This window comes from Lygodium microphyllum, chromosome 5 (genome assembly GCF_053477565.2).
Source record: "Lygodium microphyllum isolate KBCC chromosome 5, Lygodium_microphyllum_v1.1.10, whole genome shotgun sequence".
Classification (NCBI taxonomy): Eukaryota; Viridiplantae; Streptophyta; class Polypodiopsida; order Schizaeales; family Lygodiaceae; genus Lygodium; species Lygodium microphyllum.
In genome coordinates, this window is record NC_141139.1 from 4,087,848 (window position 1) to 4,151,036 (window position 63,189).

Below are 63,189 nucleotides of genomic sequence, written 5' to 3' on the forward strand. Positions count from 1 at the left end.
AAGCATTCAATGCTTCCTTGGGCATACTAGCTATTATCACCACTTTGTTTTAAACTATGCTACTATTGCTAGGCATTGTATAAGCTTTTGGTGTGGGATTGGATTGTTGAATCAAAGGAAGCCTATGAGGCCCTGAAGAAGGCTCTTGCTTTTGCATCTGTTTTACAAGCCCTAGATTGGACAATTATCTTCAATGTTTATAGTGATGTTTTTGAAATTTTCATTAAAGCTCTATTGTGCCAACCTGGTGAACAAAGGATTTTCCTATGAGCTTTCCAAGAAAGAAACTCACTAATATTGAGATGAATTAGTCCACCATTGAGTGGGAAGGTCTATTAATGGTTTATGCAACTAAGAAGTTTCAACATTATTTGCTTGCCACTCCCTTCACCTTTTTTGCTGAATTAAGCTCTACTTTATAAGCCATGTGCTATGGGAAGATTTGGCAGAGATGATTATTTCTTTTGCTTGAGTTTTATTTTTATGTGGCCATGCACAAAGGAAAGAAGCATTACATGGATGATCGCATGTATTGATTGACAAATGGAGAAAAGGCAACTAGTATAGATGATACGATACCTAATGCCGACTTGTTTAGATTTCAGTAGGAGGCCCAATCATTCAAGGTTGATCTCACACCTTGTTGTGAAAATGTTTCAATTTTGGAGGATGAAATTCATGAACATCCCATTGAGAAGGCTCGCCTCACTAGGCTTGATGAGGCATGTCGGCCCTACTATATGATTGTTGGTCAACTTTATTAGCTAGAGTAGGGTAGGTCTCCTTCAACAATGTGTGTATAATCATGAGATTGAGTGTGTGCTTCAAGATCCATGGTGGCATCATTGGTAGACATTTTGATGACTAGGCTAGTCCTAAGTTTTTATAGTCCTAGTTGTGGTATCCCACCTTGTTCAAGGATATGGCACACTTTGTTAAGCATTGTGACAAGTGCCAATGCGTCAAACTTCCGATTCACAAGGACAAGATGGAGCTATCACTCGTTATTTCTAGACAACCCATTGAAAAGTTGGGAATTGACTTTGTAGGGCCTATCACTTTAGCTACCTAGTACTCACAAGTACATTATATGATTGTGGCCACTAACTACATGATTCAATGGGTTGAGAAAAGGGCCACATGTAAGAATGATGCCCATATCACATCTAAGTTACTGTGGAAGTGATTTCTTGCTTTGCCTACCTAATTAAGATAGTTAATGATCAAGGGACTCACTTTTTGAATGAGACATTGCTCTCTACCTTCCTAATTATCCACCAAAGTCATCTCCTTACTATCCTCAAGCCAATGGCCAAGCTAAATCTACTAACAAGATTTTGATTAATGTTTTGACTAAGAATGTCCCTATTTTGCATTCAAATTAGGATAAAAAGATTATGGAAGCCCTATGGGTATATTGTATAGCTTTTGAGATTGCAATTGGCCAAACTCCATTATGACTTACCTATAGTAGTACTGATGTTATTATGCCAATAGAGTTTCTCATCCATAGTTTTTACATTACAATCCAATAGTTTTGGGAAGGCACAAGTGCTTGGGCTAAATGCCTTGTTGAGTTGGAACACCTCACTAAGACCCACCTTTTAGCAACCCATGCCCTCCTTATGGAAAAGGATTAACACAAGGCTTGGTTTGATAGGTATGTGCAATAGCAATCCTTTGATAAAAGGTGACATGGTGCTCTATATTATTCTAAAGTCCATAAGCAAAAATTGAAAAATTGAGGCCTAGAATCATATCATCTTTGTTAGATTAGCACAACATGCAGTGTTCACCTTGAGACCTTGGAGAATGAAGATATTGGACACTTCAATGGTAGCCATATTAGGAAGTATTACTCCCTAGGCCATCACTTACATGACTGCTCTATGCATCCTCCTAATGTTCCTATTAGCATTGTCATTGTAGCTAAATAAACATGATATATGCAACTTGAGTAAAAGGCTGATGCCTTATAGATGGCTCCACCTAGTCCTGTGTAGAATTCCTATTCATTCTTTATTGCTCTATAGTGGCCAACCCTATGCACTGCTGATGGGTAAATCTAATCTTTTGCTTACTGTTGAGATTGAAAGCACCCCCCTTCTTTTTTATGTTCTTCTGAACAAAGAAGATGTGGGGAAGGAAGTTCTCTTGGGTTGACCCTTTAAGTATCAAGTTCCATGCAATATCAAATATGTTGATCAATGTCTTAACCTATAATTCCTTGATGCCCAGGTCATTTCCACTTTGACTAAGGGGGATCACTTTGTGGGGAAATGCCGACTATCCATCCCAACCCTTCTCAATCCAATGGCTCATTACTTCACAATTGATCCAAAACTAGCACCATTAGACTACTCCTAAGCCTTAAAATCCAAGTCTAAGAAGACTAATCATTTATAGGGGCATCCTTGCACCCTATTGTCCCACCACCACCCACTAAACCTTCAAAATCAATGCATGCAAGACATTGACCCAGTGTCATAAAACTTCTCCAAAGCTAAAATTTTCTTTTTGTTAGGTGGCACATCCTCTCTTAGAGATCCAAGGCTAGTATAAGGGTAATGTATACATTTGGATCCCAAAACAATCTAGCCCCCTATTGTCCCCTTCACCCTGGGCTCGATCTAAAGTGGCTCCAAGTAGATCCCACCATCAAACTTCCTATCGATGGGGCAATGTACTTTTGACTAAACTCTCTCAACCTGTCTTTGTACCCTCTTTAGTCAAGCTTGCACAATTGCTTCCTAGTGAGTCTACTATGTCATTCACATCAAACCCACTTTCTACATCTTTTACTGATTCTCAATCCCAAGACCCTCTCCTACTTTTTCTCTTGAATCCTCCCTTGAGAACTCAAAATCTTATGTGGCATCTTCCACTCCCTCTCAACCCATCCACTAGTTGGATCAAGTAGTAGCATAAGTAAAATTCAACACGCACATGGGGAACATGTGCAAAATCATCTCCAAATTTACTTCCATTGCTCTTGATCCATCTTCTAGTCTCAAAATTTTGCTCATTTGATGCTCTCTCAATAGCATGGTAGTAAACTTAGCTCAAAAGGATAATTTCTTAGAACCTAGTTTATTATCCAATTTGAATCTATGTTTAGCACTTTTTCCAAATTGTTTTCTATGATTGATCTCAGCCATGTAGATGATGAGGCACTTGAAATTGCTACACGATGGAATCCTATGATTGATCTCAGTCTTACTGACAATTAAGCACTTGAAATTATTTGCTATTATTAATTTTAGCCTTGTTGACGATGAGGCACTTGAAAGTGCTACACGATGGAATCCACTTGGGAGAAGCATGGACATCTCTTTTGCAAGAGTCTCCAAGTGCAAGATGAGTATGTTAACACTCTTCCTCAGGTGCATCTCTAGTCTTCTTGATTCATCTCTTCTTTTGCTCTAGTGACCAAATGTGTTAATTACATCGAGATTGTAGAACTTAAGGTTAAACAAACCACCTACTACTTTCTTAAACGAATGGTATGGATGTTGGCTCGAGATCACTCATGCTAGTAGTCATCTCATGACCATTGCTGAGAGCAATGGTGTGCCATTAGCACCCTTCATGCCAACCCTACATATCACTCCAATGTCTCACTCCACGCCATTATGTTGACTCATGACCTAGAAGTGCCATCCAATCCATAGCACCATCCATTGTTTAACAAGATTCTTACTACTGTAGAGGAACTATATGTGGCTAGTCTCTTTGCTAGTCCCTATCTACTCATAGGTATTACCATTTATTTCTGTGGCTTAGCTATGCAACCATTTGACCTCAATGCATTTGCTAAAATGGAGTATAATCCCAACTTTTACATGATGGATGTCCATCCTCACCTCTTTTTCCCCTCGGTTGAGTAGTCTTAGGATTTTATTTGTATATAATTTTTCCTTTTTTAATTTTTATCTTTTTACTCTTCCTCTCTGCCTCTCCCACTCCTTTCCTCTCCTTCTTTCCCTATCTTCATGTCTACTTTCTTTCTACTCCTCATCTCTACTATTCCCCCTCCCTTTTTCAATATTCTTTTATTTTTTCCTAAATCTCTCCCTCTTTTCTATTATTTGTATATCCCTCCAAAACATGGAGCCTCGAGAAGAACAGCAAGAAAAACAAAGAATCTATTGTAAGAAAATCTATCTTGTCACACCAACAAGCATGTTCTTCACATTTTGGTTATCCACAAGAAAAAAAACAACACCATTCTTCACAAATCTTCACGTAGCATCATATAGCAATTCTCCCATGGATTTATCACAAAAATTTTCAATACATTCTTCATATTATTCATAGAAACCATCAAAGAATCACAATGACACAAAAGAAAGATCAACTTTGAATGGAATTCATCACATACTATTCATCTTTCATCATCTTCATAGTCTTCATAGTCTCTCTCTTATGTAGATACAATGTTTCTCATTAAAATTTGCCATCTCTCTTACATATACTCTATCTCTCTATAGTACATTGGATTTACCAGTGAATATTCCTCAATAATCTTCTCTTGGTCGTGATGGATACCCCTCATAAGAGGTATGCCTGATATGAAGAGTCACCAAAGCCACTATAGTGTCCCCTGAGAGCTTACTATTGTCACTGTTACTATAGTCTTCACTTCAAGTCTTCTTCATCTACTTCTTCGAGCCATTTTAAGCTTGTATTCTCCCTTTTCCAAGATTTCAAAACATTCTCCAAGCTAAATATCCATCCATCAGAACAAGTATAGAAGCAAATAGAGGCTTAGAGAACAAAGACATAGGCTCTACAACACACAAAGGGTCAACAGAAAGCATAAAAACCATACAACTCAAATCAAAACCACTTCAAACCATCTAAAACCATCCAATACACTCTCAATAATTCCTCAAAAGACTTATTCAAAATCCCAACCTTTCAAATAGAAAGAGATCAAATCAAAACAAACCCTATCAGAACCAAACATATCTCAATCAATAATCATCATGAGCTTCTTAAACATACTCAACCCATTACAACACATTCCAAAACACTCACATGATAACAAAAATCAATTAATAAACCTTCAAAATCAACCATTCAACTCACAAAAATAACAAAAATCAACCCAAAACACAAGTCAATTAAGCTCTCAATATATCCTTGCACTTAATCAGGGAGCATCCTCATGACCTTGAAAGAAGGAAGAATACTAAGCCCAAAAACTAGCTCAACACTACTTTCTTGAACATCAATCAATTAGCATATCTACCAACAAACCTCGAGCCCATCAATCTCCAAAATAACTTGGATCCATCAAACAAATTGACGAAAGGAAAACACCTCAAAACATAAAGTAATTCTTAGTTCTCAAAATAGAACCAAACAAATAAATAAAGGATATAAGAGGTTCTTCCATTCCTTCACAAGTCTTCAAAACTTTAGCCAAATCCATAAAGCAACAACTTCAAATCTTGGTTGCTTTCTTGAACCATATCTCTAGATAAACACAAATCAAACACATCCATTCACTAACACATAACACATAAAAATTGAATGACATCCTAGTGAGGGAGAATGGAAAAGAGAGATTTCATTAAAACTCAATCCACCAAGTACATCCATAAAGAAATCATCAATGAAGATGTTCCCTTTTAAAGGCCAAATGATTTCAGAACCTATACATAGAAAGGGATTCGCCTACAAATATCAAATTCACAACATGAGGAAAAAATACAAAAAATACTACATTTGTTTTTTTAATGTTTTTAAAGAAATTTTTTGGATTCTTAGAGATATATTTTCTAATTTTAATTTATTTTTAATATATTTCAAATTTTATAGTTGTGAAAATAGGCTATAAAAGATTAAAAATGGGGCATGAAAGTAGTTGGAATTATTTTTACATTTTATGGATTTTAAGTTATTTTTTAAAATTTTAATGTTTTTAAATAGAATTTTAAGGTTTTTAAAATTTTAAATTTCTTTATTTGCAATTTTCAGCTAAAATTTATAAACAAAAATTTCAATGGATTTGTGAAACATTTTTTATTTAAAATTTTTAATTGTATTTGACTTTTTTGGTGTTTTTGAAAGTTTTTTTTGTGTTTATGATATTTTTAATAATTGAAAATTACACAAATGCATGTTTAGTGATTCGTGATAGTGCATGTGAACAACAATAATACCTCGCACAATTGAGACCCCACATGCATCGCTGCACATAAATGGTATTAGCTGAAGGAACACCCCCGCATCCATGACAAACTCTTGCGTGGACAACGAGGAACAAAATGAGACCAAAATATGGAGGCACAAAGACTCGAAAGCAAACACAAGGCACGTGCTTAGTGGTAGTTTGGGGATGGAATAGGGGGTTAATGGTGGTGGGAGTACGAGAAATGTTTTTGGTTTGTTGGACGGTGAGGCGAGAAAAGTGGTTTTACAGGGGCAAGGATGAAAATTGTTTTTCGTGGGGGGAGGGGGGTGGGGAGCAGGAGAAGGGGGCTAGGGAGGCATGTTGGGGGAGGAGCGGGGGGGGGGGGGGAGAAGAAGAGACAAGGGTGGGGGAAATGGAAGGGGAAGGAGGGAGGGAAGGGAGGCCGAGAGAGACAGAGAGAGAGAGGAGAGAGAAGAAAGAGAGAGAAAAAACAAGAAAGGGAGAGAGAGAGAGAAAAAGAAGAAAGGAGGGGGGGAAGGGTGGGAACGATTGGAAAGGGGGGGGGGGATAATTGACGATTTTGAATTTTTTTTTGTGTGTAGTGTGTTGTGAAAAAAAAAAAGAATTAAGGGGTGGTTGTGTTAAAGTAAAATAATAAAATAAAACAAAAAACACAGTGACTACTTTTCCCTTACCCACACATAAGTGCGGGGTGGGGTAAAAAAATTTGCTGTGACGAGAATGATCAACAAGGGAAAATGACGGGTGTTTGGACCACTAGAAGGCAGTCCTAAGGACATACAATTCAAGGAAAAAACCAAGCATTTGCATGGACATGCAAACGTGACAACATGGTGAATGGGGGTGTTCACATGGAAAAAATGACAAAAACGCACACGAAAAGTGAAACAAAAATTAATTCAAGACAACTCAAAAACTGAAACAAGGGGCAACAAAAAGAAAAAGTGTTAGGGAGTGGTGTTTGATAGGGCAGTTAGGTCAAAATGTGATGCGGGTGAAAAAAAGGCACGTTCGCATAAAGCAAATGTAAAAAATGTATAGGAAAATATAATTAATAAATTAATAACACAAAATCCATGGGTCGTAATGAGTGGAGGAAAAAAAATTATTTTTGTTGACCAACGACTCAAGGCATTCCAAGCAAGACACCATTTTGACGAGAAAAGAGTGTATTCACATGGAAAAATAGTAAAAATCGCATAAGAAAATACCCATAAACATGCAAAAATGAATAATTGTTAATCCATGCATCGAAATGATAGGTTGTAAAAAGGGATCTCAATAAGGCATAGATAAAACCTAATATTGTTTAAAGATCATATAGTAGTGTGTATATGGTGCATCAGTGCATCTCAACCCATTTGGCACAGGTGTGAGAAGGCATGCCAGGGAGCCTTGTAGTTCAGTGGCATAGAAGAAAGTGATGTATTTGGTGTGATGGTAGAGGCCCATCTCGTGTGTGTATAGGAAAATGGAAACGTACCTGGCGCCAGTGTTATAATGTCTCTCAATCCTCACCTCTTAGAGTTGATTGAAGGAAAAATTAGTCATGCTCAGCCCACTCTCTGTCTCATGCTCTGTTGATGAATACAAGAGGGTAGCCCATACTCACATCTCCATGCGGTTAGGATCACTCCAAGGGTTTGTCAGTAAAGAGCAGCTTCGTTTTGTCAATGATGTAAAATAACATCTGGTGATGAAGAGGCGTACCCAGGGAGGTAGCCAATAGATCAGGAACTTGATTTGCATGTAAAAGAAATTGTCTACTATAGGGTTTTGACGCCACTATCCAAGCACATGATACAATGCACCAAGGGAGGTGGCTTCTGAATTGCATCCTAGGGATATCCACTGAGGAGTCAACTATTCTAGATTGCAAGGTGTTGCCACCTTTTCCACAGCCAAGTTCTTGTCCAAGGGTGTTTTCCACCTTTTCTTGGAACAACGCTTATCATGATAGGGAATTTATTCTTTTTCTCTCATAAAAATATTTATTATTCATTTATTTTTTTATTTTTTTTCATTTACCCTACTCCCGAGGGTGTCCCCACGTTTTCTCGAAGAGTAGGTTGGTGTATGACAGGGACCGAAGTCCTTTTCTCTCATGATCTATTTTTCTTTTTTTGTTTATTTCCCCCCTTCTTTTCTCTTGTTTTTTAAAAAGTAAATGGTAGAACACCATAGATTAGAACTAGCCACACCATATCAATTGGATTGAATAGGAGGGTAACTAAATAGAGGTAAGAGGTAGAGATGAGGGGCTAGTAGAATGGTGCCACCCAATGAGGCCGAGAATGATGGATATCAATATTAGCATAATAAATAGGAAGAAGCGACACCTCAGAGGGAGAGAGACTATCGATTGTAATTGTTGGGATCCCTCGGGAAGGTTAATACTTCTTTAGGTGAACCATTAATCAAGAAGGGATCATCAGAGGCATCAATGCTTGCACTTGGATAGAGCTGTTAGGGTTGACAGCAAGTACCTTGTAGGAGCCCATCCAACATTGTTGGCGCTTTCTTGGAAACTTGCCAAAGTATAAATCATAGGCGAGGAATGGGTCACCTTCCTTGAAGTCTTTGTACTTGATGAAGCTGTCATGGTAAACCTTTCCTCGAGCCTGTGTGAGTTCCATGCACTATAAAGACATTTGTCATATTTCACCCAAACATTCCAAGTGAAGAAGGTAGTGCTACAAGGACTTAGTATCTCCCAAGTGCTCGATGATGGCCATTCACAAAGAGGGTAGCTCTAACTCGAGAGGAAAGACAACTTTTGTGCTGTACACCAACTCGAAAGGTGTTTGTCCTATAGTAGCTCTATGGGAGATTTTGTACGCCCAAAGGGCCTTTGTAAGTTGATCATCACAATCACGATGATGTGCAACAATTGTCCTTGTCAGGATGATCGAGCAAAGGAAATGATTGGTAACTTCGACTTGGCCATTGGCTCTGGGGTAATATGGTGTGGACTTGTGATGGCAGATCTAGTAAAGCTCTATCGGCTCTTCCATAATCTTGTTTAGAAAGTGAGTGTCTCTATCATTGACCAGCTCTAGGGGACTACCAAAGTGAGTGATGATATTCTCGTACAAAAATAGGGCTACACGGTTATCGTCATCTTGTTTGAGAGCTTTGGCCTCACAACACTTCGTCACATAGTTCCTACATACTAAGATGTACTGGTTCTACTTCCTTCTGGTTGGAGGATTGATGGGGCCCATGAAATTGATATCCCACTTTTTGAACGGCTTTAGGGGAAGGATGGGATATAGTGGCATAGCACTAGATTTGGTAGGCTTTCCAATCTGCCGCCATGTTGCTGACAAGCGTCAGAATCGTTTGCAATAGTCACAGGTATCTTTATGTAATGTAAGCCACCAATAACCTGTAAGTAGGGCCTTTCTAGCTATCGCTTCTACTGCAAAGTGTTCACCATAGGGCTCATCATGGCATGCTTTTAGTACTATCCTAATCTCATCTCCCACAATACATCTTTGCAACACTTCATCTTTGTCTCTCTTATACAAAGCATCACCGCGAGCAGAGTGTAGGGAGATGATTCCAACAAAAGCTTCTTCTTCTCTCTGCTCTAGAGATGCTACGGGGATACTATTGTGTGGCTAGGAGGTTAGCAATGTCTACATACCATGGGCTTACTGTTTTGACCAAAAACAAGGAAGCATCAGGGAGGTTTGGATCATCATGCTCCTCTTCTTCAGTCTGAGGGATTTGCAATAAACAATCGGCCAAAACATGGAAGCGATCAGGCTTAGTAACCACTTCAAAATCAAACTCCTAGAATAGAAGGAGCCATCTCATCATTTGGTCTTTCACATTTTCCTTATTCATCAGGAAGGATAGTGCTTCATGATCCACATAAAATTTTGAATGCACCGACAATAGGTAGTGTCGAAACTTCTCCAAGGCAAACATCGTAACGAGGCATTCTAACTCCATCACTATGTAGTTTCTCTCTTGATCAATGATCTTATGGCTTGCATAGTAGATGGGTTGACCCAGCTTCAAGGAGCCTTTTTGGCATAAGACCACACCTAACCCTTCTATAGATGCATTAGTATACACACGGAATTCCTTTGTCCAATCAAGAGGTTGCAAGATGGGTGCTTCAATTAGACATTGTTTTAGAGTGTTGAAAGCTTCTTCACAATCATATGTCTAATTAAACTCTACATCTTTCCTTATGAGCTTATGCAAGGGTCTTGCCTTTGTTGCAAAATGTACGATGAACCGCCTCTGCAATAGCCCACATGGCTAAGAAATCCCCTCAATTGTTTGAGGTTAGTTGGTGCTATTAGAGCTACAATCTTCTCAATCTTGGTGGTGGGGTCTGTTGCTATCCCTTATGTAGAGATAGTGTGGCACAAAAGAACTCTTGAAGTGACTTCGAAGATGCATTTGTTGGGGTTGAGGGAGACCCCATACTCCTAATATCAATCAAAGCATTGCTCCAAGTGTCCCAAATGCTCATGACAAGTCAGACTATAAATACAAAAGTCATCCAGGTATACCTTAATGAAATCTTATAGGTGATTTTGGAATGCGTCCATCATCAACCTTTGAAAGGTATCATGGGCATTATAGAGCCCAAATGGCATCACTCTATAAGTGTTGGTTCCCCATTCTATTGTGAAGGTTGTTTTGGATTGGTCTTCTTGTGCTATCTGGACTTGGTTGTACCCATTGAATTCATCCAATAGGGAATAGAGCTCATGTCCAACCACTCTATCTAACATTTGGTCTCTAAAAGGAATAGGGGAATGATCCTTCTTTATCTTGGAATTTAGCTTGCGAATGTCCCACGTATTCGCAGCTTCCATTCTTCTTGGGTACTACCACGATGGGTGAAACCCATTCACTATTGGCCACTAGATAGATAAACTCAGCTTCAAGGAGCTTAAATAACTCTGCTTTTACCACCATGGCTAAGTAATTTGGATTCGTGCACCTGTATCTTTGACTTACTAGCTTGGCATCGGACTCTAGGTCAATGTGATGCAAACACACTGTGGGATCAATCCTCTTTAGATCTTTATATGATCATGCAAATATGCCAAGCTTCTCATTTAGTAGGTTGCGCAGGATTGACGGCTCCTCTTCTATAATACTAGTACCCACCTCTAGATGATGTTCAGTGCCATTTGTTTCCACAAAAGTTAATTTCTTTTCACCTTCCAGTTCATGGATGAAGGTCTTGTGCACTACTTCTGGTGGGTATAGATCTGACTCCTTCAAGGGGAGTGGCCTCTTCATTTGATGCCCCACTAGAAGTGACTTCTTATTTCCATGGGGACTTGATTGGCTCCTTGGGATGCTGAAATGGTATCATGGTTGTTTTAGATTTTATGGGAGAGTTAATTACCTCTTGACTTGAGGACTCATCTTCTGAGGATGCCTCTAGGAATGTCACATAACAGGGACCATCTGAGTTTTGCTTGGGTTGCTGGATTGGTGTTTATTGGCAAGGTGCATCATCATCGTCCTTTTTTGAGAAGGGTAAATTAGGGTGACAAGAGCCACTGCTAAAGGAAGGGTTATTCTACTTAATCCATTTCTTATGGAGGTTGTGCATATGTGATGTGATTCATTTATCAGTCCAAAGGGTATCAGAGTCATTCGTTCCCATAGCATGGGAGCTTTCTAAAACCTTAGAGACTTCATCCTTGTTTCTATCCTCTTTCGATTGTATAGCTTCTTCCATTTCTCTTTCATTATCTACATCTTGACTTTCAACATTGTCCTCTTCAAACTCTAGCTTTGCCCTTGTAGGGGCTCTGTAAGGAGAAAAATATACTCTTTGTTGTGTCTTCTATGTCTATCTTTGCATTTGGCTCTGCTTCTGTGTCTGTCTTTGTTGTGGCTATGTATTAGGGAGAATAGTACATCAATGCCTCTAGCTCACTGTCAGAGGTAATTTTAGAAGGCATTCCTTGTTCATGTAGCAGGTATTCAGCCATCGACAAGGACTTTGCTTCTTTTGGGAGTTGGCCTACATTGCCTACTATTAGGGACTATGCCTCTATTTTCTTGGGAAAGATATGTTTGACAACTTCTTCATCTACTAATTTCCTATCTGTAACTTTGTTGGAGGACTGTGTTAATACTTCGATGGAGGTGAATCCATTATCTTTTTGCAAGCCATACAACTTTACTACTACCTTGTTGGGGCCTCTACCTAGGGTTAGGGTTCCCTTGAACTAATTTATTCATGCTCTTGCTTCAAAAAGCCATGGTCTTTTCAAGGAGAAGAGGGTATAAGGTCCTACAAGAATTTGCTTTTACCACCAGATAGCTCAATCAATAGTCTCTTCCTGTAAGAGTTATATTTACATATGGGAGAATGCCCAAAGGCTTAATTGTGCTTTGGTCTACTAGTCGAATAAGCTATTGTGTAGGTTGTATGCCTTGCAAGCCTAAATCATTGTCACATCTGTCATTATGTTCAGTGATGAGCCACCATCAATCAATGCATCTGCAATAAAATATCCTTTAATCCCAATGCCAATCTCTAGAGTACTAGGATCCAAGAAGGCATTAGCCACATCTACTTTTTTCACAGGCTCTAGGGCTTTATTGGACCTAGTGGCAACTGTGGGGCAATCCTTAAGCCACATCTTCTTGTTAGTATGCTTTTAAATTTCTTTTGACAGTTGGGGGACAACACTAGCACAATTGTCAAAATTCTAGGTTTGAAGGTGTCTAGGTCTTTGACCAAGTTATATTCTTTGATGGGATCCATGGGCTTCTCTCTTGGGGAGGTCAATCATAAATATATGTATATATCACGTGGATTCAACATAATAAATTTTTAAAATAAAAATTTTACACATTTTTAAACATATAGAAGGGTCCCACATAAAGGGGTTACTTAGAGGTTGAATAGAAAAGGGTTATGTTTATTAAGGGAAAATTCAAAGATAAGGGTATTTACAAATAGGCCTTGAATCAATTACTTACCATGATTCCAACCCCCTCAAGTGGGAGGTCCCCACACTTATCTCAAGTGATCTTTGCAACCAACCACAAGGTCACACAACCTATCTCAAGTTTGCTATTTATTTCTCACCTTGTGTGAAATAGCCTTGAGTTTTGCAGTCCCCTTCACTACCCCATGTGGAAACTTGGCCCCATCCACATGGCGTGTGCAACATTATGAGTGCTGAGCAACCACATCTAGACCTAAGCCACAATGGCCACTACTTACCAACTACCTCAAGCTTCATGCTCGCATTAGCTAAAGTTTCCTCTCACCACTACTGAAAGTTGTGGATTGTAGCCACACCTAGTTTGACACAATGATGGCTCGCTATGCATAATCACCATTGTATTGAGGGCCAACCCACCTCGAGGACTCACACCAAGATCACAATCGAAAAAAAGTAACCTACCTTGAGTGCCATACATGCCACATTTTGCCAACTCAAGTTACCCTACCTTGAGTACTATGCATGTTCAAGCCTCTACTTTGAGTGAATAAATGTATGCCAACCTTATAGTAGTCGAGTCCAGAGTCAATGCAAAACCTCCCATCAGTTGCATTGAGTCCTTAGTCTTGCTACACTTAGCCCTTGTCATGAGACCCACCCTGAGGATCGTGACTACTCTTCCTTTGCCTACACACTGAGTTGCACCTCCCAGAGTTGATCACTCACCTTGATCTTCAACGATACATGTGGACAAGTTAATCATTGACATGACGGATCCTGAGTCAATGCACAACCTCCCATCAATTGCATTGTCCTTAGCCTTGCTACACTTAGCCCTTGTCATGAGACCCACCCTAAGGATCATGACTACTCTTCCTTTGCCAACACACTGAGTTGCACCTCCCAGAGTTGATCATTCACCTTGATCTTCAACAATACATGTGGACAAGTTAATCATTGACATGACAGATCCTAAGTACAAAACATTTCAAGTCAGTACTAACTAGGGCACCCCTATACACTCCAAGTGGAGGTTCATCTTCTAGTAGGAAAAATAGCAAGTGCAAAGACAATAGAAAGTTGTCAAGGCCTCCACAATCATGTGTTTTGCTAGTATCCACTCTCACCCCCTCCACTTCTACTCTTGCATACCCAACTTGCATACCCAAGTGCCATTTGTAGTCAAAGTCTATTTGAAAGAATCCCAAAGCACATCAACAGCATCACCTCCACCATGACGGTTATTGTAAGTCGGCAAGATGATGATTTCCATTTGAAGTCTGGGATGACATGATCAAGGAGGCAAGCCAAGGGAGCATGAAAGGCAAGGACACAGGGACCATCTAAGGTCATGATCCAACTAGGTAGGAGATGATGGTGGTGTGATGGTGGGTGAAGAAGAGGTCAATGGCATAGGTGCAAGTGAGATGACTATCTAAGAGAGGGTGTGTATGAGGTCAGGTTTGCCTCTTCGATCCTCATTGCCCCCTCCCAAAGGTCCTCAATAACAATTAGAGAGAGAGAGAGAGAGAGAGAGAGAGAGAGAGAGAGAGAGAGAGAGAGAGAGAGAGAGAGAGAGAGAGAGAGAGAGAGAGAGGCAATAGATTGATCTACACATGTGGGCAACCTTTTTGTGGCCACAGTGGCAGCACAATTGAGTAGAGATATGATTGTGCCTTTAGAGTTGAAGAAGACTTTGGAAGAGGATGGTCTAGGAGGGGGCCCCTAGGCAACTGGAATGCTAGCAACCCCACTTCGTACCATTGGCATGGTGTGGCTTGTAGCCAATTGTTGGGCTTCCCCATGCCCTGCATCGTTAGTATCACCTGTGCCTACAAGAAACTCTCAAGCTCCCTCCTTGCCTCCACCCTCCGCTATCTTAGCATCCACCACAATTGAGTCTCCAACCACCTTCCATCCTCCCTCTCCCTTGTCTTCATAGCCTCTTCCTCCAAAACAACCTTCTCTCTAGCAAGATCCCTCCTCCTTTGCCTCCCTCCCCTCCTTCCAAAACCTCAACCTCTCCTCCAACTAGCTCTTTTGCACCATCCCCCCACCCTCACCAACTACCGCCAGATGCAACACCTCAATCTCACATGCAACGACATCTCCAGTTTCATCTTGGATGGCTTTGCCACCAATCCATTGGAGCTACAAGAGCTGGATGTCTTAGTGAATGCATTGTCAGAGACGATATGAAGGGACTTAGGCAATCTAACTGTGCTCTAGAGAGAGACATATTTTCTCCTAGGTTCCTCATCACCTTATAATGATATAGAGTCTAGACTCCTTATAGAGAGAGAGAGAGACATGTACTTTAAGCGCACACCTATTTTTAGAGGTAGTGCGTTTAGAGAGAACCCCTAAGAACAAGTGTGTTGAGTCTTTGTATTTTGATTTTGTTTTCTTAAGACCTTTGGATCATCTACTATAAGAGAAAGAGCATCTAAGAATAGAAGTGTTAGAGTGCTTGTAATTTGATTTTGTAATGGTCATCAAATATAGAGGAAAAAAAGTATTTTAGGTTTGGGGTATTCACATAGATGCCACATAGGATCAACGCTGGTTTGTGAGATTTGTCAATTCTAAGATGGTATAGATTTCATGGTAGACTATCATCACCAATTTTCCTTGCTCGCAATGGGTAGGAATAGCCTTTTAACCTTGCCAACAAATCAACATACATACTCAATAGGCTACCGCAAAGTAGTATTGCTCCGTCTTCTTTATGGTTGTTTACACATCGAGTCCAAATGCATTTTGGGCACATGGGCATGATCCAAATGTGTCACCATTTGAGAGAGATTCAAAAATATGTCTGTGAGAAAGAATCCCATCCGATACGTTTATATCACCCAAGGAAAAACTACATTAAAAATTATGGAAAATGTAAACTTGAACCAACACCAAATGTGGATAGAACACTGATGTAAACAATCCATAAATGAGAGAAATGACAAATGGATTCTAAAACTTTACCCATTACTTTTTGTTTGGATAGTGTGAGAAGGCAAGTAATCCCTTTTTTAGGCAATTTCCACACACCTTGGTGTGTAATCAGGTTGTTTATCTTGCCTTTTGCATCCTTGATCTCTGTTTCACCCTCTCTCTCTCTCTCTCTCTCTCTCTCTCTCTCTCTCTCTCTCTCTCTCTCTCTCTCCCCTTGCCTCACTCCCTCCCTCTCTCACCCCTTTTTTCTAAAATACCTTTGTTGTCAACAAGCACTTGAGTATGTGGAGAGAGTGTGCAGTAATAAATCTAACCAATTTGAAGTATCTCCTCTAGTCTTTTTAAGTTCGGGATTAGCTTCTAAGTTCTAAAATGCTTGTGGTGCTTGGATGAAAACCATAGCAATGGCCACATTAATATTTTATTATTTTCTCTGTTTTCTTTCCTCCATCTCTTTGGGTCCTTTTACTCTCTCTAATTTTTCTTCTACTCTAATTGTTTCTTCTCTAATTGTCTCTCTCTCTCTCTACCCTCCAATTTCATTCTCTTTTTTTACCTCCTGTGTGTGTGTGTGTGTGTGTGTGTGTGTGTGTGTGTGTGTGTGTGTGTGTGTGTGTGTGTGTGTGTGTGTGTGAAGAAGCTTATATTAAATGAGAATAGTTACATCAGGTCTTCTAGCCAACCAAAGAATGATACAACCTCATAAGGGAAGCTAAAAGGATACCAAAACACATCACAAAAATTTCATATGGGGGGCACAACAAGAGTGGAGCAAACAATATACAACCATGAAGCAACCATTTTAGCAAGGACCACATAAGTCAAAACCATGGAAGAAATTTACCATAACACCATCCCTCAAGCACATCCCACATGACCATGGATACCCAAGACAAAATCAAAAGTAAAGGCATTATGAGTGCCTTTATGTGCTAAAACCAAAAAAGGCAAAGATTATTAGGTTACCAGTGGTCAAAGAATGCAGCTTGCCCATAACTCAAGAACATATGGATGTTCGCTATTGTGTTATCAAGGTCCACACATAAGAAATAAAGCTCCAAATTTGTCTTGCAATAGGGTAAAATGAATCATGGCCTCATTACGAGTAGTGGTAAGGATACAATAGCCATAGGGGATCTTGTGATAAGCATGGAACACATCCCTAGTGGGAAGATTACCAATAGACAATCTCCATATGAAACCTTTCCCCTAATTAAGGAATCTTCGACCTCCATACCTAAGGAAGTATTTTTAGCCACTTCCCTCTGCTATCCCAAACATGCCATGCTTTGTTGGCTTTCTCAATGACCCATCTCTTATCCTCAACCATCTTATAGTAAATTTGATTAGCCAACCTATTTAGGAAACGACCTAGTTTTATAAAAACACAATCATCCTGCCAAGGTGAAGAAGTCTAAAAATCAAGCAATGACATATGCAATTGAAGCTACTCCTCCATAACCAAATTTGGTTGTGGCCTCTAGGCACCCGAAAGTACTAGGGTGGATGCAATGAAAGGAGCTAAGATGGGGATATTGAGGAATGAAAACATCACATACAATTTGCTCTCTCTCAATCTCTCTCTCTCTCTCTCTCTCTCTCTCTCTCTCTCTCTCTCTCTCTCTCTCTCTCTCTCTCTCTCTCTCTCTCTCTCTCTCTCTCTCTAGTGAAGAAATTTTAATTAATGAGTCAAAACATGTACAATGGGCCCCTCTAGCCAACCAAGTAGAATCAAAGGCAAGCAACAAATACTAATGAATTTACAAAATACAAAGCTATCGGAACAAGAGAAGGGGATCATGAAGTAGGCCCGATAGGGGTGTTGCAAAAAATATATAGACCTGAAGTAGTTGCCTCTTCAAGTATCAACCAACTGAACGATGGAACTATTCTATTATAATAGCATGCACACGATCTACATGACAATGGGTACTCAAGGCCAAGTCAAAAATGAAAGCATTACAAGTTTTCTAGATGTACCAACAAAGACCAATCCATCACACAAAATGAAAGAGACATGGAAGATGTGGTTATAACGAGGATGTGCATGACATCTTTCCCAAAACCCAAAAATGACGAGTCATAGAGCTCCATACACAGGAAGTGAAGTCCAAGATCTATCTTGCAACTAGGTAAGATATCCTTAAATACATAAATGGAATTAGCCATCATGTGTTGCGCGCGCATGTGCGCACGTGCATGTGCACCCACACGCACGCACGCACGCACGCACGCACGCACGCACGCACACACACACACACACACACACACACACACACACACACACATTGTGTTAGATTAGGATATTCCACTTAGTCAAATTAAGAATGAAATAAAAACTCTAAGAATACTGAGCACATTGGATTGTGCTTGACTAGGCTTGGCAAGAGGCATTGATTCTTTATGTGTTATGAAAGCATTAAAAAATTAGTAAAGTTGTTAGCTTTTTACTATTATCTTGCTAAAAAATACTAAAATTTAAACCCCCAATCATGGGATGCTATGGGAAAAGTAGTAGTCCATGATTAGCTAGTTGACCGGTTGACTAGATAGTTAAAGGTTATAGCCATTTGCATGATGGAGATCATTTGTGAATTTATTTTGATCGAAACATTTATGTAATTTTTTGGTTTTTCCTAAAATATATTTGATTTTTTTAATTTAGTGGTGTTTGGAGGGATTACCATCAACTATGGATAGGTACTACATCAAACTAGCAAGTCACGTGCATAAGTGGCTACATATTTGCCTTGGGGTTGATGGTTCTTATCTTGAGTGAATCTTCATGTTGAATTGATTTAGTCACCAAATTAGTTCTAGAACCTAATATGTTCAAAGTTTGGGAGAGGTTGTGTATGAAAATTACACGTTATTTCAATATGTAGCTACTGTAGTAATTGAGCTTTTGATTAGCACATATCTTGCCAATGCTAGTTAGATTGTTTGGGATTGAGAGAACCATACTAGTCGAAGAGTTGTGTGAACAAGATGCATCAACCATATGTCTAAACCTTTTTTGGTCTCCATGACTGATTTGAGTTGGTTTTGAGCCGTAGTAATCAGGAACCCTCTTGAGAGAATTTAGGGGCATATATATATATATATATATATATATATCCGATGAAGATATTTGAATTAATGAGGCAAAATATTTACAACGGGCCCCTTTGGCCAACCAACCAAAATCAGAAGCAAGAACAAATACTAATGAAGTGACAAAATACAATGCTATAAGAACAAAAGAAGGGGACCATGAAGCGGGTGCAATAGGGATTGCAAAAAATCTCTAGACTTTGAGCAACTACCTTTATGGATATCAAACTACTAAAATCATGGAAGTAATCTACCATAGCGACATGCACACAACCTACATGATCGTGGATACTCAAGGCTGAGACAAAAATGAAAGCACTATGAGATTTCTAAATGTGCCAAAGACAATTTCATTGCACAAAATAAAAGAGACATGGAAGATGTGGCTATAACGAGAATGTGGATGGCATATTACCCAAAACCCAAAAACGACGAGTCATAGAGGTGAAGTCCTAGATCTATCTCATTAATAGGAAAGAGATAGAACAATGAGTAGGGGTGTCATCATAATAGAGAAGACACATCTACCATGAGAGATCTTGGGACCGCTCAACACACCCCCTAGGGAAAACCACCAATGAAGAAGCCTTTGTATGAAGAAATTTTCTTACTGAGGAACCTTGGATTTCCACCAAGTAATTGACCATGCCACTTGGCTCTATTGTCACAAATAGACCAATGTATGTTTGCTTTCTCAGTGACCCATCTCTTATCCTCAACCATTTTATGATAAATCCAACTAGCTGATTGTTTTAGAAAATTCTCTAGTTTCATGAAAGTACAATCCAACCACGGGGATGAAAAGTACGCAAAGGGGAAAGTTGCCTAAGCTAGTCATCCAAAGTCAACCATATCAACTTGTGACCTTGAGGCATCCTGAAGTATTGACAAATACTATGGAAAGAATAAACCCAAGACTAACTTGGAATGACAACATCATGTAGGTCCTTAGACACAATCTTTCCATGTGTTTGAGTTCATCCCTCTCCATGTGCTTTTCAAGCCAATCAACCAACTTGGATGTGGCCAAAACATCAACTTGCAAGAATCAAGGGTTGCCAAACAATGAAGTAGAGAATCTCTTGCCATAAGGTAATCTCAAGAGGGAAAAATGAAAAGACTACACAGTTTTGAGTGGCTATCTCAAACTGAAAACATTCCATCATGAGGCATGGATAGTAATGTGGCCATGCAAGATGCCAATCTCCTCAATAAAAGACTTGGCAATGTGTGTTCCATGATGATATTGTACACATAAAGATTGCAGAAGGACCAACTAGAAGACTATCATATGAATCTTGACATTCAACAAGGTAGCACCACCCAAACCTTTCAGCATAGTAACACGTTCCTAGGAAACCCACAATTGACACATGATTTCCCTGCTTCTTCCATAGCATAAAGCAGCTGCCATTTTTATGTCCAAGGAAGCAAAGGAAAGAAATAAGATATCATACTTATCATGATAGTTAGTGTGGCTTTCAAGCACACATATAGAGGCTAGTAGGCTTGGGATTTCCAAGTGTATACTTACCATGAATACATGAAGATATCCAATCAAGCAATGCACGAGCAACAACATCCACCTTGATGGGTAACCCAAACATTTAGTTACATATCCTTGAGAAACAACACCTCCTTGCCAACCCAAAGCATGCAAATCACTCTTTGTACAATTGATCAAAGTGGATTTTTGAGCATTGATATACATGCCCAAAGCCAGACCAAATTACCCCAAAAGTTAAGCTCCACTTGGAAGAGTTAATCCCATGATATTGCCATCAAAAGCCAACTTATCCAATAGGAAGAGCATCAAATGAGTCACTAGTGAAAATAATAGGGGATTCAAAGGGCAACCATGATGAAGGAATGGGATAAAGCAATCTCTTTAGTCACCCCTCGTTTAACCATATGTATGCCATGGATCACACAACGAATGATGACATCAATGAGATATGCCATGTGAACATCAAAACCCATGGCAGATATCAACTGTCAAAGAAAGGACAAGCAAACCTCATCCAAAGCCTTTGCAATATCCAATTGAATCACAACAACTTACTGGCCTTAGGCTTTGGCACAATCTATTCCCAATTGAATATTCAAAATGTTATGCATAATAATTCATCCCTTAAATGAAACCATATTGACAAGGGTGAATTCATCCCTTCATCCCTTATGCATGATCATTCATCTCTAAATGAAACCATATTGACATCGGTGAATCAGCTATAGGAAGACTTTCTAGAGTGTGTTAGAAATTATCTTAGAGAAGATTTTATACAAGGATCCCATATAAAAAATGGGCCTTCACCGTTCCAAAGTCCAGAGGAGAAGGCACCTTCAATAATAAATGAAGGACTACAATGGTCCTATTTGAAGGCATGCAACCTGATCTCCAAACATGCCAACAAAGACGAGCCAATGGGTTGCTTCGTTTGGCAAATAGGTTCTATTTGGGGGTCTAGAGGCATGGTCTAATTTTTGGGAAAATGTGTATATTTGGTCTCACAAATATGGGATTCAACATGCATTTGCCTTTAGAGCATAACTTTCCTATTTACAATCTTCGATGGAGCAATTAGTGATCTTGCAAAAAGATGGGACACATCTGATGAATTTGCCACTTAGTCAAAGAGGTTGAAATGTAGAGTCCAAGCTCTTTAAGATGGGTAATATACAAAAATGTAAACCATTGGCTAGCCAAGATGCTCCCCATGATAATAATTATTAGGCTTATCATTTGTTTGCTTGCCTTTGCCAAAAAAATGCACATGTCAATCTTGTGTGCTTGTTGGGTGCATATGGCACTATGGTCATTGAGCTTGCATCTTTCATTCAATTGTGTTTAGAGTATTATAAATCTTTGTTGGGTCCATAAGAAAGTCTCATTAACACACTTCTTGCTACCCATTATTACCTCTTCAACATGGTGCATGACAAGGTGAAGCCTCAATGGGCAAATTTTATGGAGGCAAATATTATTGAGGTTGAGGTCAAGAAAGTGTTGTCCCATTTGTCACGGAAGAAGTGCTCCATATACAATGAGAACCAATCATGTAGCAAAAAAGAGTCATTTAACCATAGGGGAAAATGAGCGAGCAGGGCCTTGAAGGCATCCATTGACTATTGATGAATCATTTCTAAGACGAAAGGGTAATGATCCCAAAAAGACATGTAGTCTCTCCACCCACATATTAAGCACTACCAGAAGGAAGAAACCAATGTGGCATACATACATCTTGTCCAATTGAGCCCAAGTATTACGCCAACCTTGCAGTCGACTCCACCCAATTCACGCCCTCGCACCAAGTCCCTCTGCATCACCCCGGGTTAACTCGACTTCATGGTTTTACACCTCCACCTCGAGGCATCCACTCCTGAGTCAATGCAAACCCTCCCATCGGTTGCATCGAGTCCCTCCCCAGCCCTGCTACACCGATCCCTTGTCACAGGGACCCATCCCGAGGACCGCGACTATCCTTGCTTTGCCTACACACCGAGCTGCTGCACCTCCCCGAGTCGATCACTCACCCTGAGCTTCCACGCCTTATCACCTCAAGCCCAGCACCAATCAATTGTTTGATTAAGTCCACAACCTTCCTAGGCTTGGGTTGGGCGACAACGTAACCGCATAGTATCAACAGAGGACACAAACACAAACCTCGTAGTGGGACACATTGTATTCTTAAAAGAAGAAGGGGAAAGTAGTGAGGATCTGACTTCAAATCTTAGAAAACCAGAAGGTTGTAGGACTTGCAGACACCCAAGCATTCTATTCAATCACATGAGAGATACGAAAAAAAAGAAGGAAGTGATTGACCTAGTTACACATTTGAACCTTGAGCACAAATTCCAACATGATCTGAATTGACACCCCACACCTCATTACCTTTTGGTTTGATTCCGCAAACTTGCACCACTCCTTGGGTACACATTTCATCCTTGGGCCCCTACTTTCACCCTCTAGGGACTCAACCTTACGAAAATCTGCATTGACCCTGGGATAGCTGCTTAACACCCCTCTTAGTTTTAAGTCTCTTGCATAATGAGCATGAGCACTTCAACTTAGGTTACTCACTTTAATACCATCACATATTCAACCTTGGGTGGGGGTTAGCTGACATACGAGATGATTTCAGATTGCACTAGCTAGTCTGCACAATACACCTAGACTTAGGCCATTAGGATATCATATCACAATAGGCACTAAACCACAGTCAAGGGGGGGAACAAACAAGCAAGTTGCTAAGAATAGTATGCTGAATTCAAATCATTGCAAGGACACATCCATGGGTGTATTAAGATCAAGAGAATAAACTAAAACCCAACACCCAAGCCAACAATTCTGATAGGACTAGAGAATAAATGTGGACTTGAGCTACAAATTAGCTTGACAAAGACCATCAGGTTTACCTGCCCAAAACCCAATGTACTTGGGTGTTGCAGAGACTTCTTCCTTGAACTTCAGTCTTTTCTCTTCTTCTGGAAGAGAGAGGCTTCAACTTCGACTAACATAGGAGAGGACATGTTGATAAGAATAGTGACCACGTGGTCATACTCCTCAAGTAGGAATTTGAGCGAGTCACCAATAGCAATGGCTTCTTCCACGAGTTCAATTTCTACAAGTTGGGTTAGCAAGCCTTTCATATGATTTAAATGAGATGCAACAGATGACAGGGGTTTTATTTCTAATCTGAAAAATTCAACAAGTAACCCAAACTTGAAGCTTCTGGATTGAGTTGCAAAAAGTTTGTTGAGCTGGTCCCAAGTATCTGCAAGGTGGCTTTGAGAGGATGACAAGGAGGAGAGAGGCCTTCTTGCAGACCTGGCAGTCTGACACCTTTCACCTTGATCCTTACACAGTCTGGCATTATAGCCATTAGATTGGTTGTTCACACAACCATTGTATCGCATATGTGATGTATTCAGTTGCTCCTTCATGGGATTCTTTGTACTTCAAATTTTACCTCAAGGGGAGTTTCTCCGAGGTGTTATTAACAAAACTTATTCTACAATATCAAGGAAAACCAAAAATTTCCAGCTTATATTTTTTCAGTGTGTCCGCTTTCTTTGTGATAGAAGCCTTACAACAGCTAGCCCAGGATGGAAAGAAAATCCTTGCTTCCATCCACCAACCCAGCAGTCAGGTGTATGAGCTACTACCACGACGTTGGAACTGATTTCAACCCTTATCATGATTTGTGTCACTTCGGCTCCCAAACTGAACTATCACCTGGTTTAAGGGACAAGCAGAAGGCTTATTGACTCCCATATTTGGAACTGTAGAATGCACAGTGATATGTCAGAGGTTTTGCTCCCTTGGGCCAGGGTTTTGTGTGTGTCATATGTTTCAGGCTTCTTGACTTCCATGCCATAGGAGGATCCATTTCCTTTGTCAAGGACATGAGATGATTGAGAGTCTCTTTAACCCTTAATTTTAGCAAACCTGGAGCAAAATAGGTGTGATGGTTCAATTAATATTGAACCGAAGGTTTTAAAGCTCTTGCAGGTCTTTACTCATGAGCACATGAATGGCCATTATGCAGTTGTGGCATTTGTCATGGGAAATTCCCTATTGTGTTTGCCATACTTGTCCCTCATGTCCCTATTTTCAGCCAGAATCTGCTATTGCATGTTGGATTTGCACCAAGGCATCAGCCACTATCTTGACTTTGCCTGTTTGCAGGCATGGTACTTGCAGAGAGCTTCATGATGGCGATTACAAAACTATATTATGAGGAATCATAACTGGTGCAGGCATACAGGTATTATGGTACATTGATAGGTCTTAATGATGGTTCATGCATTTCACAAAATTGGGTGTCTTAAATATCTTGAGCAGTAAGTCAGACTTACACAGTGGCTTTCCAGGTTATCTTCCTCCTAGGTGCTAGTTTCTTCTCTCCCAAATGATTACCAGCACTTGGATGGAAGAACCCATTCTTCTATTTGAGCTTCTGCTCATAGTCTCTTGAGGTACTTTTGCCGGATATCCTCCTCCTAGGTGCTAGTTTCTTCTCTCTGCCAAACGATTGCCAACACTTGTGTGGAAGTTCCTATTCTTCTATTTGAGAGGTCCTGCATACAATGAAGGGTGCCCGAGGGCCCAGATGGACCAGTACAGGCACTGTTTATCTATGTTTTAGGGTACAACAACAAATTAATTGTTCTTGACACACGTGGCCAGAGAATATATAAGAACAATAATCTAGGATTGAGCTTCCAAAGAAGACTGGAGGTTGGTTCCCCCAAAGTCTCTGGACAGACAGTCTTGAAAGAAGCATTTGAGATCAACATGGGAACTTGGTCCAAGTATCTAGGCATTTTGCTAGGGATGGCTGTGGGTTAAGGTTGTTAGCAGATATGTCAGTTCAATGCTGAGTCTGCACATGTCAGTGGGCTAGGGCACCAAGATATTATCTTGATTATTTAGGCATTTTTCTTGGCATTTTATGATGGTCATTTAGCATTTATTACTGGCCGACCTGACATGATTTATGGCATCGTTTTTCCCTACTTATTCAGGCTGCTCCTCCACATTCATTGATCATTCATCACCTGACTAGTTCTGGTGGAGGGAGAGGAGCAGGTGCCAGTGCCTTCACAGCTGGTGACTCACATTGGTTCTGTACTGTCTCATATCTTGGTATATGAATTCCATTTCCCGAGTATCTCTTTGCTTCTGAGTTTCTTATGCAGTGTTCTTTTCTTTTGCATTGTTTCTCTCTCTTTTCTTTGTCTCTTGTGTACAACAATCTATTTACAGCAGTTTCCCACATGCTTCCATCGCTGCATCCACTTCTGACATGGTATCAGATTTCAGGATTACTGTTCCTGCTGCTGTTTACACTGTTTCAGGTCTGAGTTTTGACTTTTTGTTTGCTGATTGGACCTGTTCTGACTGCTGCGACTGATTTACAGCCTTTTGATCATTTTTGGCCTATCTCCTCAGTGTTTTGTAGACTCCCATTTTCGTTTTCAGCTTTTTGGGCCTGTTTCAAGGCTGGAGACCTGTTATTGACCCTTCCAAATCTGGGTTTTCGTGTCTGCTGCCTACATTTTACTAATCAGCACTCGCTTTTTGGCTGTTTCTATGCAAGGCTGGGCGACAATATTTTCAGGCTGGTTCTAGTTATTTTTGTTCTGTCTTCTCACTTTGTGGTACACTCCTTAGCTTTAGAGAGGGTTCATGTGTATCTAGTTGCTGTGTTCTCATCACTACACTCTTGTTATTGTTGATCTTTTCTCTATGAGCTTTCTTTCCTGCTTGGAACTAGTGCAATCCTCGTGAGTTCATAATTTTGGCATACTATTCCCTCTAAAGATCCCTTACCTTTCTTCATCTTCTCTGTATCTCCCTCATGATGGCTCCTCCCACATCTCCTCCTGATGGTTAGCATACAAATATTCTTCACTCATCTACAAGTGTTATGTTGGAGACTTGTGTTCAGCTTTAGGTTTCTGTGAGGATACTATCTCTTGATACTTCAGATGTTCCAATTTCAGAGAGGGATGCCATACAATAGAAGAAGTCTCAATGTTATTATTGTGGCAAGAAGGGACACCTCCAGAAGGACTACAAGCCATTAATAGCTTTACAACAGGAGCAAGTGCGAACGATGATGATGGGTGATGCCTCTCTCGGTGAGTCTTCCTCTTCTCCAAGTCCAAGTCTTAGCTCTATCTATATGGGCCCACTGATGACTGCAGAGACCTCCCTTCCAGGCTGCTAGTACAGGTGATGGGGTTATCCCTTATAACTCTCAAGTGTTAGAGAGGGAATGTGAGAGGTTGGTGAGATGGAATAGGTGAACCTCATCTACACAGTTGTACAGGTGCAGAGGTTCCAGAGAGGGGTTTCCTTGACGCACCAATTGAAGTCTCGCTGGCTCAAATCCTGGAGCTGGGATTGACATCCAAGTTCGTGATGAGCTCTCTGTTTGATTGATAGAGGAATTGGCTCCTAGTCTAAGCTCACAAACACTTTGACAGTCTAGCCAAAGGCGGAAAATCCATGGTCACATATATTCAGAGGCATTTTTGACAAGATGGTCTTGTATGTTACTACGAGACATTGTTGACAGATATTAAGAGCTGCTACGATTCTTCTCTGTTTTTTGGAGCTAGTACGATCGACATTGACATCAAGTTCTCTCCATGGCACCTTGGTGGTGGTTGTGCACCCACTACTAGGGTATCTATGGTTATACTCTGGTGGTCCTTGTTGCATATACTATGATGGGAGATTAAAATTGTATATTGTATTGTATCAGGTCACCCATGATCTAAGAGAGGGTGTTAGCAGATATGTTAGGTCATGGCTGAGTCTATGCATGTCAATGGGCTAGGGCACAAGGATATTATCTTGATTATTTAGGCATTTCTCTAGGCATTTTATGATGGTCATTTTAGCATTTATTGCTGGACAACTAGCATTGAATGCTGGCCGACCTGACATGTTTTATGGCATCATTTTTTCCTATTTATTCAAGCTTCTCCTCCACATTCATTGATCATTCATCACCCGACTAGTTCTGGTGGAGGGAGAGAAGCAAGTGCCAGTGCCCTCACAGTGACTCACATTGGTTTTGTACTATCTCATATCTTGGTATATGGATTTCATTTCCCGAGTATCTCTTTGCTTCTGAGTTCCTTGTGCAGTGTTCTTTTCTTTAGCACTGTTTCTCTTTCTCTTTTCTGTCTCTTGTGTACAGCAGTCTATTACAGCACTTTTCCACACGCTTCCATCACTACATCCATTTTTGACAAAGAAATGCTCTTCCTTTCCATGATTAAGACTCAAAAAGCTGCACCTTTTTATGCAACATCAAGTAGTCTTCAAGCTCGACAACCAGGGGCAAGTTGCATTCAGGCATTGTCCACCAAGTAAATCATCGCCAATAAACTGCCATCTTATCCATCACCAATGATTGCATCAAAGAAAAGGACCCACCACCAAGCCCGAGTATCATTGCCAAAAGTACCTAGAACATAGAGCTTGACAGATACTGAAAAATGTGGGTGTGCTAATAGTATGATGCGTTGTTGACAAAAGGATGCTGCACTAATCAAGCTTGGTGGTTCAAAATTCCTGTCCAAACAAGATGAACACTTCTCAAAAGCATCGCATGTACTGATGATTTATGGATGATTGTAAGGGTTCCTATTTCACACAGCTCAATATCAATTGTCTTTAAAAGCATCACATGTACTAATGATTTATGGATGATTGTAAGGGTTCCTATTTCATACAGCTGAATATTAATTCTCTCTAAAAGGGGATGGTGATAATTCCATCCCTTTGTATAACTTCAATTGGGCCTTGTCTAGTGCAGATTTTAGACTAGAGTCCTTTTGTAGGTTCTCATGCATCCCAAATTAAAAGTCCTAGCCTTTGAAAATACTAGGAAAAATAATTGAAGTATTCAAGTTTACTTTACTGATAAAGTTCCAGATTCATTGGAAAAGGTAATGGTTGTGCAAGCATGGTGAACCTGGTTTATGCTGAAATTTGCATGCCCACATATCATCCATTGTGCATGTATGCATTTCCTGGAAAGGTATGTTGTTTCATACACTTCTTCGATTGAGATATTCTGACAAATTTTAACACGAATACTACAAAGTAAACTTTCTGTTGCAGTCAGACCATTGCATAAAAATAATTTTGTTTTCTGCTACTGAAGGTGATGGGGTGGCCAGTATCATTGCCACTGATTGTATATCATGCACCAGAGTCATTTTATTTACATACATAAACAAACATTCCTGAACCCAAATTTCAAGGTGGTCAACACGATTTTTTGCACTGTTGCTTCAAATTACATGCTCAGATATTCATATAGGCAAACGTTGAAGAAGTGACCATAGGTTTCACTAGATCACAACTTTGAAACCAACGATGTTTCATTATTGATTGTAACAGATCCACGTGAGTTAGGATGCCAACCACAAAGCATATCAGCGACTATATTAAGCCTATCTTGGCCCCATATGAGTGACACCCTTTTCCCATCTGGATCAAGAATCAGAAAAGTAGGTGCTCCGCAAGCTCCAAGTGACAATACCTTCGAGCAAGCAACACTATTAGCTTCTTTCAACAGATAGTTACATAAAGGAAAGCAAGACTGGACTTGTTCACATTAAAGATCGCAACAAGAGTCATCTAACAAGGCAATCCCACAGCAAATGAGAAACCGAAATCCACCATTCAGCTAACAGCTCACTTAATATCTGTAATTACTAATGATGAGAAGTATCTGCATAAACATCCATGTAGAAGCAGAGGAAAAACACAATCTGCTGCTGCTTGATTATCTAAATATGTGAAGGGGGAAGAACATGCAGAATTATGTGTCTTTCAGCATATTATCCATACCCATACAAGTGGCCTCTTAAGTGATGCATCCATGAAACTCTTCAAAGTCATGAGGATGTTTGAGGTTGGCACATGCCCCAACAGGCCTATGTTTCCAACCAATAACATGATAGCTCACAGGTCCTCTCCCTTCTCAAACTGGGGTGCTCACGGTTTGTAGCTTTGAGGGAAGCTCAAAGTTGCTCACCTACTCTCCTCCATATAGAGGCCTCCTTTTGATGTCCCCCTCTGACCCTTGTGCTCAATAGCAACCAATAATATCCTCCTGCTTGGAATAATGGGAGGCAGCCTAACTACATATTGTAGAAAATAAAACAAGCATGTTGGGAAATAGACAACAAACCCAGTATAGTGTAAGAATACTTGCCACTTGCCATATATCTTCATATGTTGGATCCAGAAAATAATGTAAGACGCACCACATGTCGTGATCATGTTAATTTTCAAATTGCATTGTCAAAATTAAAATAGTTAAGGATCATTATCTTGAGTCAAAAGCGAGAAATCTGAAGGTACTTCTGTTTACGTAATTGTGTGATGTTTCAAGTTCAATCTATTAGTGGTGTACATCACATGCATGTTAGGCTCTATTAGGCTTTGTATTGGGCACCTTTATGGGCAATTGGACAGCCCATTTAGGGCTAGCCCATTAGTCTCGGGTCTCGCTCTAGAGTCGACATATACTCCAGTCCTCCATTCTTGCTACATCGGATCACATCCACTTGGAGAGGGAGTCTGGAGGTATTGCTGGTCACCACAGATGCCATTCACCTGTGTCATTTGTATGGTACATCTCTTGTATTGTGTTATGGATTCCATTGCCAGTTCGTTCATTGTTTGCAGTTTAGTGTTCTCCCTGAGATAAATATACAAGAGTCACAGCTTTGTAGCAGAAGAGACTGCCATATGCTAAGGTATTAAATCCTCCCGTGGGAGGAGACCACTGTGCTGAATAAGATCTAGTGGCCAATGAAGAAAACCCTTCAGCCTGGCAACATGCCTTTGAATCCTTGAGGCAGAATGAAAGATAAAAGCATTCTGGGTGACCCAGTTGTGCCAACAGTGCCAAAACCCAAGAAAATGAACTAACATTTTCGTATGTAATTGGGCTGGAGTAGGATATTTTGACTTGCCGAAGACCCCATCTGATGGATGGAGGGAAGGACCCACCACAGCCCTGCAGATGTCAGAGAGCATGGACCAGATCTTTCAGGCCAATCGGCAGGAAATGAATCTTTGGTGGGAAGATTTCATGCTGGTAGCACAAAAGAAACAGTTGCCATTTGAAATATGGCATCTGGAGAGGGCAAAAGCAAGGGGCAGGCCACCTATCAGTACTCTCCAAAGAAAAAATTTACATTTGAACGGGTTCTTATTGAGCCACCCACAGTTAATTTCCACCATGCTCCACTTTTATGCAATCCCCAAACAGCATTGGCCTTGGCCACCAATCAAGTACAATCTCTGATCAAATCCCTTGAGAACACTCAGAAGAATGAACAGTCAGAGTTCTCTCTTTCACTGTTCATTCTTCTGAGTGTTCAACAGTTGTGATTCTTGCACTTCTGTTGCTCATTCTCGCAGAATCTAGAACTCTAGAACACAAATGTTGGCCAAAATATGGTTCTGCTTGTCCAACTAGATTGTAACCTTACATCAATTTCCTTTTCACTGGCCATTCAAAACCTGGGAATGTTCAACCCACATAAATGCAAAAAGCAAGCTAACATTTCCACTTGCCATTAGAGACCTATTTATGATCCCTTCATGATTCCTACTTTTGGTTCTAGAACGGTTTGGCATTGTCATGCCATTTTTACAAGCCCTAAACCCCCTCATTTATAACTTTAAAATTTTCACATCATTGACAGCAGGACATGTTTGGTGATTGTCTATTGTGCACATCATGGACCTTGTACGTAGCACGTTGCAGCTTGCTCACTTTTTGCTTTTCAGGAACTAACAAACTGGGATGTGACAAGCCCTAAACCACCTTAATACTTTTTGCACATATATTGAGAGCTAGAATGTTTGATGATTGCCTCTGATATGCAGATCATGAACCTTGTATACAGCATGTTGCTTGCTTTTTGCTTTTCACGTACCAACAAGCGAGAATGTAATGATATTTGGGACACAACAAGGATTGTGGTGTACAAACTTGCTAGATTAAGTCATGGTGTAAAACATGCCTAGAGATTAACACTAGAGCTTATAACTGTGTAGTTGTGGGTTCTAGAGTTGCTAGGTGCATCACTCGATTGGACACCTACATACACATTGTGTTGGTGTAAGTCCAAGCTCTTGCTGACTCAAACACTCGGTTCATCCTTCTCCTTGGTAGTCACTGAGGAAGGGGGTCCTAGTAGAATCAAGCTCTGCTATTTCAATCTCTTTGGAAGCTATCCTATTTGTGTATAGGAAAAATACTAGTGTGGCTCTTGATCACTTGGCTAATATTTGGTGAGAGCAACGAAGCCCATGTGCGCGCCCGTGAACGAAAAAAAAGAAAAAGAAAAAGAAAAAAAATTCGGGTTGGAATAAAATGGCTTATTGACTAGAAAATTTAGTTCATGTTAAGTCACTTGTGCATGGATGTACCTTTCAATGCAACAAGTTTTATTGGTCTGTTGAAACACATTTGCTGGAAGCGGCTATCAAAATCCTTAATTAAGCAGACGGATTCTAATGTTGAAAGTAAATTTAACTTTTATTGAGGTTTTTTACCTCACTTGTAAGGTTTCTAAGTTGTTGCTTTGTTTCAGTACTCTTAGCTGCTTGCAACAATCCATCCGCATCAAACCCACCTTCTTTCAGCACCTGCACAGGAAAACCCCTACATACTTAGGTTTTTGATTGCAATGGAATCAAGTTCATGCCTTGAATAGTGAAAAAAGAACTTCAATTGCTCAACACTCTTATAAAACAAAAGAATGCACTTTGTCGGTGCACGCAAGCACTCAAATGGGCCACAGATAGTTAATAAATATTTTCACATATGATACCAAGCAAAGAAGTGACGATAGTATGATGCTCCTTTAAACTTAATACCAAAATCCTCTCATAAAGAGGTATTGTGTCACTGTGACACTATCTATGGATCTTGCTTGTCATAACAGAGGCTTACAATGCCATTTTGTTGGCTGAAACATTATGCATATTAAGAGTGCCTAGTCATGGAATGAGAGTTTGGAACTGGTCACAATAACCTGGACGACGATAAAACCCATAGTTCAATTTTTTAAACACAAAATTTGCAAAATAAAACAATCCACAATGGCTAAAGACAGGAGGAACATGAAAGATACATTGTATGGGTCATCAATGGTGGAACTCTCTAAATGAAATTTCAGAAATATAAATCCTGATACCACGAGATAGAGATTGGCTGGAATTGATATCAGAGTGAGTACATTAATCTTTTTGGGGGGGTGTGGTGGTGGTGGTGGTGGAAGTCTGTGATGGAACTTTCAGAATCCAGAAGATTTGAGGTCTCTCTTGCATAAGCACGTCTGTTTCCTGCATTTCACATGAATCACTTATGGATGCACATGCTGCCAAACAAGTATGAAAAGGAAGATGAAATCTTATACCACTGAATATCATCTACTCTACCAGCACTAGAGAGATGACAAGACAATGCCTATGATTAAGAAATTCATGTTGTCTTGTAACACCCTTAAACACTTGAGATCACAAGAAAGGGGTGTGCATGTGAATTCCTACTTGTAAACGTACAACTATAATGTATTATAGCCTGTGTCCACTAAACAACACAAATGAATCCCATGACAAAAAATTACCTTGTAAAGAACAGCTTCATCAGAAATATTTTTGTCTTCAACCCATCCAGCACGATATATTAGACTCGTTGTGTTGGGCTCACAAATTGCAACTCTCAAAGCTACCACCTGTTAAAATGACGACACAGTCCTGATGTATTCATATCAGATACCTCTACTTCTAGATTCTACAGATTTGCAAACTTTCTCTACAAATATTTGGTACATAGCCTCCAAGAAAAGAGAATCTACTAAACACCTCAATCCAACCAGGACATCACTGTAAAACAGAATAACCAAAAAGTCTGCTCACTAATTTTCAAGGAGAAAATTGAATACATAGTGGCATACTGGATCTCCATGTGATGCAAGCTACAGTCCCCGAGGTCACTATCAGAGCCTCTCTTGACCATGGAATACCAATTTGATAGCTCTCCTCTGGACATCCTGAACTCCAGGGCAGCCCAATAAGAAGTGCCTCGTGTCTCCTCTGTCTCTACCATCTAACACATGCTATTGGGAACTTGTTGTATCCCAGCCATGTACGAACTGAATCGCTGCATAGCGCACCCAAATAGTCCAAAAGAAGTAGAAGAGAATGATCAAAATGTTAAAAGAGAGGGTCCTTGCAGGAAACACATCCTAGGTAAGGGTGGGATTACAAGATTGACGACCCTTAACAAACTATCTACTATATCCAATATTACAAATAATTTTTTGACCATCAAGGGACCTTTCCTCTTCTACCACATTGTTCCTTCAGCTTCTTCCCACGACAACTTCTGCTCATCTTAATTGCCTATGTCTATCTGCAAGCACAGCAATGGGCAGGATCTGCTATTGCGCTCCTAGGTTTATTGTCCCTACAGGCCAAAATGTCTCAATGACCAGCACCTTGTATGCACATCAGACTACCTAACCTGCAGAACTTTCTGAGGAGTTGGAACATGGCCACACTGTGACTGCCTAGCATGAAGCTCTGCAACAGTAAAGCACTGGTAAGGTCAAAAAGTGGAGTCTGCTGCATTTCGGTTGCTGAGATATTTGGAGACCAATAACACGGATCCTCCAAGGGATACTGGATAGCACCATGTCGTGCTGTTCTCTGTCAATAACCAATCAGCCACCCTTCTAAACTATAAAGCAAGTACCTTTTTTTTTGCAGGGGGTTGGGGGGAAAATGGGAGCCACCACTTCTGCCCGCCACCTGCAAGGGAATGCCCATCAGCAAGAACTGAAGTACCCACACCTCTCACGTACCTACACTAGCGAGAGGAGGATCTAGCCGCTCCATTGGGATCACTGCATCTATCTCTTTCCTCCTAGCCTATAGCCCTTGCTGACAACCTGCAACCTGCTGTAAAGCCTCCTGATCTGCCAACCAGTAGACATCTCTCCAAACCCTAATAGAGTGAGTAAGGCCAACCTCCAACCAGCCCACTGAACATGAGAGCGCTCTCCTAGTTGTAGCCTGTGATCTCTAATCCATGGGTTCCAGGTGACCTGCTGTCTGCTGTTGATCAACCCCCTCTTGCCATGCTGGGGGATGAGACTCTAGGGCCTTACGTAGACCCTGCCAAAACCAATAGCAAGCTGCGAGGAAGGATGATTTGGGTAGTGTGGTCTATTCTGAGATGAAGATCCACCTTGAGGATGGTCTCCACTCCCCACCTAGCAGGGGCCAGCACTCCTAAAAGGCCATTTGGAGGAGAATTTTCCCTGTCTATCCATTTGGGGTGAGCCCTTGGATCACTAGCTTGCCTAGCAAGGCCTAACTCTGAAACTCTGGATCAATGATCCCAAAGCCTCCTTGGAGCAGTGACAGATATTTTCTCCAACCACCTTGGCACAAGAATCCCTGGACCCATCTGACCCATCCCAAAGGAGTTTCCACACCAAGCAGCAAAGCTAAACCATACAAGACAAAGAGAAGCACATAAGGAAGCAATGTACCAGGAGGACCTGGTTGACCAATAAAGGCCTGCCTGCCAAGGAGAGGCCAACTGTGCTCCAGGCCAGCTTCTGGCAAATAGAGTCAAGCACCAGAATGAACTTCTAGGCTGGTGTGATGCCAACTCCCCCCTTGAAACCGAGGCACCTGACAGTCTGACCACTAATCACCCATTTAAAGCCTAGGTGGATGCCCTACTCGATGCTAGAATTTGGGTTTGTAACCAACTTCGACCAGTTCATTTGCACACCTGTTGCCAAGGAAAACACCTCTAGTACCAGTCTCTTTCTTCAGCTCAAAGAAAGTGTACATCGTCAGGATGCTCCCTTCCTAGACAAAGCATGTCTATGTGTCATGAATAAGGCATGAATGATGTCCAGGAGAATGGGGCAGAGTCATCTTGGCCAACACCTTACAGGCAATTGACAGCAAGGTGATCAGCCTTAACAAGTTCAGGTAGTCTCCCCCTTTGGGGGGAGATTAATCCACCCTACTGACAAGCTGCATGGCATCAGCCCGAACCTGAAGATCTCTTGAAATGCTTGCAACAAGGGGCTCTTCACATCCTCGCAATAGGTGAAGAAGGCGGCTCTGGACAGCCCATCCTCTCAGGGCATTTCTACCCATCCTGTGATCCAAATGCCTTGAAGAGCTCCTCCTCAGTGAACGAGGAAGGAGGGAGTCCCCCCATCTCAGTTGTCACGAGGGATGGGAGGCAATCCCCCACCTGCTGCATGCAACAAGGCACTTGAGTAGAAATCGGCTCCTGCTAAAAAAAAGCTATCCATAGAAGTCAATGGCTGGTCCCATCATCTCCTCAGGACATGATTGGACTCTCCCATACTAGTTATGAAGGCTGAGAATCTTGTTCCCCAAGGTGTGCGGTTGGTGCACCTGGAAGAACTCTCTCTCCAGTGTCCCCTTTCCATGCCCAGAAGGCAGTTGAGGTGCAGAAAGAGAACTATGTCCTCCTCTCCTCTAGGCTCACAGGAGCTATCTGAGCTCATAGTTCCTAGGTGTGGAGGACGGGATTGCCAAGAGCCTTCTGTAGTAGCCTTTGTATTGCTGCTAAGTCCTGCCAAAGGGCCCTCTCCTCCTCCCAACATTGTTGTTAAGCCTAAAAGGGTGGCCTTTTGATAAATCCCACTCGACTCTCCCAAGACCGCTATTACCTCCTTTGCAATCCCTCCATACTGCCGCCACTCCGTAGTCCACAGCCATGGGACTTATCTTGTTTCCTCCTAACGCCCATAGGTTGAGTCTCAGATCCAACAGCAGCAAGGATCCAGGGCTAAATCAAGGGTATCTGGTGTGAGGAGAACCAGAGCATGATCTGTGAAGGTGGTGTGTGACCCCACTCTCCCACATAAAACCTGCCCAACCAATCAACGATACATCCCAGCCTCTTGTACCCCTAAGAGAAGTCCAAAGAGCCATCCCGCTTTTGGAAAACCAGATCCCTCCATGTATAACAGGCTCCCACTACAAAGACAAAAGCCTCCCAGGCCTCTTGTTACTCCTTTGCCATGCCCTGGAAGTCAAAACCTCAGCCCTATTGCTCCACTTAGGTATCCAAATTGTTGAAGTCACCTCCAACAATCCAGGAGTCACCTCTACAAATCTAGCCACAATCTCCATCCAGAAGCCCATGTGTGTGTGAACCTCTAGGCTCCATCTGTGCATACACTGAGGATCCCAATGCATGAATCCCCAATGTCTAGCCAAACCCATAGAACTCTCCTTGCAACAATTGCCCATGATTCTGCACACACAATGGAAGCCTCAAGCCAATGGAAAAGCATACCCCACCACTTGTGCCATGTATTCCAATAGAGTACTCCCAATAAATATGGAAACCACCCAGAAGAACCTTTGACACCCTATTGGGGTGGGTGAGTTTGTGCTCTTGTAGAAGAAGGATGTCAAGACGTCCATCCAGGGCTGGTTGCAGCTCCTACTGGACTATCAATTTCTTGGAACCTCTCACCCCACTATAGTGGAGGTTGTTCACACTCCAAGATGCTAGATGTCTAATGTATGCTCATGAGAAAACTCTAGGGTCTGTCAAATAGGTCCCTATTTGGCATGGTCAAAGACTAGGAAGACGGTGAGTTGTGTGACACACACTCGCACCTAGCAATGGGCTTGAAGGGCGAGCTCCACTCCCCCATGGTGGTCTTAGGAAAGGGAGGGGTGGCAATGGTTGCTCTCTAAACCACTATGAAAGCCTTCGAAAGCCAAGCTGAGAGATGCACCTTAGAAGTCTGATAGTATCAAGCAACTTGGGGTGAATAGCCAGAGTTGATCACATTGTTGAGCTAAAACACGCTTTTCAGCTGATTAGCATTCTTAAAACAGCCCCAAAGTACACTTAATTGATGAAAAAGGGGAGCGGTCCGAGAGAGTTTCAATGGTCCCCCAAAAACCCTAATTCTTTGGGGCACCCTTCAACATCTATAAATAGACAGGCTGCCCCCATTCAGCCTCATTCCCATCTGTGCAGGTTTCAGACCCTTGAGTGCAGATTTCAACCATCAGTCTACCTCTACGTGGCTCTCCGGCCTTCAAGACTGCTACCACCTCTCCATCAGCCCTTGTAATGCCCTAGCGCCTTCCTCCAAGCTATTGCCCACTGTTTGGTGCCTTCCTCCAAGCTGCATTTGGCATCTTCCAGCCATTGCCAGCATCTTCATCAACTCCAACTGCTTGCCTTTGGTGTCTCTTCCTCCACGCGATAGGTGCTGGTGCTCCTCCTCATCCAAGCGACATCCACAGTTTGCGTTTACACTCATCTGGGGGCCGCCTTCCACCTCCATAGCTTCTCCTACTTGCGTTTGGTGCTCTAGGCCCTTCTGGCATCATCGTTTTGCAAACTCCTCACTCGCTGACTCGTAGTCATAGACTTGGGATCCGTCTCTGGTGGATGTCACTTTTCGACACACTACTCTGCCCTTGAGTATCTGTACACTCTTACATTCATTTGTAGTATTCATTCACTTCAGAGTTGTGTTCTTCTCTCCTCAGAGCCGGTGCTCTTGTAAAGAGTATCCTACGGATATTGTGGAGAGCTAGTCTTTGTGAAAGACACACAATACGACTCCTGACCAAATCACAATGTCCCAAACGCCTTCTTCTCTAGTTTCTATGATGTCCTATCAGGCTTCGAAATCACTTGAGGCCCTAAGACGGCATTATGGACTCGATGAGGAGAAGGACACTCCACTTTCATCTTCACCTTTTTTTTCTACTCCTATTCCAGATTTCACTAATATGACAGAGGAGGCTTTTGAGGAGTACTATCGCAACAAGTACGGTAATGTTTACACTGCTCCTACAAGCTTTGCTACCACATTCAAACCGGTTGGTGAGGCTCGCCACCTCTCCGATCATGGAGGACATACGGCATTTGGAATGTCTGGCGCCCTTTTGAGTTGAATGAATCAAAACCCTCACATGTTTCTTCTTTTGAGGTGCAAGATCCGGATGGTTTTGCGTATGTGAACTTTAGTAGAGGGGGCTCACGACGCAGACGGAATTCAGGTACATCTACAGCTTCTGTTTCATTTGAGCATGTAGCACACACTTCTCACTTCTATACCATCCCACCCTCTTCTACCTCCACTCTTGATCATCTCTCTTCATCCTTTCAAAATCTCGGATTACACTCCACATCTGCTTCACACACACTAGGGGTTGAATCTTCCATCTCCGCTCCTAGCACCTTCTCCTTCTCTACCCCATTCTCTACCTCTTTGCACGATGGTACTTCGTTAGGGGGGGTGCCACCCTTTTAACACAATGCCTCTCACCTTTTTCCAAATGAGCACACCCATAGCACTTGGACAGCTGTGATGGGCATCGCCCTCACTACCCCCAAACTCACCTCTTACATGACCACTCAGACGTAGGGGATTCCATCCTCGGCTTATGGTGCGTCATCCCACTTACCTTTGGTTACACCTACGCGCAGGGATCTCCATCTTCTGCTCCACATGTTCCCATCCCACCTCCACTAGGGGCTACTCATACGGCTACCATACCCATGTCTAATCAGCCCATCCCTACCTATGGATCCACCTTGTACACTACCCGCATGCTTGGTGGGCACTCTAGGGCCCATTCCCAAGCGCAATACAGCATAAATCTCGGCTTTGAGCTTCAAGAGTTTTCTATTAAGGAAGGGGATGATTTGAAAGTCAAGCTAGCTGAATATAGGCGGTTACTTGTCAAGTTCGCCACTACTGGCTCTCCAAAGTTAGACAACGATCAGGTTATGTTCTTCTTGAATAAGTTGTCTGAAAAATACTTCAATTTCATTCAGCACATCATCTCACAGCTTCGATTGCCAACCTTCTACAAGTTTGAGTGCCAGTTCTTGTGTTATGCGAGGCTGCATGATCAAGTCCACGAGCAATCCTCATCATAGCCTTATTCAAAGCAGAGGAGGTTGGTTGCCTCTTCTTCGGAAGGGAAAACCAACAGTGGCAAGAACTCGTAAGATGCGAAGGCAAGCTAATCAAAGGGTGACTCGTCTTCCATAGATGGAACCAAAGAATCTCGACCTATCTCGCAGGAACTCCCTAAGAAAAACCAGTTTTGCGCACACTACCAGAGAGGAGCCCATGTGGACAAGGAGTGTCGCTCCAAGGCCCAAGGTCTTCCACCTAAAAAGCCTTAGCAGACCACTGTGACTACACAGTCCAGTGGAGCTACGCCTTCCACTCATGCTTCATCTGCTACTTCAGCACCCATTGTTGCTGCTGGACATGTGGCCCAAGCACAGCCTCAGCAAACAGTCTCTTTTACTACCCCAGAGGGACTGGCTGATTGGTTTGCAGGTCCTGATCCCATTGTATTTCATGCATCTATCTCACCTTCCTCTCCACCTCGTCAGGCATTCCCTTGGCAGAGCCCTACTATTGGAAGTACGTGATGGTGGACACCTTCTTAGACTAGCATGTCTCTAGGTCCTTTAGGATACCCTAGGTCTAGCATCCATTTTTCGCACTCTTAGAGTCGGGCCCAAATTATTCATTGTCCTTAGCTTTTCCATTCTTAAGTCTTCTGTTGCATTTACTTACACACATACATATTCATTGCATTGTCTTTTTAGTTAGATTTTCTCTTTGTTACGTTTTGCTTTGGAGCATCTCACCACTAACCTCTGTGTTTGCAAATTCTCATCACTTTTGTAAGGTTTTGTCTTTCAGTGTAGGGCTAACTTGTAGATTGCCTTGGTTCTACCTCGGCTAGAGCCGTGGGGATGCGCACCCTTTCTTTCATGGTTTCATCATCCAAGGAGTGCTCGCTCTTCTTCCAACATGGAGGTTTCCCCTCCTGAGGCGAATCGTGTAGCATCTCTCTCAACACTATCATGGCGATGACTTCTATCTTGCTCTTCCAGCGGGGTGCTTTATCCACTTCATCTTCTTCCATTCCTTATGGTTCTCAGCACCACACAAAGACCGCCGACATCAGCCTCCTCTTCCTTCTTCGGCATTTACATCTAGGTTGAGAGGGGGTTCTACCCTTCTTGGTATTCTACAGGCTTCAGCAGTTTGTCTTCAACATTGGCTTCTCCCCCTTGTTGTGCCTTCCCCTTTGCATTGCATGATTTCATCATCTTTGTACTAGGGCGCTTGGGCTCCATCCAAAAACTATGAGGCAAGCTCTTTGCCTTCAGCATACATCTGGCCATCTCCATGAGTGACCGATTTTTCCTCTCTGCTACCCCATTCTGCTGTGGAGTATAAGCTGTAGTATACTGATGTACTATGCCCTTCTGCTGCAAAAAAGAATTCAGCATAGAGGACATGTATTCCCCCCCTCGGTCCGAACGGAGAGTCTTAATGTGGCATCCAGATTGGTTTTCAACAAGTGCACTGAAAGCCAAAAATGCATCATACACTTCTGACTTCTTTTTCAAACAATAGACCCAGCAAAAACGTGTGAAGTCATCAATGAATGTCACAAAATAATAACAACCACCCAATGACATGGTCTGCATAGGCCCACAAACATCTGAATGCACCAACTCCAATCTGGTTGTTGCCCTGAAAGCAACATCACGAGGAAATGAGAAACGATTCATTTTCCCCAAAATGCATCCCTCGCATAAGTGCTCAGGAGGTCTCTCCAAGAGAGGTAAGCCATCCAGCATCTGAGTACGCTGTAAAAGCATCAAGCTGCCAAAGTTTACATGCCCTAAACGAGCATGCCATAACTCCGCCTGTATCATAGCAGGAGTAAGAGTGGATGTCAAGTATGCTGACTGATCTACTGAAAGAGCATCCAACTCATATAAACCATGACACAAAGATCCTGTCAAGACCAATGTCATGCATTCTTTTTCTCGAACCATGCAACGGTCATCATCAAAAGTGACCTGCATACCATAACGTGCCAAAGAAGAAATAGAAAGCAAATTTTTCTTTATTCCAGGCACAAACAAAGCATCCTGCAGGCGGAGAATAGAGCCATCAATGGCTGTGAGCTGAATCTCCCCAATACCACGAACAGGGTATGATGCATTATTGGCACACTGTACCGATTTCCCAACGGGAGGTGCACTAACTGAAGCAAACAAATCTCTGTGAGATGTGATATGTCTAGAAGCACCACTGTCAAAGAACCAAGTGTCAGCATCCTCTGTAGAGCTAAGTGCTCTATCGGCCCAAGAGATGTCATAACTGCAAGTGTAAAAACAATAGTCCCTGTCCACAACAAAGGACGCGGACTCACTAGCAGTGGAAGGAGTAGTAGAAACAGACATTCCTGACTCATTTTTCTTCTCTTTGGCAATGCGCTTTCTGCACTCAGTGATATAGTGGCCGGGCTTCTTACAATAATGACATTTTCCTTTCTTTGCTTGCGTCCCCCCTTGTGACTGATTCTGTGATGTGCCCGAAGTGCCAGAACTCTGTGGAGCATTTTTTACCTTGCTGTTCTTGCCTTTCTGTCTTGCCACAAAAGCCTGCTCAGAGACTATAGCATCCACACCACTATTTTTCCGTGTTTGCTCCTCCTCTAGAAGCAAGCTAACCAGCTGAATAAAAGTGAGTGGGTGCTCAGCAATCCTCATGGTGAGGTTCAATGCAGTATGAAAAGACAAGTACGAAGGAGGTAGGGAATTCAAGGTGGTGGATATCAACTATGCATCCGAAAAATACTCATCTACATTCATGAGCTGCTCCCTCAAGTCCTGAATCTTGTTTAAGTGATCCTGCATAGAATCACCTTCATGCATCTTCAGAGTTTCCAACTCTTTCTTCAAGAAAGAGATCCGTGTCTCATTTTTTCCTGCAAACATATGCTCCAAAGTCAACCATGCATCTCGTGAAGAAGATGCCGAACGGATATGAGGTATGATGGACCGCTGAACTGCCAGAGCAATCAGCGACAAGGCCTGTGCATCATGGGTATCCCAAGCTTTTTGAGCTGCAGTTCTTGGTGGAAGTGGCTGAGGTGGAGCGGGCTGAGGTCCCCGTTATCCACGCGCGCCATGGGGAGGAGTAGCGGGAGCTACAACTCCTGGCCGAGTTTCCTCTCCACTGACATAATCCCATAAATTCTTGGCCACTAATACATTTTTCATCATAAATGACCAAAGGGAATAGTTGTTTCCGTCCAGTCTGTCCTCCTTGGATACATACGTAAAAACATCACCTCCCTGATTTGCCATGATGACAAATTTCCAAAGACAAAATGAGCAATGTCAAAGCAGTACGAACTGGAAATCTGCAAATTTCCAGAAATTGCAGCAAATACGTTTCTGCAATTAATGTGCAAGGGCGTACTCTGTCAGAAAACTGTCTTTTACTGCACGTTTCCCAAGGTGCAAACAGTGCAATGCAACACTGTTATGAATAAATCCCCAAAATTTTTGCCAAAATTTCTGTCAAAAACAGTCGTTCTGTGACTGTATCAGCAGTTTAAATGCATCTGTTCTCCAAATACACAAAAGCCCCAAAATTTCTGACGATTCAGTCCAGAAATTTGCATGAAATTTATTTCTCCAGTAGTTCTGTGCCAATCGCGTGTGAACCTCCACTTCCAGAATTTTATTCTGGGCTGAAATAATAAAAATTTTGAAAATTTTACCTGGGTGTGTGACAGAGTACTGACGTGGACCTGACGCGAGAACTGTCGCGAGCTGCAGGCGGGTGTCAAACAGCGGGCAGGTTGGTTGCGTGGCAGGTCGTCTGACGGGCGGGCGGACTGGCTGACGTGGAGCTTTACAACGGCGGCAGGCAGACTGGCGGGCGACTACTGACGGACGACTGCTGACGGGCGACTGCTGACGGGCGAGGTCTGACGGGCAGCTGCTGACGTGGTCGACAAGCGACGACGATAGGCGACGCAGCTGCTGACGTGGACGACTGTAGTGAGAAGCCTGCGCTGACAAACGTCAGCGCCTGCAGCTGACGCGACGCGTCTGGGATGTTGACGGCTCCAGCTGGTGGCGTGCTGGGACAGGGCAGTGTTGCGCGTTGATTGTGAGCTGCGCGCAGGGTAGAACTGGGCAGGTCTTGAGCTGGCGACTCGGGGGCAAGACTGGCGGGGACTCCTGGCTGCTGACTGAGGACCGCTCTGATACCAAATGTGAGAGTAGAGGATCGAGATACAACCAGATTCAGTAGACAGTGTGAGAGTGAGAGAGACAGAGTTGAAGCACGACACCCAAGAGAATAGACTGAATGAGTGTAATCTGAAAGTACAAAGTACAACCCTTAAACCTTAGGGTTGTAGGGGGGTGTTCACACCCGACACACACTAAGTGCCTAAATGTGTGTAACATAAGCACATAAGTACATACGATAATAAGACCATAAGTCTGGGGGAAAAAACCTCTCCTACCGAGAGTAAAAAGTGCCCCAGTGTCCTACTGATCACCGACACTCCCATATGAGTGTAGGCGTAAGTAAGGCGTGAGTAAAATACCCAACAACAACTTGCTCCTTCATTTGACAAGGCCAAAGAGTCTTCAGACTATCATGGAGTTCACAAACCATACAAGATCTCACGAGCCAAATATGATCTCATCCTCATGTATCTTGCTCAATAGTAGATCGAAGGTAAATTTAAGTTTTCCCCTTTAGGTTCACTGCATCGGTCTAATGATTTTGTAGGAAGGATGGAAGCTCCACAATGGACTAGTCACCCTAACGTGAAAACTGGCATGGAGTACAAACCATTTTCCTCTCTACCTTCATCTACTTCCTTACCTCTTTCATCTTTTCCACACACTTCTCTACCTTCATTCACTCAGCTAAGAAATGCATTGATTAGCCTCTTGAATAGCCCCAAAACATACTCAATAAAAAATGCAAAAACAATGTGCAGTTTGAGAGAGTTTCTGTGAAATCCTAATTTGGGAGGGTCCATCCACATCTATAAATAGATAGGCTGCCCCCATTCAGTATTCATCCTTTTGTGCAAGCTTCTCACTCTACCATGCATATTTCAGCCATCAACCACCTACCATTTGCTATTGAGCCATCATCGACTACACTCCATAGTTACCAAGAAACCCATTTCATAAGGTGAGGAAACTTATTTCATACCTAGGCATTTCATAAATGTATGAAACACCTATTTTAAATTCACAAATGCCATACCCTAAATGTCTTGGGGCTTTTGCAATCATCATTTATCATGGATTTACTTTGACATGGATATTAGCATTGATTACTGAAGTTTTTTTTGAGTTGTTATCCATGATGATTGCATATATTGATGGCTCCTTCTATAGCTGAAGTCGATGCTGGGCATTGATAGTGGACCATGATGCATGCCAATATTGATGCTATGTTGAATGTTCATTTGCATTGTATAGAATAATGAATAATGTCAATCTATGTTTTCTATGTCCTTGAGTCATACAGTACATGTATATAAAGCTTTCATACTTTTTTATATCTCAATGAAACCCATTTCTAATATTTTATGAAAACCTGTGAAACCTGTTTCATACCTCCCGTTTCAAAAACACTTGGCAACTATGTTGTAGCCCATCACTATCCAATCCGAGGCTCATAGTTACCAGGAACGGGGAACGGGAACGGGAACGGGAACGGAGGGAACGGTATATATATATATATATATATATATATATATATATATATATATATATATATATATATATATATATATATATATATATATATATATAGAGAGAGAGAGAGAGAGAGAGAGAGAGAGAGAGAGAGTCAACACTTGTCTTAGAATCTAGAGAGAGAGATTATATCAACCATAATTCATGAAATTAGACTCTAGAGACATAATAATCAAGTTTCAACAATAATAAAGATTCAAAACATTGTAACCAGCAATGGATTGTCGCATTCATAATTCAACATTCTAATCAACAATGTTGCATAAGTCCAACTGGCAACAAGTGTGCATTGCAAAAACACAAAATATGCACTAAACTTTAAAGCCTAAATAGTAAAGATCCAAGTTACAAGAGCTCCAATTTCCAAGTCAATACTCTAAAGTTCCAAAAGGCTAGCTACTAAGTGCTCTGATTCATGGAAGATGGCTCCACTGTGCCTGAATGCTCATCCTGCTGAACAACATCCTGCCCATCATCATCACCATCATCATCATCGTCATCTTTTTCCCAACATATAAAAGAATCAGCCTTTGCAACTGATGTACGAGCTAGCAAGCGAAGATTGGAGCTCACATAAACTAGGTCATTCGTCTTCATTGTACCAAGACGATTTCTCTTCTTTGAGTGAATGTGATTGAATGAGCTCCATAGTTGCTCTAAACAAGAAGAGCTAATTGTTTGGCTAAGAATACGAATAGCCAAACTCTGCAACTCTGGAGCTTCTGCCCCGTAGTCCTCCCACCATAAAGCAGCCCCAATATTTGTCCTTTTCTCTAGTGCATCCTTTGTACCAAACATCCCTAATGTTTGCCGATATACAGAGAGCTGATTTTTAATTTTGCGTTGCATTTCACGGCTGGGATAAAGCCTCGCAAGCAATGTGTTCCAAGCCTTGACCACCTCAAGGTCTCTTTCTTGCATCTTTCCTTCAAACTCAGGATCAAGCACATATGCTGCAGCATGCATAGGAGAGTCATACTCATTCCATCTGCTGATGCATAACTCCTTGATCTGCTCATACCTATCTGCATTTGGTTCCAAACTCTCCAGCCTCTCAATCATGCGATCCATACCTTCATAGATATTCCCAATGCATGGATCCATGCCATCTGCAAGCCTCAACATGTGCATAATAGGATCAACCATTTGGTTGGTGCGATTAACCTCATCCCAAAAATCTCTATCAGAAACATATGCATTACATAACACAGCAGTAGCAGTGGCAGCCCCAGTCCAATTTTCATACTCATCACTAGCAAATAGCTCCCGAATTGCACCTTTGCAATAGTGCAATCGACCAAGCATAAGAAAGTTATATGCAAATCGTGTATCCGAGTATTTAAGAAGTTCTTTGTCACTTCTCTTGCGAAACTCAGCATGCAAGTACTGATGATTACATATAAATGTGATAATCTTGTTGACTTTCGCAACAAGAGATGCAATCCATGGCAAGTCCCCAATATCCTTCAACAAGTTATTCAAGCAATGCGCCATGCATGGACTAAAGGTGATATGTGGATACATTGCCATTAAAATGTTTCCTGCTGCCCTGTTTGTAGGTTCACCATCTGCCACAAACTGCACTACATTTTCTGCCCCAACAGCCTGCACTGCCTCGCACCACTCGGATGCCAATACATCTGCACTCTTTCCAGTCTCTGAAGCATCATGACTACCAATGAAGTATACATCTCCACGAGAATATGCAACAACACCATGTATAGACCTATGGCGTGTGTCACTCCATCCATCTGCTATCAATGTCACTCCATTTCTTGCCCATTGATTGCGAATATTTGCTGTTGCAATCTCTATGGCTACTTTCTCCTTTTGAAGCAATGTAGTCCTGATAGTTTCTGATGAAGGGGGCTTATATGTGGGTCCATACTCTGCAATCTTTGTCACCATATTTAAAAAATAAGGTGACCTGGCTGATTTGAATGCAATATGGTCATGGTAAAAAAAGCGTGCCATTGCTGCATCTGTTTCCTCTTTTTTCTTTGGTTCCCATGAAGTGTGCAATGAACTCTGTTTAACACCACGACCTGTTGCCATTGATGGCCCACGAGAAGGCTGCGTAGCCACTAATCCTGGTGGTCTTCTACATGAAGCACCATGCCCTGCTGGCCTTGGAGTCCATGTTGTTGGATCCACTGCTATATTTGGCGTCCTCCTGGCATGTGAATTCCCCATAGAAGTGGCTATGCGGTCAAGTAACTCCTACCTTTTCTCAATTGATACATTGGTGCAAAAACGCACCTCTTTCCCCTCCTCATGTAGAAGATGGGCTCTCACTTTATCAGCCCCACTAGTGCGAGCATAAGGGCAAAGTTTGCATTTCCAAGGGCGAGCCCCTCCACCTCTCAATGGCACCCCTGCATCTACCTCATCCCACCATGACCAAGTAGTGCTTCGACTTCGTCCACTTGTTGACGAAGTACCTGCTGAGAATGATGAAGATCCCATAGATGTCAATGCTGCCATCTATATAGAAGTGACAAATAATCAGTAAACTGTAAACTTCAATGAAATTAGTAATTACAGAAATTTGCAACCAACATTTCAACATCCATGCGTCAAAGTTCAATGAAATTGCAAAAATTTCAACCAAAGTGTACCGTGTGCCGCACGCGACGTAGGCGGGAGACTCAGAGGTAGGTGGGAGAGTCAGATGGGCAGAAGTAGGCATTGCCACGGCCTTGGCGAGGTAGGTGTGGCAGGCCGAGCAGCCTGCAGGTGAGTGAAGCGGGAGCAGGCGGAGGAGCGGGAGCAGGCGGAGGAGCAGGAGCAGGCGGGGCAAGTGCAGGAGCGGGAGTGGGAGCAGGAGGGGTAGGAGTAGGCGGGCGCGTGGAACGGCAGGCGACAGGCGGGCGCAGCGGCGGCAGGCCGCAGGCGACAGGAGATAGGCGGGGGTGCGTGGAGCGACAGGCCATAGGCGACAGGCGGGGGCGCGTGGAGCGACAGGCCACAGGCGACAGGCGAGCACGTGGCGGCAGGCGACAGGCGGGCGACTAGCGGGAGCGGGCAACAGGCGAAACGTCAAACAGGAAACTTTTTTTTTAAAATTAAAAAATTACATGGCTGGAACGGTCGTTCCAAACAGGGAACGGCCAGGGAACGGGCCAGGGAACGGGCTGGAACGGGCCAGGGAACGGGCTGGAACGTTTCGCCAGCGTTTTCTGGGCTCGTACCTCCCGGAATGCATTAATCCGTTCCTATGCACCGGAACGGGCGTTCCCTGTTTCTATGCCGAGGCTGCTTGTTTTCAGCCATTGCCCTATTATTTGGAGGTCTCCATTTGCCGCATTATCATAGCACCTGATCAGCCTATGTTTTAAGCATCTAGTGCCAAGCAACAAGCTAATGCCATCTCTCCTGCCAAGTGAGTACTGCAGTACCTACATTTTTGCGGTCCAACAAGTTGCCTACTTTAGCAAACACCTCTCCTCTTGTCTCCTAGCAATTCTCTACCTCGGGCGATCAATTTTCAGCCTTCTTTGGTGGTACACTACTGCATTTACCAGATTTCAACCTCCAATTGCTGTGTTTTGTTGACCAGCCTATTGCCCTTCATTATTCAACACTCTCATCTTAAACTAGTGGTTACACCTCTTGGGATTTGTCTCCAGTGGACATCACTCTCCGACACTAATGCTCTGCCCTTGGGCACTTTGTACACTCTTCATTCATTTATAGTTTTGCTTCACTTCAGAGTTGTGTTCTTTCTCTCTCCTTCTACTTATGTTTGTTTCTATGTTTGAATTTTGAGTTTTACTTTTAGGGTTTGTGTAAAACAAAACGACACAAAAACACAATGTTTAATGTGGTTCCATCCACCTTTGCGGGACTTGGTAGGCCACTCGACAACTGATGTGCACCTTTATCCAATGCCTTGGCCTCTTTCGGTAACCACTTGGACTCCCTTGATAAGATAACCATCGCTTCTCTAGTCTTGATAGGCCATTAGGCAGCCATGGTGCACCCTTTTTCCAATGCCTTGGCTGCTTTGGGGTGGGACACCTTGGGGTAAAAACACATAAAAATAAAAACACTCAACACTTTGGGGTGGCCTTCCTTTCTAGCTCAATTTTTGGGCCTAAGAGGGGGTATTGAGCTAACATAAGCATTGCATGCTGAATTAGCCACTTAAATAGCCCCAAAAATGCTTAGTTAATGAAAACCCTAAAATGGTGTGCAGTTTGAAAGAGTTTTAAAATAGTTCACAACACGAGGTCCGGAAACTTTCTATAGATAGGTAACCTACCCTCCATTCAGCCCAATCTCATTTTTGCAAGTTTCAAGCCCTCTAGCTTCCCTATTCACACCTCGTTCGCAGAGGATATCTTAGCCGAAGCTACCGGTTGCTATCTACATCCAGTAGGCACTTGTCTCCAATCTCCATCATGAAGTCTACATTGATTTTGGCTGCATTTGCTAATCAGTCACATTGTCTACAGCTGGCAACCTACTGAACTACTATGTTTGTGATGTGTGGCTATTATATAAACTACAACGTCATGATACCTACGTTTTTACTGCCATCAGCTTGCCATATCATCATACCTATATTTTTGCTACCGTTACTCTACCACATCATCATCAACTTGTTGCATTAGCAGTTTTCTCTCTCCCCTCCCCATCCGACACTAATCTAGAACCACACACTGCTTTGATTGCTATTGTCCAACATTTGGAGGTTGCCTTGTTGCGTTTGAGATCTGTTAGGAGTACAACACTCTCTCCCACTCAGTACCTCTACCTCACTCTTTGAGACACGAGAGTTTAGGGTATAGTTTTCATTCCTGCATGGTTTGTTTGTTGCATGAGCATTGTATATTCAGTATCCAATCAGTCATTCAAATTTCCATTGTGTTCATTGTCTCTAAGTTATCTTGACCCTAACAGTATTCTTTTTTGAGTTTATGCTTTGTCATATGCTTTCATTCAATTTCTTCGTTAGGGTATTTATTCACAATGTCATTAGATATAATGAGTTTGGCTCACAATGCTCTCCAACAAGTCGCCAAGCCTCTCTAGAGTCCTGGCTCAAGAACAATTGATATATAAGGCTCTCTTCTTGCACCATGTAAGACGCCTGAAGAGTAGTTGTTTGTACCTACTTGTGAGTCCTCAATCCTAATGTCACCTTTCTCTCTAAACAAGCTCTAGTCTTGCAGCTCTCATCATATGAGCTATTTCAAGGCATGAACCTAGAGAAAGCTAGCTCTTTGTGCTGGCTATGAAGGTGAGAACGTTACACTCAATCTCGCATGTAAAGCCTCATTGAACTACTATGTGAGCTTAGATGATAGAATGTGGGGGATCGATATCATACAACAATCTAAAGTTCTACACGGATTAAATACCCTCCATCTCTCTAGAGAAATAGTATCTTGAGTGCTGGTAAGCCACACAAGGAATCTAACCATGAGTAAACTAAAAGTTCACTATGAATGATAAGTATGGTCTGCTGCAATATGAATGAGGCACGATAAGGTCCTGAATATGAGATATAAGCATAGGAGGGGCAAGAACATAGTCCATTGTGTTGGCAACATGTTGATGGGGATAGCATGTGGATGCACCTGAAAAAGGATAATTGCTAGACATTGAGTATGGCTAATCCATGTGTTACACCCATCTCTCATAATCTTTTTGTTTTGCTACATCATCGGAGGTCCAAACTCTTCTTTACCACTTCAATCTTGGACAACTAACACACAATTGGCCCCAAAATTAGTGCCCTTTGCGGTATTTCTTTAACTTGTATTACTCAAACTTGTAGTACACAGATGCAAACCGATCTCTCTATAAATATTGGAACTATGGACTGTCAAAAATGAGCAACACAGTATCAAGATTCAATTCACCCCTTGATTGTGGCACAAATTGGGCAGATATTGAACCGAGAACACTTGCATGCAGGCCAACTCCAATGTGGATGTGCAATCCCCCTCAGATCTACTATAATTTCTTCAATTGCAGCAGCTACTTTGATTACTCGGCTTTTGATTTATGGGCACACTTTTCAAGGTAGCTGAAAACCCCTAAGTTAAGCAGAAATTAGGGTTTATAACAGCAAATTGAATGCTGCCCTCTTCAATTCTGCTGAGAGGAATTAAGAACTGCATAAAGAGGGGAGAAAATCAACTAGAGAGAGAATCCTTCAAACAATAACTTGGATGGCGCCAACAGCTTCAAACGGGGGGCAAATCCCCGACTTGGCTGACCAGCCCTCCTCTTATATCACCACCTTTGACTGGGGTGGAGACGGAATTTTTTGCCCTTCTCGTCACGCACAGACGTTCTGTTGTCACATGAATCCAAGCTGATCTGGCAGCCCAGAGAATGCACACCACACTAGTCATTCTTGCTAGAACAAGCCCTCCTCAACCTCAGCCAGCCGCCAATGGTCTCAAGCAGCCTTGCATGGCAAGTTCCTTATCCGTTCGACAAGTGGCACCCCTTCTAATGCAATTTCAGCCTCTAGACTTTAAATTCCATCAATATATTAATTGCGGAAATTAGAAATCCTCGTGTCCTTGCCCATAAATTGGCCATCAATCATCCACATTTCATGTGCTAAGCATTAACCTTAGTCTAGGCATTAAATGTGTAATTTCTCTTGGCCCAAATGACACCACAAGTCATTTCACAAGGTCCATTTAATGTGGAAGACCAAGATTGTCACAAGGCACCCACAAATACCCGTCTAGTATAACTCGTGAAAACTTTTGTCGATGTTCCTCACTACCCAACTTGGGTTTTGGACTATATTCGTGACCAAATTAACTTGCACTTCACATGTGCACAACTTAATTATGCCAAAGCCGAAAAAGCGAGCTCACGCCCATCACGTCGCAAGCTTTCCCCCCCCCCCCCCCCCATCACGTCTGTTCGCACCCACCAGATCATTCGCGCTGCTACGTCAGCTAGCCCCCCCACGTCCTGACGGCTCGTGACAGCCCGGCGCCCCGCCTATCCGCCTTTCCCCTCCGCCCCGACAGTTCACCCCCCACCAACAAATTCGGTCGCCTGCTCCACCTACTCCACCCTCCCCGCCATTCCATCCCCCCCTGCTTGCCCCTCGCCGCCCTCGCCCGCCTTGCTGTCCCCGCCCTACTGTTCCCCCCCACCCTCCAATTGCTTCCTCTCTTGCAGCAACTTTCCCCCTCAGGTAGCACCACGACGTGATTAGTAGTTTTCTCAGAAGGATCGCGCAATGGAAACCTCTGGTCAGACGCCGACGCACTTAACGAGTGCCCCCCATTCAAACACCTTGCATGTCGTCCTCTATGAGAAGCAACTCTTAGCTGTCCGAGCTAAGGAGCTGTAGCTAAAGGAAACAACAATTTATGGTCAGGTAGTAGGACATTCCCTAGCTAGGGCCTAGCTTCAGGACTAGCTTTACTCCACGCTGCACATGGGCACAGCGCAGATTGTGGAGGCGGTTCTAATGGGCCAAGGAATCTTCATGGTCAGGCTCAGTTTGGCAGAAGCAGCTTGCGAGCTACTTGCCAGTTCACCATATGCGTCCACAAAGGGGGTCATATACATGGTCCCTTGGTACAATGGCTTTACTATGGAGGCATTTGCACTCCACAACAGGTTTCTTCGGCACCCGGTCACCCTTCTTTTCCCCGGCTTGGCGATAGAGTATCGCCAGTTGGTGGAAGACTTTGGATGGCTCTTCAGCACTGTCCTTCCCGCGTCTTTCGCGGATGCGGTGACAGCAACAGGAGTCCCAAAGGTACAGGTGGCAATGAAAGAGGTCAAGAATATCCCACATTTCCTAGAGATTGAGATGGGAGGGCACGCTTTTAGGCAGCAGGTCATTGTGACGGGGCAGCTAGGGCAGTGCCTGCACTGCCACGACTTTGGGCATTAGGCAACAGTGTGTATGCGTTTTGAAGCCAAGGCGGCTTTGCCGACAGGCCCGCATGTGGACGTTGACGGCTTCACACGAGTCCAGAGACGACAGAGGGACACGGCAGGGGGGGGCGCAGCCAGCTCCTCAGACCCAGCCTCGACAGCAAGGAGCAGGTGGGCAAGCGACGCCCCTTCGGCAAAGCACTCCACAGCGCCCCCCCCCCCCCCCCCCCCCTCCCCCCCACCCGCCCCACCTTGCAGGACCACAATCCCCCATATCCACCACCCGTGCCACAGAATACCTCACCCGAGATCCCACAGCCCCCACACCCATCTCCCCCCCCCATTGACCCTGGCCCATAGTCCACCCTCTCCAATGCTGCTAGCCCCTCCCCCCCACACCTGCCATGCACCTCCGTCCATCCCACCATCCCTCGATCCTTCTCCCCCCCACCACCTCCCCTACAGAGCATCCCCCCTGATCAGCACCTGGTACAAGTGTTCCCCCCCAGACCCACCCCCCCTCATCCCACAGGAGGTGATGAGCCACACACGCCTACATCCTCCCCACACCAGCAGTCTTTCCCCTCCCATACAGCCACCAGCTCATCCGCCCATCACACTTTCTCGAGACAGGCATAGTTGTTGCCACAGGAGTTCTTCCGCAGTGGCCCATGGTCCTACCTGACAGTTGTGGAGCGCGGAGAGTTCCTACTACCTCTACAGGTGGGGATCTTCGTGGTCCATAAGTCAAGGAGGGGCAAGGTCCATCTACTAGCACCACCGGATGGACCGAACTACGCCTTTTTTCTTCAATCCTCTCACTCAGGGGAGTGGACGACTACACAAGTAGAGGAAGAGTTGAAGAGTCAGGTAGCGGACCACATCTCCTAGTGGATGGGAGAAGAAGGACTAGCACTATTTGCACAGCAGTGGCCTGGTTGCATGATGGACGTTAACTAGTTGGCTGGTGCTAAGGTCCCACACTTGAGTATTATCTTTCGAGCTCCTCCACAGTGGAGAGCTCCAAGGGATGTGATCAAGTGGCCCCTAGCACAGGCGGCCCGTTTCTACCAATGTACAGAGTCATGACTCTCAGCAGGGCTGATAGATGCATTGATAGTACCACCTAGAGTATCTATCACCCCTATGGTCCGAGGGCCACCATGGGGGATTGGAGTTCACTGTCCAGACTGGTGGAAAAGCGTACTTGCATGCCTCATAGCTTCTCCTCCTCATCAACAACCTCCACACCGAACAGATGCCTGTTCGGTCAGTCACAGGTTTCCCCATGAGCTTACACCTTGCATCCTGGAATGTAAATAGTCTCCACTATAGTGGGGCACGTGGTTCTAGGAAGTTAATTGTTCGGCAGGAGCTGCACCCTACCCTTGCCGGACGGATTGACATCTTACTTTTACAGGAGCACAAGCTCACTCCCACCCAGGCCCAACAGGTTGGGAAGGTACTTTCGGGCAGCTCACACACTTACTGGGACCACGCCATAGGTGCCCACGGCAGAAGTGGAGGTGTATGCACCTCTATTGGCCCAAGTCTCACCGCTTGTGTACGAGACCACGGGACGACAGTGGCAGGGAGGGTTCTATGGATCAGATTGGATATTGGACACTCGTGCCTTGGAGTCCTCAATATCTATGCCCCTACGGAGGTTAGGGCACGCACTAGGTTCTGAGTGGAGATTGCGGATGGATTCCCAAAGGTGGACTCCTAGATCGTTGGAGGAGACTTCAACAACCTGGAGGCTTTGGAGGACTAGTAGGGCAGAGGCAGAAACTACCAGGGCATGGCTAGGGAGGAGCAGGAAGCATGGGAGGTCTTTTAGCTAGCAGTAGGAGCACGCAATGCCTGCAGAGACCCTGCCTTCCACAGGAGGGAGAGTCTGTTGGACTTCTTTTGGGGATACAGGCGGCTAGGTGGAGCCTTGCTTGAGCGATTGGACAGGTTTTATGTGGGAGAGTGGGGAGGCTCTCGTGGAGGCTGGATTGAGCAGTTGGCAAGCACCACGTTGTTCGATCATTGCCCGGTTCTCCTGGCACTTGATCCCCCAGCATCCACCCTAGACACACGATCCTGTCAGATCCCTAACTCGATCTATAGGAGGGAGGAGGTGACGAGACAGATAGAGCAAATTTGGACCAGAGAGTGGGACAGGAGGGACTGGGTAGCAGAGGAGGTTGCAGAGGTTCTAGCCGAGTCGAGCAGAATCTGCCCCAAGAGGCAGCCATACAGGCCAGGCAGCAGAGTTGGGAGGAGGAGAGAGCACTCCGGCGGGAACTTACAGCCACACAAAGACTATTAGGAGGCACTAGGGGATCCCACCCTCCACGCACAGGAGGTGCAAGCGTGAGCAGCCATTGCTGGCCTAGAGGACAAGCACTCGGAATTCTCTTTCCGAACCTCAGCAACCTTCTGGGCACGGAAGGGAGACACAATGTGCATGGAGTTCTTCCAGGTGCACCAACCTCGCACCGCAAGAGAGCAAATACGCAGCCTTCAGGATCAGTATGGGAGGATGCATTCTAGCCCAGACGAGGTACTGGAGATTGCCACTGACTATTACACTTGCCTCTTCCAGCAGGAGATAGCTTCAGCTAGAGGATAGAGATGTAGACAGCAGGCCTGGGATCACATCCCGTCCCTCGTCACAGAGGAGATGGGGCGCTCCCTCTTGACCCCCTTCACAGAGAAAGAACTAGAGGAGGCCTTCCATACACAGGATGGGCAGAAATGTCCGAGGGAGGATGGCCTATCTAGGGCCTTCTTCACCACCTACTGGGAAGTAGTGAAGGACCCCCTACTGATAGCCTTCCAGGAGATTTTTAAACAGATGCCAGGGAGTCTTTCGGCAGGCCTTATCAGTCTTCTCCCCAAAGGGGGAGACCGATTGGAGCTTTCCCAATGAAGACCCAATCACCTTATTGTCAGTGGCCTATAAGGCACTGGCAAAGATGATTGATAAACGACTACGCCTCATGCTCCTAGACATCATCCACGACACACAAACAGGCTTTGTCCAGGATAGGAGCATCCTAGACAATGTATTTACCTTCTTTGATGCGACAGAGTGGGCTCAACACAGTGGGCAGAGACTGGCCGTACTACTCTTGGACTTCGAGAAAGCTTATGACAGGGTGGACTGGGATTTCCTAGAGGGCACCATGGTGAGGTTGGGATTCCCCCAGGTTTGGATTCGCGGGGTCTCCGCCCTTTACAAATCAGCCACCAGCAGGGTTCTCATAGGCGGAAGGCGAGGGGAGGAGTTTCGGCTGGAGAGATCGGTTCGACAGGGCTGCCCCCTGGCCCCATACTTGTTTCTAGTCTTTGCAGAAGCAATGTCTTACTTCCTCAGGTCACGTGTGAGCGGATTACGCGGCCTCCGACTTCCAATGAGAGAGGAGACTGAGTTGTTAGACTCAGAGTATGCAGATGATACAACACTCTACATAGAGGACGATGAGTTGATGCTGGAGAGAGCGGTTGACTCTTGACGTGTTCTATTCTATAGCGGGAGAGAAAATCAACTGACGAAAGTCGGTTGGTTTCCTCACAGACCCGGACTCTAGCACGGAATGGGGCGTCCACTTGGGATTGAGATGGGTGAGAAGAGGGCAGACCATCCGGTACCTAGGGTTCCAGGTGGGACTCAACATCACTCCTACCCAGCAATTTCTTCATGTCCTTGATTCTATTCGGAGAAAATTGACCTACTGGAGCATGGCTCGCCTCTCATTAGCCGGCTGAGCCTTGGTGGTTAACCAGGTACTCCTAGCGACGGCTTGGTACATTGCCTCGTGTTGGTGCTTCTCCTCATCATGCGTAGTACAACTCCACCGCCTAATGCGGAATTTCCTTTGGTTAGGGTCAAATGATTCTAGGGACTCCAGGGCCAAGGTGGCATGTACAACCATCATACGGCATCGGTCAGAGGGAGGGCTTGGGATCATATACCCAGAATATCCGAGTATGGCCCTCTTAGGCAAGCTAGTTATCCACGGCCTCACACTAGGAGGGAAAACCTGGAAGGTCTTATTGCAAGAGGGCCTTCAGGACTATAGACCAAGGCTTGGCGGTGAGTGGAGGCCGTCCTTGAGATGGATCTTCATGTCAGCTCAGATCACCCCCCCCCCCCCCCCAGTTCACCTTTCCTACGCAGCTTACTCCGCGTGTGGCAGGGCCTCCGTAAAGCCCTAATTGAGCGCCCCCCAGGTACCAGGAGGAGATAGACCATCAGCCGGTGATTTGGAACCTCCAGGTCAAAGATCGGGAAGGGGCACAGATCGGCGAGCGCCCCCACATCCAGTGGGCTGGTTGGGGGGCCGGCCCGGCTCGTACCATCAGGACATGACGGGAGGTGTACAAGATGGCAGACGAGGAGGTGCTGTAGCGAGTATTAGGTTGCGAGAGAGGAGTGGAGTTGAGGAGAAGGGAGATAGACGCAGCGATACCTCTGGAGTGGCTTGCTCCCCCAATACGAGAGCCGATTGAGCACGAGGAGGTATGGGTAGCTAGGTTTTTGCCAGCAAGCATCCCCCTACATGTGGCAGGTAGAGTGGGCGGCGCCACACAGGAGACTTTCTTCGCCGTGCAGGAGGGGGGACGCTTGGCCCTTGACAGAGGGCAACAGGATGAGGGGATAGCCGGCCTTTCATGGAGGAGAATTCGGGTGGTGGGCCTTCAAGGGAAGACATGGCGACTAGACCTCTATGTTTTCTAGAAGGAGCTCAAGGAGTGGCACCTTTGGATCTCGGAGAGCAGACCACTTGATGAGCTGGAGTGGGATCCAGGAGAGTGGCTATGGCCAGCCACTGCGGTCGCCAAGAAACCACCCATGTTCCTAGAGTACACTGCCAGGATTGGCAGACATGTACTGATGCAGGAGGATATGGATTGGGCGCTGTCTGTAGCAGGCACTGGGCGGAGCACAACATCACGAAGCCTTTCCGACGGACCTTCTGGCGCCGCCTATGGGATAGCTAGAGGCTGAGGAGGGTGTCGTATTTCTTATGGCTGGTGGCACATGGAGGCTTAACGGTGGGAAGTTGGCTTGCCCAGATGCAGGAGGGAGGTTGTAAGCGCTGCACACAGTAGCCTTTGGAAACCCCAAAGCACTGCCTTTGGTCATGTGAGGAGGCACAGCTCGTGTGGAGAGAAGCATGCCGCATCCTTTGCCGTATAACACCCAGCCTTGGATGTATCTCATGGGGAGCTTTCTGTTGGCAGGCAATCAGCCAAGGCCATCATCTTCTGCATGAGGCCGAGATGCAGGACACGATATTCATTATCAAGGCAGGGTCATGCGCAGTGGTGGGTTTGGAGGCTCTACCCATCCGCCAAGTACTGGAGCCCACAGTAGATCGCTCGGAGGTATGGGAGATCATACGGAGTCTTACTGGATGGCATATTTGGAAGGCGTGGTGTCAGGAGGTTTTTGGCATAGAGAGACTTTCAGTACAGGAGACCTTAGCAGAGCTCTGGACCTCCATCATCCACTCCCTCCGCAGCTAATGGGATCAAGTGCAGGGCGAGTCCAAGGCTCGTCAAAAGCTCCGTTGTCATTTCATGCGCACTTGGGGCGGCCAGGACCTGTTTTTCGTGATGCAGGTAGGCAGCCCTAGTTGGCGATACACCCCCCGCAAAAAAAATTATGCCAAAGCAAGGCAATAAAAATACACCTCCTGTGACGAGATTCCTCAAGATGTGTTTCAAGGTGTAGTAGAGTCTATGATTGTAACATAGGGTACAATTCCTTGGGTCACAGACATAGGCCCAATCTATGGATATGAGGATGTACAGGGGAGTCATGCCTATCCCATCTCTGGTCACCTCTTGAACATGATTGCCACGCCAGATTTTTCGCAGCCAGACTGGACTCAGGTCACTATCATAGATGAAAGTTGATAGCTAGAACCATTGCTTGGTATACTTGGACAGCCAGATGTATTTGTGCTATAAATTTATTGAACATATCCACTATACTGACTCTCTCTCTAGGATTTGAATAAAGATTGTCCACACTCCATGGGAGATGGAGATGATACAAAGCAGTTCAAATACGATGAGACTCATAGGAGACATGATTTTCTCAGGACCTAGGAATTCTAACACTTTTCTTTCATTCTCAGCCACACATGGCTTGGCATGATAGACCTCCTGATTGGTTATTCATTCAGGTGAATGTCCCTTATAAGGCCATTTTTTGTACTTTGCCTCGGGATACTTTGTCACAAGGGGGATTCATTGATAATCAATGTTTCTCTAAACAAAAATATACGCTCACAGCTAGGATACCTTTCACACCCAGGATCTCCCATCTCAACTAACCAGTGGGTGGCACCTTAGTGTTGAAAATCACTCTAGGCTAGCCACACTTAAGGGAGAGATTTTTCAGCAGATACCCAGGGAACTGCTGACCATGTTTCTCTCTTTTTATATTCTGGTATTTGTACCTTTCTATCTATCGTAGTGATGATTGTGGCTGAGGTGTCTTAAATAGGTTTCTCTTTTTGTAAGACAGCTACTACTGTTGTGGAGCTAATGACATGTATCAAAATTAATATTGGTTTCATACTTCTAAATTTGGATAAATAGACCAATATAACTTACAGATCGAAGGGGAAACACTGTAGGAAATTTGAAATTAGCATTGAGGTAGCCTGACCAATCATTCAAGTCTTTCCTGTAGACAAGAATAAAGAATTAGCAATTAATTTATCAAAGGCTTTGCATCAAGTACTCAACATATAATATAGCAATTAAAAATATATCACTAGCCTGCTCCAAGTTTGCTGTGTGCTGATTTTACTTATGCTGCTAATTAAATATTTCCTTTAAAAACACGTGTCTGTTGCTGCAGCAATGCCAGCATTTCTGCTGCTGCTTTTAGCCAACATTTCTGGTCTAGCCTACCTAAGCCTTGTGAACATGACCACTCAGATTTCACAATGAAAAAGAGTGCCTAAATTTGAGCTCAATGACCAGAACTTAAGAGGGGTGATTAGAGACTAGAAGGAGAAATAGGTAGGTTGCATGTGCTAAACTTGTGACCATGTGCTTTGGATGAAAATGTTAGTGAAAAAGACAGCTACAGAAGATCAAAGAGAATCACCATTATTAATGTGCTGATTGAGTATTGATTAATATTCAGACGTCTATATAAAGAGTAGGGTTCTAATTAATGAGGGATATTTTGTTGAACAACAAACTTGCTCTTTCAAGCTTACTTTTCTGCTCTCGACTCAAGTTCTTAATGTTACATTTATGTAGATTTTGAAGCTAGTAATAAGGCTCTTGTTGTGGTACAGTATGATGATTCATTATATTGATTCTAGGACAAGGCCTTCTGATAATGAGTGGCAGTCTAGTGAAAACCCTCCAACACCCAAATGGATCTCCAACTTGCGCAGATGACACGGAACAACACATACAAACTTAAAATAAAACATTAAGGAATGCACATCTAGCTTCCTTCCAACAATAGTGATTCAGCAGTATATCTGGCCAGGCTCCCATCGCAAGGGCTGAACCCATATCATCAGCAACACCATCTGGGGGTGTGGATGGAGCTGCATGGCAGCAAAGAAATGAGTTTCTTTGGGTTCAAAACTTCCAGATTGTTTCTACAAGTAAGAAACTTGTAGAAACACTTCTATGAGTAAAAAAGGTGAGGTTTCTTTGACAAAAAAAATCTGCAAAACCCGACTTTAGGAAAACATCACGCGATGCTATGGGTCCTTAATTGGGGCCTTTTTCTTTTTTTTCCATGCTCCTCCTATCACTCTCCTCATGCACGAACAGCAGCCCACTTCTTAGCCTTCCAGAGTTAATTTTGGATATGAGACGAACTTTTCTGGCATTTTGTTTAGTTATTGTACTTTATCACTATAGCATCTATTCTTGTCTCGGAAATTGATTATATGACTCTAGTCTCATTTATGAGTTTATCATGTATCATGATTCAGTTTGGCTTTCGGCATTTTCTCATTTTGTTTTGGAATGAGAATCATGAAGTTGTAGCATGATCCATTCGACATTGCACGTGTGTTATGTGATACATTTATTTCAATTTTCATTGTGTGACATGTATGAATCATGATATTTGAGGTCTTATTAATAGTATAGCTTGTCTAAAGATTAAACTTTGACATAAGTTAATGATGGATGCATGATGTGTTATTCTAAACTGACTCCCATGTATTATCACTTATGCTGAATTGGCCTCTTCTTGTTTAAGAGAGAGTTCCAGAGAGGATTAAAACCCCTTTTTCTAGTTTAAACTATAAAGATTCCCTTCGTTAAAGAACGTGTTTCTTATTTGACAATGACTTGGAAGAAACAAACCATGCTGCTTACATTTCATTTCTAAACATTTTTAATGTTTCTAGCTGCTATGGAGCTGCCAATTGTCCTAATTGAACTGACCACATGAAATGTGGCACAAAGAGTCCCCATATCCTTTTTATACGTTCCTTACCTGCCCTATCCTTTAGGGTGCATTCATGCTACACGACCATTAATGCCCTAGCAGAGCGTGTCCACATTGTGTGACCTTATATGGTCCATGGTCATTGGCCCATGTTGTGAGCACCTATGCTGAATATCTAAGGATATAATAGTTCCCCCTTATGAACAGTTTTCAGCACTTAGGGACAAGGTGTTCAAGAACCAACAAGTCAGAATACAAACTCCCACATTACCTCCTCCTTTTGGCAGTTCTTCAGGATCAATGATACACAAACTTCCCTCCAACTGATTTTGAATTTGGTCCACAATACCATCTTTCTTGGTTCCCCCATCCTCTTTGAATGACACTAAAGAAATTTCCAAATAGTGTGGTGTAACACCAACAAGACATAATATACGAAGCTAGTAGGCCTAATTGAGTACTAGTGCCTAACCCACCAATAAGGGGTGGGTTGTGCTTTAGTAGGTGAGCTTCTACCTGATGTAGTTCTTAACACCACAATACATTGTTGGGCAACAGTGATGTAAGCTATATTGTATATGATCGTTTAACATTTTCTCATTTGAAATGAAGGTGAACTCTCAATATATGTTAGATTTGGGATCTGTGAGAAAAAAACTTAAGGCTGTAGATTCGTACCCCTATTGTTGGATTGCAAAACACTTCTAAGGCTAGTTTAAGCCTTCCAACATCACAATATTGTCTCCACATTTAGAGTGGTGTCATTTCCAACTTACACACATGACATGACAAGCCATACAAGTAAAGAAAGAACATAGAAGAATGGATGTCAAAGCTTACCTTTCAACCATAGAGTCTAATTGGGCTCACCCTAAAGCTCGGGGTCAATACATTGAGCCAAGATCCTATTACAAAGGTTAATGTTCTATACCACCAGCCCATATCATCTTAATATGGATGGAGCTGCCAAGGGTCTAGAGTCCAAGTATGGTAATCACATGAGATGTGGTACTATTGAGCCCTTATAGGGCTCTTTATTGACCCTAGCCATCAGGGGGCTTTCACACTTTAGGACCCCTTAATTGCTGAGATTCATCATACTACGTAAAAGAAATAATTGGCAGTGGTCATCCATGTGTTTAGGATTTGGTGTTACTATTAATATCGATACGACACTTCCATCTTTGTGTTGGGTGTAAACTCCCATTTATCGTGTGTGTATAAACTTACTATGCAGCACAATGGTACACTCTTACTCAAATCTCAAGTTCATGTATTAATGCAATCGGTGCAGATTTGTTCAGTAAAATTTTGGGGATTTTGCTGAAATTTGAGAATTTTGGCAAAAATGATATATGAAATGTACATTGGAAACATTGTTGATGCAATATTGGTGCTGTAAGCAAGGAAATTCATCTCAAACTTGTGAAATATTGAAGAAATTGCAGAGATTCTTGGTTTCTTATGTGTAACAAAAGTACTTGGTCACATATGTAT

At 43.2% G+C, this 63,189-nt stretch overlaps 1 protein-coding gene across 1 annotated transcript; it reads right to left on the bottom strand.

Annotated features, from left to right (window-relative positions):
- Positions 1-28,703: 28,703 nt before the first annotated feature.
- LOC148035456 (uncharacterized) lies at positions 28,704-60,160 on the bottom strand. Its single transcript, XM_087678818.1, has 5 exons — positions 60,108-60,160; positions 59,874-59,946; positions 33,337-33,444; positions 32,261-32,353; positions 28,704-29,222 (listed from the first exon to the last, which is right to left on the bottom strand). Exons 1-5 carry the CDS (start codon positions 60,158-60,160, stop codon positions 29,037-29,039), a joined length of 513 nt encoding a protein of 170 aa, XP_087534944.1. The 3' UTR covers positions 28,704-29,036.
- Positions 60,161-63,189: the final 3,029 nt, after the last annotated feature.

Bases quoted from the DNA above. Each gene is read 5' to 3' on its own strand.
- LOC148035456 (XM_087678818.1), bottom strand. From the start codon at position 60,160: ATGTTGGCTAAAAGCAGCAGCAGAAATGCTGGCATTGCTGCAGCAACA. The intron at 33,445-59,873 runs GTAAGTTATATT...TCATTTTAACAG, and splicing joins CAGTGTTTCCCCTTCGATCT to GTGGTAGCTTTGAGAGTTGC. The intron at 29,223-32,260 runs GTAAAAAACCTC...GCTTGCTCGAAG, and splicing joins TTAGAAACCTTACAAGTGAG to GTATTGTCACTTGGAGCTTG.